The sequence below is a fragment of the Argentina silus genome (genome assembly GCF_951799395.1).
Source record: "Argentina silus genome assembly, chromosome: Y".
Classification (NCBI taxonomy): Eukaryota; Metazoa; Chordata; class Actinopteri; order Argentiniformes; family Argentinidae; genus Argentina; species Argentina silus.
In genome coordinates, this window is record NC_139654.1 from 7,890,508 (window position 1) to 7,962,596 (window position 72,089).

Genomic DNA, 72,089 nt, shown 5'->3' on the forward strand with positions numbered 1-72,089 from the left:
TAACCATCTCTCTGCTAGCCAGGCCGCGGACGTTGCAGATTTGCAGCTTAAGTTCGCCGACGTGTTCTCTCCCCTGCCCGGTCGGACTACGCTCATCGACCACCATATAGAAACGCAGCCGGGTTTAACGGTGCGCACGCGTCCCTATAGGTTGCCGGTGCACAAACGAGACGTTGTGTGCCGGGAGTTGGAAGCCATGCTGGAGCTGGGTGTGGTCGAGGAGTCCCGCAGTGATTGGTGTAGCCCCATCGTGCTTGTCAACAAGCCAGATGGGACTATACGGTTCTGTGTGGATTTTCGACGGGTTAATGCGGTCTCCAAATTCGATGCATATCCGATGCCCCGGGTCGACGAGCTCTTGGACCGGCTTGGTACGGCCAGGTACTTCACGACATTGGATTGCACGAAGGGATACTGGCAGATTCCACTCTCGCCGGTGTCCCGGGAGAAAACGGCATTCTCCACTCCGCTCGGGTTATTCCAGTTCACCGTGCTCCCTTTCGGGTTGTTCGGAGCCCCAGCCACTTTTCAGCGCCTCATGGACCGTATTCTGCGGCCGCACGCCGCCTATGCTGCGGCCTACCTAGATGACATTGTCATTCACAGTGACACCTGGCCGCAGCATGTGCGGAGTGTGGCTGCTGTTCTGCGGTCCCTGAGGCAGGCGGGGCTGACGGCCAACCCGAAAACGTGCGTGATCGGGCGGAGGGAGATCCGGTATCTGGGGTACCACTTGGGACGGGGGGAGGTGCGACCGCCTCTCCCCGGCCCAAGACAAAGAAGGAGGTGAGGGCCTTCCTGGGGCTGGCGGGATATTACCGCCAGTTCGTACCAGGGTTTTCCGAGCTGGCCAGTCCCTTGACGGACCTCACCCGGAAGGGTGCCCCGGATCCGGTCCAATGGTTGGGCCAGTGCCAGGGGTCGTTCGAGGCCCTTAAGGGGGCTCTTTGTGGAGAAACGGTCCTGTATGCGCCTGATTTTAACCTCCCTTTCTCCCTACAGACGGACGCGTCGGATAGAGGGCTGGGAGCAGTACTGACCCAGCGCGTGGAGGGGGCCGACCGACCGGTGCTGTACCTGAGCCGCAAGCTGTCGGAGAGGGAGGGCCGGTACAGCACCGTGGAGAAGGAGTGCCTGGCCATCAAGTGGGCGGTCGGCACCCTCCGCTACTACCTGCTGGGTCGCGCCTTCACCCTCTACTCCGACCATGCCCCCCTCCAGTGGCTCCACCGCATGAAGGATGTAAACGCGAGGATCACCCGGTGGTACCTCGCGTTGCAGCCCTTCAACTTTTCCGTCGTGCACAGACCGGGGGCACAGATGGTCGTGGCAGACTTCCTCTCCCGTGCAGGGGGGGGGGAGTAGGTCGTCGGCCGTCGGGTCCCCGGCCTGTGTCGGGCGGTGGGGGTATGTGGGGGGGGACATGCAGCGTTCGGCCTGTAGAGGGAGCTACAGGACCGTGGCCGGGGTTGTGTCGGCGAGACTTTTGTTGCACACCTGCTGCGAATTAAGTCTCGTCGGCGAATGTTTAAGATGTGTGTGCTTCTGTCATTTCAGTAGGCGAGGTGAGCTGGGAACGGCAACAGGAGACAGAGACTTTCGCCAGAGGCTGGAAAGCCCAAAACAGTATTGACAAGTTGCTTAATGAATAAACGGGAAGCTGTTCCCTTCAACCAAACGCTGCGTCTGCCTCTGTGTACTACGGACTTTGTTACAGTCCCCTAATCCATTCTAATGGTTCTATATCCTATGGGGGTGACCACATCCTCAAAAAACTGTCAAGTTCCTAAATCTAATTTCACAAACAGCAGAACACCTTGGCCTCTCACCCACGTCTCATTGTGCAAACATCAACACCCACCCCATAAAACTGTCAAGTTCCTAAATCTAATTTCACAATCAGCAGAACACCTTGACCTCTCACCAACGTCTCATTGTGCAAGCATCAACACCCACCACATCCGCCCCAAAGGGGCGGGACTTATAATTTTCAAGTATTATTTTTGATGATTAAATTCATATGACATCATCACCTTTTGACAGAAGGTGAATACTATATTCTCTCACCTGCCGTCCTTTGACGTATGGCAAATTCACTGTGATGAATACATGACTGCACTAACTAACCTGACTCGAGTTCTGTCTAAACAGGTGCGGGAAGTGGAGGCTGAGCCTGAGCCCAAGCCCGAGACAACCACCCCAGAGACTCCTGTGGTAAAGGTAGGGGATTGGGTACGAGTGAAGGTCCACAAAAGAAAGTGGCCGGATCTCAGGTGGACTGGACCCTATGAGGTTGTTGAGTATACAACTCATGCAGTCCAAGTAAAAGGTAAAACAGGAGCAATTTGGCATCACCTGACACATTGTGTGCCCGCCTCACCACCTTCCCGCACATTAAGAGAAGTTAGAACTGATTTGGCTGAACAGGAGACAGCAGCAGAAAAATGCCTGCCTCTGAGCTCAGTAGGCGTGGTTCAGGGACAACATTGAGCTGTCTAGCTGTGCTGTACATACTAATTGCCATTCCCCTGCTGTGTCAGGAAACTGAACAGCTGAAAGAAACATCTAACACTACTAATCTTAGACCCAAAAGATCAATGAGAAGCAGTATCACTCCACTTAACCTACAGTTTGTAGAAGGTCAAGATGGAGTGGCACGTTTTGACCTGTGCTCAGTAATCATGTGTGGATCGGATGAACAAAGTCATAAATGGTCTGAGAAATATGTGTGTGAATACTATGGAAACACCGGATACGCTAATGATAGGTGGTGTTCCTCTTGGTCCTATGTAATAGCCAATTCAGGCACTAAGAATTGGGGGTATAAACCAATCAAATCATCCAAAGGGCTAGACCCCCTCATAAATAGACTGACCATCTTTAAAGAATCCTCCCCAGATGATTGTAAGAAAGGTGCATGCAACCAATTGATAATCACTCTAAAAAGACCCCTAACCACAGATACTGATATTTATGTGTTGGGGGCATATGAATCTGGTACTGACCCCTTGGGTCAGTTCATGATCACAGTAACAAAAAAGTTTCAGTCCCCAATGACTAGTAACTCGCAGAATGCGCAGAATATCCCCAGCCCAGAACCCCCTGGCAAGATAGACCCTAGGATCAAATATCTCACAAATTTGACAGTAAAAGAAACCCTAGCCATAGAAACTGGTTATAGCGACTCAAACACTTGGTTGACTTGGGTCCGGTTTACTGCCAGAAGCATGAATATGACCGATTGCATTGTTTGTTCAACGGCAAGACCAACTCTATATACCACCCCCGCTCCACTATTGTATGATACAGATAAAGATGGCTTTAATTGCATGATGCGCTTGCATATGGAACCTGATCCTGCTAATTGCTCTACCCTGAGTCTTCTTTTCCCAGTCACAACCAACCACACCACACCACCAACCTTTCAGCCAAGAAAAGGAAACTACACCTGCCTAACCAGAGAAAGTAGTACAAAGGTGGGTGAAATGAATCCTGCATGGTGCACTCACACTATTGATGTCACAACATGGGCCAATGCCTCCAGACTACTCATAGCCAGAGCAGACCTTCATTGGTACTGTGGAGGCAGAAGGCTGTTAAATTCCTTACCCAAACATTGGACAGGCACATGTACAATTGTTAGGCTAGCTTTACCCCTAACCATGATTGGCCACAAAGCAAACTTGACACTCCCAGTGGGCGACTACCGTAGGAGAAGGTCCACGCCAGACAGTTTTGATTTGACTAAAGACTCTCCCACTTATATTGACGCAATTGCGATTCCCCGCGGAGTTCCAGATGAATTCAAACTGGCCAGCCCTGTTGCCAACGGGTTTGAATCAATACTCCCATGGATAACTACTAATAAAAACGTTGATAGAATCAACTACATACATTTCAATGTTCAGAGGTTGGCAAACCTCACTAGAGACTCTGTGGGAGGTCTATCTAGTCAATTGGCAGACACATCCCTTATGTCTGTTCAAAATAGGATGGCCCTAGATATGATTGTAACGAGTCCCTTGTGTACAGAGAGGCGGACGTAGTGTGGTGATGAGGGAATGGTCCCGTTTATTAAGATAATAATTCTATTTCCTTTCGTTGACTTTTCAGTCCTGGCTATCCAGCACTCCCCCTTGAAAGCAGAGGCACACACATCTTAAACCCTTTCATTAACGAGGCTTCATTCGCAACAGGTGCGCAACAAAGCCTCGCTTCCGTAACCCTGGCCACGGTCCTGTAGCTCCCTCTACAGGCCGAACGCTGCATGTCCCCCCACAATGATGTTGGCTAAAAGGGGAGGGGTGTGTGCTATGTTTGGTTCTTCGTGCTGTACCTTTATTCCCAATAACACAGCTTCTGATGGGTCAGTCACAAAGGCATTGGAAGGGCTAAGGACCCTGTCAAATCAGATGGCAGAGGATTCTGGTATTGATGATCCGTTGGGAGACTGGTTTCACTCTACGTTTGGGAAGTATAAAGCTCTTTTCATGTCTATGTTTGTTTCTATAGCCACTTTTGCTGCTATACTAACATGCTGTGGTTGTTGTTGTATCCCATGTGTGCGCACGCTAGTGAATCGCTTAATAACCACTGCTCTGTCCAAAGAACAGGCTCCCCCTGCGTATCAGCTCCCTCTCCTGAGTGCTGAAGGATGTAAGACCAAGGATGAGGGTCTAGACTGGGAGGAGGAGTCTGAAAGGGAGGAAAGGGCTGCACTTGAGGCCTTGCTGTAAAGGCGATTCGCAGGTTTGGTTCACACCTTAAAAGGTGTGAAAGGAGGGATTTGTTAGAAATTATTTTTATGAAAACAGTTGCATTATAATGCTCAATAGCAGACGAGTAAATAAAGCCATTCAGTTCTTTATTTAGGGTGATTAAAATAATTGTATTTGATATTTCATGTGCAAATCAATTGAATTAACTTGTTTTTTAATCATCTGATTCAGGAAACATTTATCTTTGGTAATCATTAACTTTTGATTGAGAAGTTGTTGATAATTGTATTTGATATTCCATATGCAAATCAATTGAATTAATATGTTTTTTAATCATCTGATACAGGGAACATTTGTTTGGTAATCATTAACTCTTGATTGAGAAGTGTTGGAAATCATTATTATAAGAAACAGTTTATTATTGCTATAAAAAATACATTACTGTAGTGTGTTAAATTTACTAATGTGATGGCCTGTTGATAAATGAGAGATGAATCAAGCATTAGTTCCATAGTACGTTGGATTAATACATGGAGAGGTTAGGGTCAGGTCATCAAGATGGATGTTGCAACACACACATAACACAAGAATGATGTAATGGAAAAATATTAGGCTAGGAAAGGACAAATCAGAGTAGGTATATGTTTTCTTCAGCAGGTCAACTCGTTCCCCAGAGGGAACGGACCGGCGATATCTCTACCTGGAACGGATCGAGTGTTAGGGGCTGGGACCAGCCTAAGCACCAACAAGAGAAGAGCCAAGTCTAAACCGCGGCTCCTCCCCAACCAAATAGCCAATCACAATCACTTTGTTTTACCGTAAATGCTTTGTGTGACATTTTGAATGTATCCATTTTTGTAGGGTTGGTTACAGATTAACAGCTTGCTGACTGTGATTTTCTTCTTCAAAAGTGGTCCTTGTACAAGTTTCGAATTCTGACATATAAATAAATAGCTAAAAGTAAGAAGTAGTTTGTCTTCTCCTTCAAATAAAGAACACGTTTTCACAAATCATAGAAAACAATAATCATAATAAAAGGATGCATAACCTATCCCACATAACATTTTCATAATTTGTTGTTTACTTTTGTTGTCAGTATTAAACTGGACTCAATTTTTAGGGAGAGGAGCAATGCTAGGGTTTTACCTCCTTCCCGCCAAACAGGGAGAGGATGTTTCCCAGGCAGTGCTCGTATCTGTTGTTAAACCTCCATCCAAGTGATAGTCATCTTTTTGATGATCACTGATATCAGGGGTTAGCATCTTGCTGCCCAGGTGGGATGGACTTTGGCAACAGATAAGGGATAGCTGATTGTTGAGTCTATTACTCTCGTATATTCATTATTAATTACTCATGTCATATCTGCAAATATCCGTCTGATTGCTGAAGCGACTTCTACTTGCTCAACACTCTTGCTTTTAATGATGTTTTCCGTGGCTGATGGGACTTTCCAGTCCCAGAGGGGGGAATATGTGGTGGAAAATCCCAGAATGATGTGACAGAAAGTTCAGTCATAGCCTTTCTAAGAAATCGCTGATGTTAATTCCTGCTTGATAAATAATGGCTGATAGGATCCAGATGTTGTTATTGGGACAGGAGTGAGAAAAACACGTCACAATGATGTCGAAACAATGATGTTTTTGCCAAAGTGTTGTACACATGTTTCTGCCAAAAGAAATGATGCAGCATGTTCTCGGGTATATAAGGGACAGACGTGATAATAACTTTCTGGAATTCCTCTGCAGAGACCCCAGTTTGTTTGTGCAAATATTATTATCTGCATTAATGACTGTATAATCCTTTGAATAACTCTCCTCATTTGTCCGCTTCCACTCTACCAGTCTCACCCTGCAGCCTCATGAGAGATTATAAATTATAAAAGACCTTACTTCAGTTTTGGTGATAACAACTTGAAAAAAAATAAACTTTGGACGGAGAGGGACCTAGGCCATTTTTTTCCAATACCTTTTCCCCAAGTAGAGACGCCATTTGTAGACGCTGAATAGTTACCATGACAACAGGGAGAAGACCGAAGTGTTAGTGTTATATGAAGGAATAGATTATTCGTATTGAACAGATGTTGGTTGTTTGATTGTAACATTTAAAGAAATATGACACTAGGGAAATTGTCTTGTGAAACATATTTTCGATAAAACTGTTGTTAGATTAAGAGGTCACGACCCAGCGGATTGATATTTCGCAGATACCCAACCTACTGTGGGGTTCCTCTGACTGACTGCGAGAAAGCTTGCGAGTTAAAAATAGCTGAACACAGGTTATTTAAATAGTACAATATAAGCACACATTCAATGAGGTTGAAGCGATTTAGATAGTTTTGGACTGATTCCTTTCCGTGTCGACTTTCAAAAGTAGTTCCTAGCGGAATAATGGGTACTTTAGAGCGGAGGTATATTGCAGTTGCAGGTTCCTCAGCTGATGTGAAGGTAAACGCTAAGAGAGTCGAGCCGGTGCACTGTCTGTTACAACGTCAACAAATAGGTAATAACATAATATTACGTTCAGTGACATCATATCCAGTGATCTTTGTGAATTTAAGACCGAATTGTTTGTAAGGATTTATGACTCGCGAAAAAAAAAATATGGTTTCCAATTGCTTGTCATCTATTGAATCACGTTCCTGCTTTTTTTGTGTCTACTCTGACAGTGTGATGCAAGCAGAGAAGGTTCAGAGGCCATTTCGTTTTGCAATTGGCATGTACATAGATAGCTTTTTACGTAAACTAGCTCAACAACAAACAGTAATTTTGTCAAACAGTAATTATCGTGAACTTTGTCATACTATTAGCCACTCGGCGATGGGGGCCCAATTACTGTTGGCTAACCTTCACTAGCTAAATTGACTAATAGTAATGAAAAGCTAGCTAGCCAATGTCGGCTATTGCTCATATAGCTTTGTCAATGAATAGTTAGCCGAGGCACGCTAGCTAGCAAGTCGACAGCCAAAACAGAAGGTAGCTAGCTTAAACGTTAGCATCCCATTTCGCTTGCTAGCAAAGCAAGTACATGTTTGTTTACTTAGTTTGCTTGTTGTGTATTACACGTCGACAGCGACCATTGTTGACTATGTTGAGACGAGTTTGCTACCTTAATCATATTACGATGTAAACATATAGATTTGATGGTAACTAATGGTGGTTTCCAAATATGGCAATGACATTAATAATGGCATTAGATGAAATTTCCCTGACATTCCCTTTGAACGACACAAAATTAGATTATCGGAGAAGCTAGTAGTAGCGAGTCACAGCAAGCCTGCTGGCTCCAAGTACAGCTGAATCCTCGTACGAACTCGAATACATTATTAGCTAGCCCGACCGATGCTGCCATTTTCGATGGAAAGCTCAGGTAATTGTTAACTATTTAGGCTATGTCATGGTATTTGTCAGTCGTGAAGTTCGACTGTCTAGGTCAACTGGTTTTCTTCTATGCGCAAGTATGAGGACATTTGTGACGCTGAATTTTGTGATATTGTCTAGACATTAAGACAACAGTTCGCCAACTACGCATTTTCGTGTCGCCCATCAATTCCTACTGGGCTCAGCATGCAGTGTGCCCATTATATCCATCTATCTATCTATCCATAAATAAATTAGACGAGTTAAGATTGATCTGATTTAATCTCCAAGGACTCCTTTGGTGGTGATGTCTAATTGAGTCCAATGCTGTTGCTAACCAGCTAGCTGGTGGTGCTAACTACGTCAGAATGAAGGCCTCTTTGTAAAACGACATTGTAAAGAAACAGTAAAAGCTATGTTGATAATTCTATATAATTCAGTTTTATTGGCGGTAGTTGTGAATTGTCGATCGCTGAATTACGTTATAGTCGAACATGATTTGTCAGAGTTGAACGAATAAACAAACAAAGACGAGGATGTACAGTCAGAGGAGGCCTAAAATGGCCTTGCGAATTGTCGTTTTTTTGTCGTCAATATCACTTGATGAGTTTACTCCGCTTCATTAAATGTCTGCATAAACATCAAACTTAACAGATGGCTAAATATTTATGTAGTATAAAAATAAACTCGATAAATAGGTCTAACTCAGGGGCCTGAAATATTCATACATTTTGTTGTAGTGTCATTGAACATTTATTGTATACCTAAAATAGTATGCTATAGGCAATGATAAAGTAACCTAATAATAATAACTTTATTATTATTATTATAGCCAGTTGTCAGTGGTACAGAAAATGTCCTTTGGAAAAACAACCACTGTACCTTTTGGATCTGTTGCCTCTCAGTATTGTAAGTGCTCAGCAAAATTATAGCTAGGTACAGTGCCCTCCATAAGTATTGGAAGTATTTTCTCTTCTTTTAGCTCTATACGCCATAAGATTCTCAGCTTTAATTTAATGTGGGTTTTTTTCAGATTCGGTTCACCATTTAGAAAGTACACCATTTTTCAAAGTACTCCCCCTATTTCAGGGCTCCAAATGTATTGGAAAAAATCATATAACATCCAAATGAAGTTCTCATGATTAAGTATTTGGTCGACCATCTATTGACCCCCACCAGACGCTGGGTATATTATCTGGTGATCCTCTGCCAGGCCTGTACTGTAGTAGGTCCTTATGCCTAAAAACTTGTACTGGGGAAGGGTACAAAAAAAATTCTGCAGTATTGAAGGTCCCCAATAACATCATTCTTAAATGGAAGACGTTTGGAACCACCAAGACTCTTCTTAGAGCTGGTCTGTCTGTGCATGTGACAACAATCTCACAAGCTTTACACAAAGCTGGCCTGTATGGCAGGGTAGCAAGAAAGAAGCCTTTTCTGAAAAAGTGCCACACTCAGTCTCGTTTGTGCTATGCAAAAACACACCTGGAAGATTCTGTTGCCATGTGGAAAAAGGTTTTATGGTCAGACGAGACTAAGATTGAACTTTTTGGACTGAACTCCAATCGCTATGTTTGGCGAAAACCAAACACAACACACCACCCAAAACACACCATACCTACTGTGAAGCATGGTGGTGGCAACATTATGTTGTGGAGATGTTTCTCTTCAGCGGGGACTGGGCAATTGGTCAGGATTGAAGGGAAAATGGATGCTGCCAAGTACACCCAAATTCTTGAGGACAACCTGCGTCCCTCTGCTAGACAGCTGAAGATGGGCAGGTCATTCACCTTCCAACAAGACAACGATCCTAAACATACCGCCAAAAGAACAACGCAGTGGCTTAAGGATAGAAAGGTGAATGGCCAAGTCAGAGTCCTGACTTAAATCCGATAGAAAATCTGCGGATGGACTTGAAGAGAGCAGTCCATCGCTGCTCACCATGGAATTTGACTGAACTCGAACAATTCTGCAAGGAAGAATGGGCAAATATTCTCCAATCTAGGTGTGCAAAGCTAGTAGAGACATATCCAAACAGATTGATGGCTGTAATTGCAGCAAAAGGTGGCTCTACAAAGTATTAAATCAGGGGACTGATGACTTTTCCAACCCTGTTTATTGTTTTTAATTTTTTATAAATTTTCAGAACTGTCGCAGAACTTTTTCAGAATTAGTTTGATGTTGTATGGCTAAATTTGTACATAAAGTACACATTTGTACACATTTTTTTAATGGGTTTTGATTTCAGGCTGTACGACAAATATAGTAACTATTTCAAAGGGGTATGATGACTTTCTATAGGCACTGTACCTGTCAAGCCAATTTTCCAATACTTTTGGTTCCTTGAAATAGGTGCACTATGTATAAAAAGGGTTGTAATTTCTAAATGGTGAAACCACTCTGAAAAAAGAAAACATTGAATTAAAGCTGATAATCTCTACTTTAACCTCCATAGTCATTGTTTGATTTCAAATTGAGCACTGTACTTCACTGTTTAAAATCCAAGGTTGAACCGTCTTTCTAACTCCGATTTTATTGTCATTTGTGAAAAAGTACTCGGTGAATGTGTTTCAGAGGAGTAGATTTATTTCACGTTTGGTGATCTCACACACCTTGTGATCCTGATTTAAAAGTTCAGGATTCAGTGCCAGGCCAGCCATCCATAACTAAGATATTGGCTGTATTGCATAATATCTAAATTTACTGGAATTACTCTGACCCTCTCCCCACATTTACAGTGCCCTGTTTTTTTTTTCTTTCCTCCATCATTTGCTGTTATTTGTATACATATTGGTTTCACCATTCAGAAATGACAAGTTTTTATGCATTGTACCCTAAAGTGATCAGACAACTGGCTTGACAGGTGTTTCTGTTCCGTCATGTCATAAGAGCTCTCAATGTCTGGTATTGATTCTAGGCTTTGTGTTTTATCATGTATCACAGTGATGGCAAGAGTAAAGTGTGGAGTAAAAAATTAACTGCCCAATATCCACAGCATACCACCTCATCTGTGAAATATGGTGGAGGGAGCTTATGGCTCGGGCATGTATGGCATCCACTGGAGCTGGCTCACTTGTCTTCATTGACAATGTAACTGCTGATGGCAGCAGCAGGATGAGCAGAAGTGTACAGAGACATCTCGTCAGCCCAAGTACAAGCAAATGCCTCCACACTCATTGGCGCTTCATCATACAGCAGGACATTGACCCAAAACATACTGCCATAGCAACTAGGGAGTTTTTCAGGACCAAAAAGTGGGAAGTTGTTGGCCAAGTCGCTTGAGGCAAAGACTTGAGGCAAAACGTCCTCAAAACATACAACTGAAGATGGCTGCAGTACAGGCCTGGCAGAGCATCACCAGAGAAGATACCTAGCGCCTGGTCGGGTAAATGGGTCGTAGACTTCAGACAATTTTGCATACAGTGGATTGTCGACCAAATACTAAACATAAGTGCTGAATTTGGACATTATATGAATCTGTCCCATTTTACTTTTGGTGGCCTAAAATAGAGGGACTAAAAGTGTTGTGTACATATTGGTTTTACCATTCAGAAATTACAAGTACCATCAAATGGAAGCAGAGAAGTTCTGCTTTAACCTCATAGTAATTGATTGATTTGAAATCCAAACTTCTGAAGTGTAGAGTGAAAAGAGAAAAAACAGCTTCACTGTCCCATTACTTGCGCAGGGTATGTTCCTCTAGATTGCCAGATGGGAAATTCAATCGCAGCTGGTTATTTCCTACAGCAGTTATCTCCAGGTTTGTTTTTTTGTGAGTTGTGGTGGTACTTTGGGACCCCAGTAGAATATCTGTTATTTTTCACCCCATTGTCTGGTAAAAGGCGAACAGGAGCAACTATCGAAAGAAGGGTGTGAAAACATTTCATAGGCCCGTGTGCTGGGAAGTGAAAACAAGATTAATGTTAAACTGCAGAATATTTTATTCTATAGTGTGTCTTGATAGCATTTGCTCTAAGCAACATGAAAGACCAGTACACCATTAGTAACTGTGGACCAATGTTGGACAAGGCAACTGAACTGTGAAGGGATTCCCTCCCGTAGTGTGAATTCATAGATGGGTCAATATCCCCATCCTTTACTCCAATACGTCTTTGGTCTAACAGAGGGAGGAAGCGTGCTAAATTACTGGAATGGTATGGACACGCAAAGATACTCAATTATATATTTTGCCAATCCCCCAACAGCCCCTTTTTGAGTTGTCACTCATAAGATGACATGTAGGCTTCCTGTGTTTGATGGGATATGACATGCATATACCATGCAGTTTCATAGTTATAGGTGACCCCAGTGAACTAGAGAAGACATAAGGACACTGAGGCTGTTCAGCTTGGCATGTATTTTCTAACCTGAAGCCCAATTCTATGAGCCCAAGATTGCTGTGCCTTGATGTTTTTGCCTCTGTCATCTTGCTTTTTTTGTAGGCATCTTCCTCTGTGTTTTTAAGTTTCTCGTGAACAATAATTTGGGGCCTGTCTTATTGTCTTTCTGATTGGAGCAGCCCACCTTCTGTTTATAGGCAGATCAGAGCTCTCTGTGGCCCCCTGTCAAGTATTGGGCTCATTGATTTCTCAGACTGCCCCGTACTGCCTCCAAATGAATGGTAATGTGAGTAATACGATTGATCTGTTTTGTGAGGCAGGGGCTTGCATCATGAGACATACAGTCTTATATATGGTTGACCAGGCGGTCCTGTCAGTGATCATTTAGTAAAGGGGTTAGGCGTCCAGTTTATGAATCAAATGGTGGCAACAACACTGCAACTGGTGGTATTATAGGCAGTCCATTGGCTGTTTGGGAACATGTTACTCACAAGGTCAAACCCTGACATACTACTTGTGATCTGATGCATTTTCTTTCACTCTCCCATGGTCCAGTGAATGGTAGTGTCTAGAAAGGGTATGTCCCTTCAGGAGAGAGGTGCCAATGTCCAACCGGCCTAATTCCAATCCAGGGGGGTCACTGCGCCGTTCACAGAGGAACACTGCTGCGGCCCAGCCACAAGACTATACAGTCACGGGAAGGTGAGTCTGCCAGCACACTTGATCCCATGCATTCACTTGTGCGTTGGTGATTGTCCACATGAGGGCATGCTTCAAGTTGTCTACTGTGTATTTCTTGTTTCAGAGCTAAAAGGCTAAAAAAAAAAAATATTTCAAGGCCTCAACCTGTTTAGTGCTGGAGCTGATGTTCATTGTAATTAATGATGTTGCATTAGTCTACCAGTACAAATCAGTTTTGCCTGATTTGTTTCGCATGACACTCTCCAGAGGCATTCCTTGGAGTAGTACGGGATGGGTGTTTATAGTAGGGGGTTGATGACTTCTCTTTCTCCTCCTTCATTCAAAGTGATTATGCAAAAACCCATGCTGTCACTTCCTCTTTAATCTCTGCCCTTACAGGTTGCAGTCAGAGCAGGTAAAACATAAAGCAAATTCCCCTGCTGAAACTAGAAGACTTAAGTCTAAGGCTTCCAAAGCTGCGCCCAGCTCGGCCTCTGGCCAGTCCAGAGGGCACAGCTCAAGAAGGTACCCCTCCTCTCTCCTTACCACTGTGTTTGTAGGGTGTGTTTTGTCACTAGAGTATCACGCTAGTGGCATACAGTTTATTAACTATTGTTTGTTCAATTTATTGTGCCCTTTCCCTATTCGTATAGGCTAAATGACTGAATGAGGCATTGTCACTTTCTTTTCAGTTTGGGAAATGTTCTGATCTGTTCTCTCTCCTTCCCTCCTTGGCAGAAGCAGTTTTTCACTGTCAGTGGCTTCATTTGTACTGCAAGACGATCCAGAGGCTGCAGGGACATCAGAGCGAGAGCTACCAGGCCAACAATCCAAGAACGAAAGCACCCGAGGGCTGAAGCGAAGCTCGGCTCCTGACCTCAACAATACATATAACCCCAGCCCTGCCAAGAAGTCAAAATCACACCCACCCAGAGACAATACCTCTGAGGCCAAGAAGATTCCGTTGAAGTCCAAGAAGAGACCGCTGGCAAGAGAGCAGCCCGTGCCCACAGGCCGAGGCCAGAGCAAGAAGAGTGCGGTGTCTGGGGCATCCTCGACCCAGAAACGGAAGAAGGCTGACTCCCTCCCCCCTCTGAGTAGCACAGCTGGGTCCCTCCCCAATCGTTCTGAGGGCAGATCTGCAAAACCCACCAAGCTGGCGTCTAAAACGGCCGCCTCAGCCAAAGCTGGGTGTAGCACCGTGACGGACTCCTCCTCTTCTGCCTCCACCTCTTCCTCTTCCTCCTCCACAGGCGCTAACAGCGCTGCCCTGCAAGGCGCTCGGGTCAAGCAGGGCAAAGACCAGAACAAGGCGCGGCGGTCCCGCTCCGCCTCTAGCCCCTCTCCTCGCCGAAGCACCCGTGACAAGGAGCAGGCCAAAGTCACTGCCTCCTCCAAATTTGAGTGGGCAGCCCGCTTTAGCCCCAAAGTCAACCTGCCAAAGCCCAAACTGTCCCTACCCGGTTCCTCCAAGACAGAGACCCCCAAACCTGGGCCCTCAGGACTTCAGGCCAAACTAGCAAGTGAGTGCCTCTCTGGGGAGAACTCCCCTCTCATACATGTGCCATTTCACGGGGAAGTCATGGGGAAGATTGTTAAAGGTTTGAAGGCTGTGACTAGACTTTGCAGGGTCAATGTGGTGTGGGGTGCAAGTAGATGTTACTCACTGGGATAAAATGTCACAGGACCTGTGGTCCCAGCATTGTCATGGCGTCAATTACAGAAGCTCACTCTGCACTTGGACTGCTGCTGCTGGGGTAACTGTTTCGCACGCCAAATACATGCCACCAATATGCACATTCAACACAGATGAACCCTACACAGACACTTGGTGCTGATAAACATGTATGAATATACATGGGCTACACACAAGCTTGCAGATAAACTCAAGACATGCATGTTACTGCCTATGGCCCCTGGTCTGAGCATTGATTACTTCATCTTATGATAGATGATTCACTTACAACAAATACATTTGTTTAAGTAAGTCGCTTTGGATAAAGGCGTCTGCTAAATGCCGTAAATGTAACTGGTGAAGTCACACATCTCACACGGTCATCTCTTCATTCCCTGCACATAGTCAGCTGTGTGTTCATTAGTTGCGGGTCCAAGCTCACTGGAGGGGGTTGTGGGCTTCACCAGGAGCTGGTGGACTGGCTCAAATTTCAGCCCATGTCAGTACCAGCCTCAAACTGGAGGATATACAGTGGGGGAAATAATGATTTGATCCCCTGCTGATTTTGTTGCTGATTACAAAGAAATGAGCGGTCTATAATTTTTATGGTACTTTTATTTTAACAAATAGACACAGAATATCAACAAAAAAAGTCCAGAAAAACATATTATATAAAGTTATAAATTAATTTGCATTTGATCGAACAAAATAAGTATTTGGTCCCCAAGCAAAACATGACTTAGTACTTGGTGGAGAAACCCTTGTTGGCAAGCACAGAAGTCAGACGTTTCTTGTAGTTGGTCACCAGGTTTGCACACATCTCAGGAGGGATTTTGGTCCACTCCTCTTTACAGATCCTCTCCAAATCCTGAAGGTTTCAAGGCTTTCGCTTGGCATCTCGAGGCTTCAGCTCCCTCCACAAATTTTCTATAGGATTAATGTCTGGAGACTAGCTAGGCCACTCCATGACCTTAGTGTGCTTCACTCCTTTGTTGCCTTGGCCGTATGTTTTGGGTCGTTGTCATGCTGGAAGACCCATCCTCAGTGCTCTGGTTGAGGGAAGGAGGTTCTCGTCCAAGATCTTACGGTACATGGCCCCGTCCATTGTCCCCTCAATGCGGGGAAGTCATCCTGTACCCTTAGCAGAGAAACAGCCCCAAAGCATAATGTTTCCACCTCCGTGTTTGACGGTGGGGATGGTGTTCTTGGGATTGTATTCAGCATTTCTCTCCCTCCAAACACGACGAGTCGAATTTATGCCAAAGAGTTCAATTTTGGTCTCATCTGACCACATCACCTTCTCCCAAGCCTTCTCTGAATCATTTTGGTGTTCATTGGCAAACTTCAGATGGGCCTGTACATGTGCCTTTTTGAGCAGGGGGACCTTGCGGGCACTGCAGGATTTCAATCCGTTACGGTGTAGTGTGTTACCAATGGTTTTCTTGGTGACTGTGGTCCCAGCTGCCTTGATCATTACCAACTCCTCCCGTGTAGTTCTGGGCTGATCCCTCACCCTTCTCATGATCATCCTTACCCCACGAGGCAAGATCTTGCATGGAGCTCCAGGCCGAGGGCGATTGATGGTTATTTTGTATTTCTTCCATTTTCTAATAATTGCACCAACAGTTGTCTCCTTCTCACCAAGCTTCTTGCTGATGGTCTTGTAGCCCATTCCAGCCTTGTGCAGGTCTACAACTCTTCCCCTGATGTCCTTTGAATGTTCTTTGGTCTTGCCCATGGTGGTGGAGATGTTGGAATGGAAAAGATTGATTCTATTGACCGGTGTCTTTTATACCCATAACTAGCAGAGATTAGGAGTACTTTCTTAAAGTGACAGGCCTAATCTGTGTGCCTCATGGGCATATAACCGGTCTGTATGAGCCAGAATTCTTGCTGGTTTGTAGGGGATCAAATACTTATTTCGTTCGATCAAATGCAAATGAATTTATAACTTTATATAATGTGTTTTTTCTGGACTTCTTTGTTGATATTCTGTCTCTATTTGTTCAAATAAAAGTACCATAAAAATTATAGACCGCTCATTTCTTTGTAATCGGGCAAACTAACAAAATCAGCAGGGGATCAAATAATTATTTCCCCCACTGTAAATAGTGTCAGCTGTAGCCTGTGGAACAAATGGATGGTTGTAAAGGTGGCTAGGACATACAGACAGGCTTTACAATTTCAAGGTGATTGTACAATAGTTTAGAAGTGCTTGCTTACATGGTTACATTGTGAAGGGATTGTGAGTGAAGGGCTCGAAGTGATCAGTAATGAAGGATCAGACGGTAGGTCTTCAGAGTACAAGATGATGTTTTTATTGACAAGATGGGTGTAGACAAAAGCAGCAGACAAGACGGGTGCCTGGGAGAAAGTTCTGTATCAGCCATTTCTCAAAGTCTAATTCTCCTGCATTTACAGTTATACCTGGTTCTGTCAGATTTAGCTTTGCACTGATTGGTATTCTCTAATGGGAAGCATCAGAATCAGCCCATCATATTAGAACACCGTAACAGGTTTTGTGTTTCAAAGCAACAGTGAGTTGTATGAAGTCACGTGCAGAGGTGAGACCTTGACCAAATAATGAGCTACTTCTTCACCCTGTCTTATCTTGCCCTGTGCCAGGCTCTGCGGACCACAAACTCTCCGGGTCCCACGAGATTTAGGAGTAAAACTTTTCTCTAATTAATGCTGGACACCTGCACGTGACTTAACCCTCACAAAAATACTCTGTTCTATTATCAAAAGTTAACTACATTGTCGAAGCAAAATAACAGAGCAATAGTGTCATTATTCTGGGCCTTGATTTATTTTCAATGGCTGCCGGGGCACCAAACTCTTAAGTTGACCTATGACCACTTTTCCTTGTCCCTTCATGAGGCTTTGCTGTCATGAGGTATTGAGTTGCTGTGAGACCAGTCACAACACGAGCAGCCCTGAGGTAAAGGAGGTCAGACTACACAGCAGTGTATTGTGGGAATTGTATTCCGTGTGAGGACTGGCTGACGAGCAGGCATCAGGTTTGCACTGCAGGGTGAGGAATGATTCACCATCTTTTATTAACCCTTTCTACACCATGCCCCCTAGGGGCCATTTACATTACGGTAATGAAAGAGCATGTTTCGCTAATGAACCCCAACTTATTAAAGGAAAGGTTTACCCAAAGTCAATGTTGTGTCGTGTTTTGCCCTTTCTGGGTGATGTTCAACAAGGTAAGAGAATTTTTTGTATTTAAAATTGTTGTCTGGAGCTTGGCCACTCCAAAAGCAGTACATTTAGACAGTATTATGTCATACTTCTCCTTTATAAGGGGTGAGGTTATGACCAAATTGACGTAGTGCCTAAATGCTCTGCTTTTGGAGTGGCCAGGCTGGACAGCATGTATGTGTAAAAAAAAAAAAATCAGAACTTGAACATTGCCTAGAAAGGGAAAACAGGCTAAAATATTGATTTTAGGTGAACAACTACAAGTGTAGTACTTTTAAATTGTTAAATGGATGTTACAGGCATGGGCACTTGGATGACTGCTTTGATGTCCGACTCATAGTACCAGACCTTGTCCCCTGGAAGTTGCATGGCTGGCACAAAGAACCTGTTTTCTCCCACTCTGCTCATTGTATCAACCTTGTATTGTTCACCAACGATCTGATAATGAATGAGAAGTCGGCCTATTAGCAAACAGTTTGAAGTCTGATGCAGCTAGTGATGGGCAAATGAAGCTTTTGTGAAGCACTGAACCACTTGAGCCAGTTGTTTCGAAAATGGGTTCATTACTCGAAGCTTCAGTTACAGTGACCTCTCCTGGCAAAGTGCAAGGCTGCAGTCAAATTAGGCAGGCTAGTTGGTGGACAGGAGGCTTTTAATTACACGCACGCACGAACACACACACACACACACACACACACACACACACCTCAATGAGCAGTGTTGGAGAAACTACTTTACTTTTGTAGAAAAGATCTTTTGTTCTGAAGCATCTTTGCTTTGATCACCCTTGGATTTAAAGTATTGTAACGACCCTGTGAAAGGCCCGTTAGCAATTCCGCCAAGGGAGTTATCGCTCTTGGTGTTGTGGCTAGCGCGGCCGGTTTGTGAGCGAAAGATTGCGAGTTCGATACCTGCTTAAGGCAAGCTGCTCTACCCCGCCGTTCGCTACAGTATCTTAGCTTTGATGAAATTCTTTGATGCACACACACACTAAGACTGAATATCATGTTCTATTTACAAATAAAGATTGATGAATGTGTGTATTGTGTTATTGAGGAGAGAGTGCTGGGGAAAATATGGCATAGGTTGGGTGTGTTTGTGTAACTATGGCAGGGGGTGATTATGTGGGATGGGGAACACTCAAAGATTACAAGAAGAACACTCGGAGAATACAAACGCAATACCAACAACTCAACAGCAACAACGCACCTACTACGACAATCCACAAATTGTGCATTGTTTAGAGCGGTTATAAAGCGTTGAGGCACTCAAATTCAAAACTGTCGCAACCTATCACCTGTCAGAATCGAGACGAGGCAGTGCCAGTGAATCACCTGATTGGACCGCGAACCAGTCAGGTGATTCATTCAGGCAACGAAGCAGTTGCTGCTTCGGACGTCATGTCACGTGATTTTTTTAGCACCAAAGCAAGCTTTGAAGCAGTGCTTCGATGGAATTGTTGTTCAGTGTTTGAAGCACGTATCGAAGCTTCAGTGTCAAATGGACTGTGCCATCTTCTTTAACATACCTGTGTGATTGAGCCAGGGTAGAGATGTCCATCGTAATCAACAAGAACCTATGTCCAACCTCTATTGTGGGATCTTGCTCCTTGTGGGATTCCTCCACCTCCTTTGGACAGAAAATGAACTCTCTCGGAGAGAAACAGTCACAGGAGGGACTGCAAAAGCAGGAGTCTCTGGTTCTGATCTTGCCGGATTCTGTGGCAACAAGCTACAGAAAAAGGAATTCATAAGTTCAATATTTGAAACACTAAGGATCATTAAGTTACTTCAAATAACATTTTACACATCTTAAATGTCCATGATACATCTGCAGCTATCGTAAGATACAAGTAGTTACCTCAAGTATTGTATTTTGGCCAATTAAATCACTGCCCTCATTTACCGCAAAAATGTAAACAGACTTAGTTAGTAGTTTTGATGTCATGAACATAATACAATGAGGCACAAGCAATGTACCATAGGTGAATTTCAGAATATGAAAAACATAACGTAAGCATATTTTCAAACACAAGGCTAATGACTACATTTGAAAAATAGTGCAACATCGTTTCGTGATCCTTTAACTTGGGTGAAAGGGGTAATCTGTGATGTTTCAGAACAATACTTATACTAAACAATACTTAACAATACTTGTAATTTTAAACACAATATTTAGATAAACATGCTTTGAGTGTCATTTTTTCCTCGATTGGAAGCTCTCCTATTCACTGCCTGCCAAAGCCATAATTCGAATTGGTGAGTGCATTTAAATTCAGTAGCAGCAAATGAGCTCAGCAAATGACCAAAACAACATAAAGTGGAAGGACAGCCACTCTCTCAAATAAATCACGGATTATCCCTTTAAGACAAAGAAAGTGTGCAATACAAAAACACATGAGCAGAGCTTACCTGATGCGCTTTCATTGTCCCTGGCACTGTCTTGAGGGATGGTGGAACCAATTCCCCACTTGTTGTGATCTTCTCCTTGGTTACCTCAAAAAAACTTCAGAGGTTTGTTTGGACAGGTTTTCCATTAAAGCATGGGCATCAGGAATGTCTGTCCCGTAGGCCACCATCCGATCCGCAAAGTTTTTGAGAACACCTCCAACTCCCATCAGGGGCTCCTTTTCCGTGTGATGCCTCAAAAGTTCCAAATCACTGCCTTGAAACCTTTCAAGAAGGGGACTGTTGAGGCCAGGCAGTAGACGCAGTACTGCGAAGTTGGCCCATCTGATAGGAAGTGAATCCTCTCTGCAGCAGGGTGACTGGCTCTGACGTAATCCAAGATTGGATCAGGGTGTGCCCATGTGGCAATGGCATCATGCTGGAGGCTCTCTGAGTGTCGCAAATGACTCCACCTTTCCTCCACTGAAGTGCAACACTCCAGTGTGAAGAGTCACCTGCTGGTGTGACCCGCCAAAGTGAGTATCTTTGATCTCCTTGCTCAATTTGCACTTGTAGTTTTCGCTATAATCGACATGGACTACAACTTGGTCCTCTGTCAAGCTCTTCAGCGTCTTCAGACTGGTGAACTGGTGCCCAATATTGTAAAAATGCGTACAGAAATGGGGTAGGTCCTCCTTGGTAAGGTCTACAAGCCGCTCTATGCTTGCGAACTTCTTCTCCAGGATAGTTGTTTTTGCCTCAAACTGTGATGTAGATCTTGTTTCTTGGTGACTCTCGTGGACCTACTGACCCACTCTTCCCAATACACAATGTTGTCCTTTGTGTTAGAAACATTCCCTGTCGAAATGAATCCTTTCTTGCACTTGTCACACCTATTGTACATGCAGTCGATGTCTACTGCATCACATCCCGATGAAGTCACCACTTCCGTTGATGACATGATTCGTGTGATGCCAAGCTGGTGTGACTTTTTCACCTTGCTGTTGAAATTCTCATGAATTTTGCATCCACAAGTCTCCCTGTCTGCAACTCTTGGGTTAACAATCCAAAAAGGCCTATGCTTGCAGAACTGAGACCGAGAGATCTTCAGAGTGGGATTCTCTCCTAGAAACTTCTTGTGGCGGTCCTGAAGACCTGCCCGCCTTTCCTCATTTCGCCAGCTTTTCCGTTGATCATGGTTGTGATGTCATCCCTGTGTAGGAAGGTTTTAACAAGAGTTCCCATCCTTTTCTTTTTATTGACTGACACCAACCTCTCCTTTTGGGCCTGGTTTGCTCTTTCTGTTTTTCTCCAGTCTTCTTATCCTCTTCCTCGTACACTCAAGTTTCCTTTATTTTTGCTTTAGTTTCTTCTTCATGTCTCTCAGTTTGCTCCTCAGTTTTTCTCAGTTCAGTCAAGTTTCCTTTTTGATGTTGATATTTGTGGGGTGGCTGATCTTGGGGGTGGCTGATTTAGTTTGATGGGTTGCAGGACTCGCCGAGGTAGAGGTGGAGGCATAACATTTTCTTGCTCGTCTGGATCGTCAATATCTGATGGTGGGCTGAGATTCATGATCTGCAGATTTCTTTTTTTTGTTGCATTAAACCTATTGGAATTCTCCCTCCACTTTTTTTTTCATTCTTGTGTTTGACTTTAACAGACCACTCTCCTTTCTTTTTAGATACCTGCAAAAATATGAACAACATTAGTTACTCTTATAAGACAAAAGTGCTAATAATACAACCCAAAATGACTCGACAGAACCAAAATGTTTACAAAACTAGGCCAATATCTAGTTATACGCTACAGGCTCTTACTATGCCTGTCAATAATTGTACTACATCAGGTTGTGTTTAGCACATGAAATTGTCCAAGTATGCAAATTGTGGTCACATTGTATATTAAGTGTTGCGTCATTATGCATTAATAGAGCATTAATAAAGCCTTAATAAATTACAATGCCTTAATAACACTGTACATTGAAGTATGCTAAATATAATCCCATGTCACATGACATTTTAAAAAATGTCATGACATTGGGGCCCTTCACTGATTGTAATAATTCAATTCATTACACATTCATGAATGGTTCATTACTTATTAAGAATGTATTAATTACCTTCATTATAACATACTTTTATAGAAAAATCCAAATGACATTGGAGATGGAAAAGGCCATCATTCATAATGCATTAATGAATGATTTAACTCATGATGTAGGTCATTAATACATTCGTAACATGTAATGAATCAATGAATGTGTAATCAATTGAATTATTAGTCAGTGAAGGGCCCCAATGTCGTGAAATTGGATTAGTCATAATGTATGTTATACGTTGTTAATCATTTCTTAATATTTAATAAATAATTCATTGGTGTTATGAATAATGGAATTTCCACCTAATGTCGTGACATTTTTTGAATTGTCTCAAGACATTGCATGTGACAACACAGGTAATAACGCATGTTATTAAGCATATTTCATCGTACACAGTGCATTATTAATGCAAGATGTTTATTAATGTGTGATGATGCTACACTTAATATACAATGTGACCCAAATGTTCTACTCAAAATGTAGGGGTCTACTGTATATCCAGTGTAATCATTGACCTATAGGTGGAGCTATAGTTTCCTACTATATGGTACTGTATGAGGTTATCTTCAGCACTGTAAGTATGCTGCCTTTCTTTTCACTTCAAATGTGGGCCTACCTCTCTCTTTCCTTCCTCCTGTACTCCAAGTAGCTCGGGATTCCTGTAATGCTTTTTCATATGTTTCTGCAACCTAGCTCTTGTAGCGGCCTTCTTTCCTTCCACCATTGTAGATCTTCATATCAAAAAAGTCAGATTACTGGTCTATTATAGTAACGAACAAACAATAATAAGAAACTATTCTTATATTGATTACCGTAACATCATAATTCATTACCGTAACAGGCAACTATATGACATGGTAATGAAAATGACGTGGTAATGCTCTTTAGCTTAGCTAGCATAAAATGGCCGAAGCCATGATGTCCTTGAAGGAAAAAAAAAAAAAAAAGCACCATCACTATATGCCTACACATACCCTTTCTATTGTAATGTTTTAAATCAGTATTTTTTTCTCAACATGAAAGATTACATTGTTATGGTAATGTACCCCGGTGGTGTGGGTAAGAGGGATGTAAGAAGACAAAGTTCAAGTTTTAAGTTCTCTTCTGTGTGGTGCATTGTGGGTCAATAAAACTTCATTGACAAATACACTCACCGGCCACTATTAGGTACACCTGTTCAACTGCTTGTTAACGCAAATATCTAATCAGCCAATCACATGGCAGCAACTCAATGCATTTAGGCATGTAGACATGGTCAAGACGACCTGTTCAAACCGAGCATCAGAATGGGGAAGAAAAGTGATTTAAGTGACTTTGAACGTGGCATGGTTGTTGGTGCCAGACGGGCTTGTCTGAGTATTTCAGAAACTGCTGATCTACTGGGATTTTCTCACACAACCATCTCTAGGGTTTACAGAGAATGGTCCGAAAAAGAGAAAATATCCAGTGAGCGTCAGTTCTCTGGGCGAAAATGCCTTGTTGATGCCAGAGGTCAGAGGAGAATGGCCAGACTGGTTCGAGATGATAGAAAGGCAACAGTAACTCAAAGGTTGGTGGTGGTGTAATGGTGTGGGGGATATTTTCTTGGCACACTTTGGGCCCCTTAGTACCAATTGAGCATCCTTTAAACGCCACAGCCTACCTGAGCATTGTTGCCATGTCCATCCCTTTATGACCACAGTGTACCCATCTTCTGATGGCTACTTCCAGCAGGATAACGCGCCATGTCACAAAGCTCACATCATCTCAAACTGGTTTCTTGAACATGACAATGAATTCACTGTACTCCAATGGCCTCCACAGTCACCAGATCTCAATCCAATAGAGGACCTTTGGGATGTGCTGGAACGGGAGACAAATCTGCAGCAACTGCGTGATGCTATCATGTCAATGTGGACCAAAATGTCTGAGGAATGTTTCCAGCACCTTGTTGAATCTATGCCACAAAGAATTAAGGCAGTTCTGAAGGCAAAAGGGGGTCCAACCCGATACTAGCCAGGTGTACCTAATAAAGTGGCCGGTGAGTGTGTATATACAGTAGTTTTGACAGGCACGTGAACAAATGTTACGGTAAAGCTGTGTGCTCGGACACTCCTGTTTTGGCCAAAAACATATATAATATATTTTCTGACCCCCTAGAAATTATTATTGGCTGTTAATATATACTACTCTAAACAATATGTAAATGTTTTTAATATTTTTTATTTTACATTTATTTTATTGGAAGAAAGGAAAACCTTGAAATATTTGTCTGGACGTGTTATGGTAATGAATTTTTCGATAAAAAAAATCTACTGAAAAAACACAAAATATAAAAACAATTAAATGAACCATATAGTGTGCTTTTATATTAAAATGAATTATTTTACTTTCTCAGTGAATGTGTATCAATTCGTTACAGACGTGGATTCATGAGAATCACCCAAGTGAGCATACAAATAAACAATTGTACTGTTAAATACACTGCTCAAAAAAATTAAGGGAACACTTAAGGGACACATTACCTGCTGTTGTGTTGATGCCCTTCTACGACCCTGTCCAGCTCTCCTCGTGTAACGGCCGGTCTCCTGGTATCTCCTCCATGCTCTGACTGTGCTGGGAGACGCAGCAAACCTTCTTGCGACCGCACGTATGGATGTGCCGTCCTGGAGGAGCTGGACTACCTGTGCAACCTGAGTGGGCTGCAGGTACCGCCTCATGCTACCAGTAGTGACAAGGACACTAGCAGAACACAAAACTAGAGAAGAAAGGATAAGGAGAGAGCAATTGTCTGTGGCCACCACATGCAAAACCATTACCTTTTTGGGGATTGTCTTGCTTTTGCCTCTCCAGTGCACCTGTTGTCACTTTAATTTGCACCAAAGCAGGTGAAATTGATTCATAATCACTTGTGCTTCCTAAATGGGCAGATTGATATCCCTGAAGTTTAACTGACTTGGTGTTATAAGTGTTCCCTTAATTTTTTTGAGCAGTGTATATGCAACAATTGGAATTTATATTCTTATTCCTATATGACACCATGATTTAAGATGAGCTGAGCTGAACGTCAAACTTTTTGCCTCTTTGTCGGGAAACTAGAGGACTTCTGAAAGTCAACAAGGGGAGGGCTAATTGACAGCCTGTTGATTTATGGCCCTAACTGCCAGAAAGTGTAGCGGTTAATGATCGCATTGGCTGTGTTAGCAAGCTAAAATGCTAAACCTGGCACTGATTTTGTCTAGTATAAACAAGAATTTGGGATGCCCGCGTCTCAACCACTAGGGGGCCGTGTTGAAAGGGTTAATGGGGGAGGGACACCTTGTTCCCTGTCCCTTCTCGCATTTGCTGTTTCTCACACACACACACACACACCTAGTCCCTGTCTCTGTCAACATGCCTATAATGTTAAGTCAGCAGCATTGCATATGGGTTACTGAGTGTCACCGTGATATTGAGAGATTGTGGAACACCATTTTGCCAATTGTGTTGCGTAAGTGTAGTGTTTTTTGGGCTTGAGTGAGGGGTGTACGGTTGCGTTAATGATTAATGCAGACAGGTTCTGTATTGTATGTGGTGAGTAAAAGGTCAGTCAGCAACATATTTTTACACTCTTACTCCTCCATATCTGTCAACCTGGGCTGCTAAATATTCCCGGTTTGCATTTTCGACTTTGGGACCCACAGGTTTAACATAAAGGTTGTTCTGCTCTATGGCCGGATTGAGAGGTGGCTATTTATACTGTCTTCGTTGGTGGCACTCTGCTTTGAACACAACACGAGATTAGCCAATGTCTACTCTCTCACTGTTATGACTGGTGACCCCCTCTGCACCAGTTCTTGCTCTGACTGCTTTGCAAATATTGTTGCATACCCCTTGGACTTAACCTTTCTGAGATGGCTCACTTTGATAAACACTGCTCTGTACGTTTTGTTTTTTTAATGCTAAATCTGCCATAGCCTAATCGAATGATGGCAGTAACAAACAGTGTTATTAAACTGTCTGTTGGAGATGTGAGATATGTGCTCGACTGTGTGCCGGCACTGCATGCACAGCAGATGCTGACCAATCAGAAGCATCCCTTTAACGAGGTAGTGTAGAGCGGTGAAGGGGGAAAAAACGTAATCTGCCCCCCTTGAGATCTCTCCCCCCCCCCCCCCCCGATGGGCCAAAGGGCCATAGAAAACTCATTGAGACAATGGAATTGTCTCACTTTGATGTTGAATGACTCTGGGAACGTTTGAATACTAATTGAGTGTCATTTGACTGGAACTGATAAGATAAGGTCTGATTGGTTCACTCTTACAAACAACTCCTTGATTTGAATACTGATGGTTAAAAGGCAGGTATAAAATGGTCCCAGCTGTTATCTGAGAGTCTACAGGCCATATTTGCCTTGTAGTACAGTGCCCTCCATAAGTATTGGAAAGAGGAAGCATTTTGTCTTGTTTTAGCTGTTTACTCCAACAGTTTGGATTTGAAATCAAACAATTACTATGAGGTTGAAGTAGAGATTGCCAGCTTTAATTCAATGTTTTCTTTTTCACATTCATTTAGAAATTGCAACCCTTATTTTCCTTAGTCCTTTATTTCATGGCACCAAAAGTATTGGAAAATTGGCTTGACAGGGGTTTCTGCTTAGTCAGGTGTGTTCTGTCACATCATTTGTGCAGGCATAAGCATCAAGTATTGATTCTAGGCTTTGCATTTGCCTTTGGAGTCTGCTATTGGTGCCTGTCAACATGAGGACCAAAGAGGTGTCGATGAAAGTGAAGGAATCCATTATGAGGCTGAAATATCAGAAAAATCTATCAGAAACATAGATTTAGACACAAACCTTAGATTTACCGAAATCAACAGTTTGTAACATCATTAAAAACGTAAAAGCACTGGTGAATTCAGCAATCACAAACGGGCTGGTAGGCCAAGGAAGACTTCTCCAGTGGATGACCGAAGAATTCTCACCATAATTAAGAAACACCCCAAAACAACTGTCCCACAGATCAGAAACACTCCAGGAGGTAGGCGTGAATGTGTTGAGACTACCATCTGCAAAATACGTCACCAGCCAAAGTGGACCACTACTTATCCTCAAAAAGGATGGTCAAGTTACAGTTTGCTGTTTGTTAGGAGTACCTAAAAAGCTGCAGAGGTCTGGAAAACGGTCTTGTGGACAGATTATCATGTACCAAAGTGATTGCAGAGTGAAGAGGGAAAGATTGGAGTAAAAAGGAGCTGCCCAAGATTTACAGCGTACCACCTCATCTTTGAAACATGGTGGGGGGCGGGTGCTATGGTTTTGGCATGTATAAGCTCCCACAAGATCTGGCTAATTTGTCTTAATTGTTGATGTTACTGCTGACAGCAGCAACAGAATGTGTTCTGAAGTGTACAGAAACATTTTGTCTGCTCGAGTACAATCAAATGCCTCCAAATTCATTGGGTTGTGCTTACAGTAAGACAATAACCCAAAACGTACTATAGCAACTAGGGAGTGTTTAAGGTCCAAAAAGATGACACTTCTTGACTAGCCAAGTCAATCTTCAGACTTAAATCTAATTGAATATGCATTTGATTTCCAGATTTTTTTTTTTTTTTAATTTTAGGCAAAAAGACCTCAAAACAAACAACTGAAGGTTGCTGCAGTACAGGCCTGACAGAGCATCACCAGAGAATATACTCAGCGTCTAGTGGGGTCAATGGGTCATAGACTTCAGGCCAACAAGTACTTTATTTGGACATCATATGATTTTTTCCCCGTAATACTTTCGGATGTCTGAAACATTAAAAATGTTGTACTTTCTAAATGGTGAACCCAATAAATAAGAAAAACCCATTGAGTTAAAGCTGAGACTCTCTACTTTGAACGCATTGGATTTTAAATCAAACAATTACTATCAGTTCAGTTCAACAGTCTAATGCCCTGAGGGTAAAAGCTATACCAAAACCTGGACTGGGACTGCTTCCATCGGGCAGACGGTACCGAAGCATCCAGGGAGAACATGGTGTGACTAGGATGGTTGTTGTCCTTGTTCCTCTTACATCTCTGTGTAGGTGACATGGACGGCAGGGAGCTCATGCCCCGTGATGGACTGGCCCGTTTTCACCACTCTATGCAGGGCTTTACGGTCATGAACAGTGCAGCTGCCATACCAGGCGGTGATGCAGCCGGACAGGACGCTCTCAATGGTGCACCTGTAAAAGTTTGTGAGAATCTGTGGGGACATACCAAATTTCCTCACTCGCCTGAGGAAAAACAGACGCTGGTGTGCCGGCTTGATGATTGTGTGGGTGTGGTGTGACCATGTTAGATCCTTAGTGATGTGGACACCAAGAAACCTGAAGCTGTTGACTCTCCACCTCAGCTCCTCCAATGTGGATGGGGGTGTGCCCCTCCCCCTGTTTCTTCCTGAAGTCCACGATCAGCTCCTTGGTTTTGCTGACATTAAGAGGGAGATTATTATCTCAGCACCAGTCAGCCAGGATATTTATCTCATCCCTGTAGGCTGATTTGTCGTTGTTGGAGATCAGGCCAACCACGGTGGTGTCACCAGTGAACCTGATGGTATTGGAGCTGTGCATGGGTGAACAGGGAGTACAGCAGGGGACTGAGCACGCAGCCCTGGGGCTGTTTCTCAAGACAGTCAGAATTGGTCACGTTGAAAAAGATGCTGGTTTTCACCCCCTGTGATTGGCGACGGCTGAGGATTCTCATGAGCGACAGTAGAGTGACAGTCCTCTGGCTACTGCTTGAGAAATCCCTCAATACTATGGCTTCTCACATGAGCGATACTCTGCAATTTTTGGTACGTTTGATCCAAGGGGTCCTAAAACTGTCCATTTAGTCAAAGGGACAAATATGACAACCATGTGAATTATCAAAAACCTTAACTGCATAGTAAAATGTGGAATTACACTGGGGTCAACATTCAAAGTTAATAGACTTAATCTGACAGTGCACCTGTTACACTAACCACCACTAGATGTATGAACAGGTAGAAGTGGCCCCACAACAAACCAACAATTTACGAAGATGCTTTTCTGCGTGGTTCAATTATTCACAAACAATTCCTCTAATGATATTGATATGAATAAACTGATTTATCTTTAGCACGAAAGCCATGAAGACCTAGTCCTATCTTATCAAACAATAGATTTGTGTGCTGATGTAGGCTAGCTTTATATACTTGTCTGTAGTCTGGTCCTGTGGGTGACATTTCACTACGCACTACTCTTCTCACACAGTGTGCAAAAACATTGTAGTTGTGGCATGTGATGAAAATGGGGGGGGGCTTTGTATCTTAAATGTTTATGCACTCACTTGGACAATGTTCCCTCCCGCAGGTTTGAGGAAGTCCACTAAAAAGCGCAGCGAGTCTCCTCCAGCAGAGCTCCCCAGCTTTCGGCGGAGCACACGCCAGAAGACAACGGGCTCCTGCGCCAGCACCAGGTAAAGTCTCAACCCCTGTCAACACCTCTCTTAGTCTTAAGTCTTAACAATGCTGACACGTACACATTATTTTACTCACAATACTTGTAGTGGTATAAGCCCTCTTTATGATGTGGTCATTATTAATTTGTTTTTGATAAGTGTTTTGGTCAGATATTGTTTTGTATTCTGGGCACTGGGAGAGCTGTTTAGTGGACAGAAAACATCACACCAAGATGTGGCAATGTTAAGCCTGCAAGACTGATTGTGAACATGCTTGTTGTCAGGACCTGTGCATGTTGTCTCACAGGTGTGTGTGACTGAACAGTACTTGCATTATCACACGGTGAGGGTGAGGACGACAAGTTGCTTTTTTACTGGGAATGCAAGGGGAATGTTTGTGTGCTGCCTGGTGTTTGACTGTTGGCTGTGTGTACTCTAGTTGTGTGCAGTGCTGTAACTCACCATTCTCACCTAACATTTCTCTCCTCTCTGACCAGTCGGCGTGGCTCAGGCCTGGGCAAGCGCGGGGCAGCCGAAGCTCGCCGACAGGAGAAAATGTCAGACTCTGACAACAACCAGGACGGGGCCAGCTCCTCAGCCGCTCGTGTAGACGAGGCGCCGCAGGGGGCTTCAGGTGCCTACCTTTGGTGATGGTGTACAGTTGGGCTTTATGTGGAGTAAAACATTTGGACTATTCCAATAAGACGTGTGCCATCCTGATGTAGCTCTCCACAGGTCTTTCCATACATTCAAAATAATCATTATTACTAACTTACCTCTCATGACCTGGTCTCATGATCTGAGCTGTCCTTGCTTACTTTACCGTGTTAACTTTGCCTTCATAAATTGGTCAATTTATCGAAATTGAAATATCAATTTTAACGTTGAAAGTTATTATGAACAAACTCATCTGACTGACTTTATTTTTGAATCTCAGCCTCTAGCTCAGTGGCCGGAGCTGTAGGAATGACCACCTCTGGGGAGAGTGAGTCAGATGACTCTGAGATGGGCAGGCTGCAAGGTATGGCGATCACATGACCTTTCATTCGATTATTGGTACACATCAGATCACACATACACTTGACTTTTGGTAAGGTTGATATTTCTATATTTTCCTGTTCACTTCAGTTTAACTGTTCACAATTTTCCCCACAGCCCTGCTCGAGGCCAGGGGTCTTCCCCCACACCTCTTTGGGCCCCTGGGGCCCCGCATGTCGCAGCTGTTCCACAGAACCATAGGGAGTGGAGCCAGTGAGTGTGGGGGTGTGTGGGGTCTAGGCGTGTTACCCTAGTGACATTTTGATTGTATGATAACCTTCATACCAGTGCCCGGTAACCACAGTTTTATTCTCCTCAGGGTTGCATTCCTGAGCAGTTTTGTTCCTCTTCAATTTCTCAGTTTGTAATGGCAACCTGATCCACACAGTGTGTAATTGATTCCTATGCAAATCAGAGACCCTACAAATACAAAGATTGATATTAATATATTAATTCATAAATCACATGAACTATTATCCTTGCACTCAGATGGACTATTGAGTGACTTGTAAGCATTTCTGTATTTCAGAAATGCTTACAAGTCATGCTTTCTGTATTTTTTAGGAGTGTCGTAGCAAAGGGGGTGAATGCTTACTGACTCAAGACATTTGAGCTTTTTATTTTTAATTGATTTGTAAACATTTCTAAAATATATTTTTTACTTTGACATTTATAGGGTATTTTGTGTGGATCACATCTTTGGGCGACGAGGAAGTACGCATTTTGTTGGCGGATTAGTGATACAAACTACTATTATTGAAATGAATCGGGGGGACGTCAGACTTCAATGTGTATATTCATTTACAGTCATTGGGGAAAACATTATGTCAGGACATTATGTTTTTATTGTTGTGTACTATACTTTCACATTCTAATCAAACCGTTCACGAGGCAGCTGGAACACTTGAGCAATGAGTATAGTGGTGCATATTCCATGTGATATTGCTCCCGTTGTGATTGGCAGGTATCAATAGATCATAACGTTAAAGTAGTTTATTTGTTACTTTTTGGAACTTCAAAATGAGTTGATAGTCTGCTCCTTGGCTCCTTGCTTGTGGAACACGTAGAATTTCACATTGTGGTTTACCGTAAAACCGGTACACCATGACATCTCTAATCACGTCACCTTTATCTGTGAGCAGAACATTTCGAGGTAGATCATATATTGAGTTCACTTCTGTGTTCTCTTCATACTCGAGCTTGGCTCTCTATACACGTTATCTAAGTGTGTGCTGACTACATTCCTGCTGTTGGGTATCTGTATTATGATCTTAGTTAACCCTTGCCTCCCACTCAGGCTCCAAGGCTCAGCAGCTGCTGCAGGGCCTACAGGCCATAGGCGATGAGTCCCAGCAGCTCCAGGCAGCCATAGAGATGTGCCAGCTGCTGGTGATGGGCAACGAGGAGACACTGGGAGGATTCCCTGTGAAGAGTGTGGTTCCTGCTCTGGTGAGTCTCCCTCTCAGCAGACCCTACTCCTATCCTGTCCTCTTGGCTAGTACTTGCTGTGCACCTGGTCTTAGACAGTGTCATTAATCCTCTGAACTCCTCCTTACAGATCACATTGTTACAAATGGAACACAATTTTGACATTGTGAGTATCACTGGCTTATTGTGTTTGCTTTGTGGTTATGCTTGTGAAATGTCTGCTCTGTATCTCAACCTATATATTTCTCCCCATACACAGATGAACCATGCCTCCCGTGCTCTCACATATATGATGGAGGCGCTGCCTCGATCCTCTGCTGTAGTCGTGGAAGCCATCCCGGTTTTCCTGGAAAAGGTAGGGCATCCTCCAGTAAACACATTGTGTTCTTTCTCCAGGATTCATTGGCATGTTCAATCTTTATTCGCATGTGGTCATAACCCTCTGTATATGCTAAGGCTTGCACCACTCTGTCTGCAGCTTCAGGTGATCCAATTCATTGATGTAGCAGAGCAGGCACTGACTGCCTTGGAGATGTTGTCAAGGCGACACAGCAAAGCCATCCTGCAGGCTGTAAGTGTTGCCCTCTCACCTATGGCTCTGTCTGTATAGGACTGGCATCAGCTCTGCTCCTTACCTGTGTCAGGGGCTCTCCTGCCCCTACACTCCAGTGCTGACGGCCAGTGGAGGATATAGGGTAGCTGTACAGTGATGCACAAATCTTCTATTGAAGGCTTACTCCAGCCAAGTCTGATTTCAGTTGCAAACTATACCTAGGTAACAACAAACTGCTACGTGATATTCTTTCTTGTCAAAAATCGTCACAATACATAAATGCCTACATTTCTCAGAAAAACAGGTAAGGTCGACTGGCTGAGCGTGGTAATATCATTCATGTCTTCACTGAATATTCAGCGTGAACATAACATTACAAAAAACATAATGGGCTACAGCAGCAACAACTAGACTTATAACCATCCAAAACAAAAGGCTACCACAATACATCTAGGTCCATGTGATGAACAACATAACCTGCTAGCTATACCTAAAGTTAGCTCGATAACCAACACTTTGCAAAAACGTCATGCTTTTCTCCTCAAATCGACCATTGATGGTGATTGCTAGCTATTATGACGCTGAAGCACCAATCTAAATTGTTTTGCACGTTTCTGGTTGCTAATACAGGCCTAACTAATCCCTGGAGTGGGATCATTCCATGTCACCATGCTATTGACACGTTAAAGCCATTCCAGTAGCTAATTAAACTCACCCGCGACTCGAGTGCGCAAATGATGATAATGCTACACAATTCACTTGTTATAGGCACAATTGCTATAGGCTTCTTTTTCAAAGCTGCTTGTTTTAAGCTGAGTGGACATTTGAATGTATATTTCATGTAGCTAGTGAACATGAACATTTGTGTTGACCACATCTGGAGCCATTAGGAAACTGAGAACATGTACTTGGCAGAGGTAATGAGCAAGTGATGTGTAGAAAGGGCAAATCCAAACGAAGCAATTCAGACTCAGGACAGATCCTTGTATTTTAAAATAAAGCTCTATGGAGAGAGCAATAGTATCGATTTTCCAAACTTTGTTGATGCCAATTTGATCAGCTTTAGTCCAAATGTGAATACAATTAAATATATATTGCCGATTTCACTGGACTGACCCTTTAAAAAAAAAAATATATATATATATAGTAACTATTTTCTCACATTTCAGGGTCAGATCTCTCTTTGTCTCACATATTTAAAGCTGAACCTGTTTCTATGTACAGTATGTCATTAGTATCCTTGTGAGTCACTCTCTGGTCTTGTCTCCTGTGCAGGGCGGACTTGCTGACTGTCTGCTGTACCTGGAGTTCTTCAGCATTAATGCTCAGAGGAATGCCCTTGCCATTGCGGCCAACTGCTGTCAGAGCATCACCCCTGACGAGTTCCACTTTGTCTCTGACTCTCTACCACTGCTGACCCAGAGACTCTCACACCAGGTACCTGCTTGCATGTTACACACCCTGCTGTTTTGTTGTCGAGATGAGGATTGGTGGTCAGTGGCATGTTACTACTGGCATGTTACCTAATATGTTTTGTTTTTTTCCTTGTGTAGGATAAGAAATCTGTTGAAAGCACTTGTCTCTGTTTTGCCAGACTGGTGGACAACTTTCAACATGAGGAGGTAGGGAAAGTTCTCTGCGGGGGGGGGGGGGGGGAGAGAGAGGGAGAGAGAATACTGAATGTCTACTGGAGTCTGCAACAGAATGGCTGCTGTAGAACACCAGCTTTGGGAAATACACTTCTTAAAAGAGTGGGACTTTTTATGGGATTTAAACAAACTGTTTTTAAAAGGGCAATTACAGAGGCCTACAGTTGTAGCTAATAATAGAGGAAAATAAAGAATGAAGTAACATTTTACAGCACACTACCCTCGAGCCTTGCATGACCCCCAATTAATTTAACATACCAAGCAAATGATGCATGGTTGACCATGCATCATTTGCAGTAAAAGCGATCACATGGTGTTCTGTTTCCAACTTTTGCATTCATCTCATCAACTTCCCAAACTTGGTTTTGGGATTCACATTGTCTGAAATGACAGTGACATTGCAAGGACCTCGTGGCGGAGACACTGCAGCAAATGATGCATGGTTGACCATGCATCATTTGCTGCATCAGGTGTAGTGCTGTGATGGAACAAAAGCCTCCAGGGACTGGGGTTGGCCAGGTGACCGTTAGATCAATGAAAAGGCAAGGCAGTGTAAAGTTGCATTTCTTGTCACTATGCACTTGTATAACATCTATTGGTCCTTTTAATGAGAATCAATGTACATTTTTACATATGGCGTATGGTACATGTTTTATGTTTTTAAGAAAATGCCCTGGATTTTTACAAAATGCCTCAAGAAGTTAGTCAACAGGGGCAAAGTTTGCCCCCTAGAAAAAAGTGTGTGTGGTCCTGTCCCCTCCTGATTGATGTTTAATATGTGAACCAACAGAATCTGCTCCAGCAGGTGGCCTCACGGGACCTGCTGACTAACATTCAGCAGCTGCTAGTGGTGATCCCTCCCGTGCTCAGCTCTGGGATGTTCATCATGGTGGTGCGCATGTTCTCCCTCATGTGCACCAACTGCCCCTGCCTGGCTGTGCAGCTCATGAACCAGAGTGAGTGTCTCACACAAACACAATTGAGTGCACATGTGCTTTTTCTGTGGGTGCATAGATACAGGTAAAGAGTTTATTTGAAAGTTGCCTACAATACCTACAGCTTAAAGAATCTTGGAATAGTATAACATGTAATGACCTCCTAAATGCCTACTACGTGATACAGTTTGCAAGATTTAGTTACTCAACATGGATGCCAAGAAAGAACTCAACACCTTTTTTTTTTTTTTTTTTTTTTTTTTTTTAAGACATTGCGGAGACACTGCGCTTCCTCCTGTGCGGCGCATCAAACGGTAGCTGCCAGGAGCATATAGACCTGGTGCCCAGGAGCCCCCAAGAGCTCTATGAACTCACCTCCCTCATCTGGTAAAGCGTTCTCCATTTCATCCTCTCCTACCCCCTCAAACAAACTTTGCTGCTCAATAGACTTCTTTCCAATATGACCATACAGTACTGCTAAGTCTGTAGATGTTACTGTAACCATTGCCAACCATGACTTATTGGTGTTCCTACAGTGAGCTGATGCCCTGCCTGCCCAGAGAGGGCATTTTTGCAGTGGATGTAATGCTAAAGAAGGGCAGCGCTCAGACTACAGAAGGTGCCATCTGGCAGTGGAGGGATGACAGGGGGCTGTGGCACCCCTACAACCGTATCGACAGCCGCATCATTGAGGTACAGATGTCCTTTCTCTGATGATGTGGGGGACTATACCATAGCTATTCTAAAGCTAATCACAGTACTATGATGAACACTAGGTTCCAGACTATATCTGAGAGTGCTGTGAGATGTTTGCTCTTCGCTTATCTCACTGTTACACTAATGTCGGGGGGGGGTGGGGGTGTGTGTGTGATTGTTTCCCTCTCCAGACGGCCCATCAGAATGGAGAGGATGAGATCAGCTTGTCCACCCTAGGCCGTGTCTATACCATCGACTTTAACTCTATGCAGCAGATCAACGAAGACACAGGAACGGCACGTGGGATCCAGAGGAAACCCAACCCTTTAGTCAATCCCAATACAGGTGAGACAGACCCCCCCCCAGTGCCTATGAGCGTCCTAAGCAACCAATCGGGTTCTCACAAGCAGCTCTGTCGGGATTCGTTTTTTTTGGTCATTTCACATCATAACTCAAACTGGATGGGCTTTTTTTGAGGGGAGTTTTCTGTGTTCGTGCCACAGGGGGCCATCAGGAGGTGAGGAGGGAGGATGCCCGGGCACAACTGATGAAGGAGGACCCCGAGCTGGCCAAGTGCTTCATAAAGACCCTGTTTGGGGTTCTGTACGAGGTGTACAGCTCCTCGGCTGGTCCCGCCGTCAGACACAAGTGCCTTCGAGCCATCCTCAGGATCGTCTACTTTGCCGATGCAGAGCTGCTGAAGGACGTGTTGAGGAACCATGCTGTGTCCAGGTGAGTTTTGCTACGACAACCTCAGAATCCAGCAGGTTTATCCGTCAACAAATGGCCCCTCTCAGGTTTACACAGGCACTTGTAGCAATTGCCAAGTGATTTAGAACGGGACAGAAAAATCCCTCTGGTTTTCCTTTTTTAATACATTAATGGTGTTTGTTTCCTCATGCAGTCACATCGCCTCCATGCTGTCCAGTCAAGACCTAAAGATTGTAGTGGGCTCTCTGCAGATGGCTGAGATTCTGATGCAAAAGCTGCCAGATGTCTTCAGTGTCTATTTCAGAAGAGAAGGTAATCGATCCATCTTGCCAGGCCTGCATTTCTTCCCCAGAGTGGCTGACCTATAATGATTTTAAAACAACTACACTCAGCTGAAACATGGCACATTTGTAGCACCCAGGATTGAGAACTACTGTTGGAGAAGAGGGCCTGCTGTGGTTATGATGTATTCTCCACAGCAGTGTAATGTTGCATGTATTAAAGCCAAACCCTAGCGGTGAGGAGATGGAACATCATAGTGCACTTGAATTAAACCGCTTTCTGACCACAGAGCTGTACGTCTTGTTTATTCTCCTCCACAGGCGTGATGCACCAGGTGAAGAACCTGGCAGAGTCAGAGACCTTCCTCACCAGTCCCCCTAAGGCCTGCACTAGCGGCACTGCCAGCCAGTGCACCACTACTATCAGCACTGCATCCACTACAGTGGCTACCCACGCCACACCCGACCTGGGCTCGCCCAGCTTCCAGCACAGCATGGACGACTCACTGGATCTGAGCCCACAGGGGTGAGGGACCACACACTAAACACAGTAGCGTGCGCGCACACAGACACGCTTCCCCATAGGACAACATATGAATCTCTCCCCCTTCCCTAGGCGATTAAGTGATGTGCTGAAGAGGAAACGGCTGCCCAAGAGAGGGCCCAGAAGGCCCAAGTACTCTCCTCCCAGGGATGATGACAAAGTAGACAATCAGGGTAATTGTTCTCATTACGCTCTCAGTATCTCTGGATGCAAATGCTACTTAAAGCTCTCATCTTACTCTCAGTAGTCTTTTGAGTGAGATTTTTATTTCTTGAATTTAATTTATTTAATATTCTCTCATTCCACAGCCAAGAGTCCTACCACCACTCAGTCCCCCAAATCATCCTTCTTGGCCAGTCTGAATCCCAAGACCTGGGGTAAAGTGGGAGCCCAGACTAACAGTGCCAACTCTGAACCCTCTCGCACGGCGGGGGTGAGTGGCCTGGCACGCGCCCTACCCAAGGACTCCGTCTCCAACAACAGGTATGATGACGATGTAATCAAGGATGTGAACTCGGGCCATTTTACACCTCCACATCGTGGATTATTTCCCTATAAGCGCACACCTCTGAGTTGATTATCCTGCTTATGCCACAGCTACTACAGCAAAAATAGTTCAACTATTTTTTTTTTTTAGAGAAAAGGCAATTGTCATCTGGCTTGAAATATTTTGACAACTATGTTAACTTGTGCGTTTAGTTGCTAGGCACGCTACTTTGTAACTTGGGCTAACGTAGCTGCTACTCCGGGATGCAGCATGTGTAATCCGTGAAGTACCTATCAGCGCAGTAATATAATCTGCTACACCAGAAACGTGAGCAGTTGCGTGCATGGATGCAGAATAAATATCCCTCCAGTCTGTTTCTGCATGGAACTTCAAGGGCCGGTTTCACAGACAAGGCTTAACCGTAGTCCTAAAAAGCATCCTCAGTGGTAATTGAGGATTAAGCCTTGTCTGTGAAACCGGCCCACTATGTATCAATTCCTGACTTTGAACATGTTTTGAGTTGAGAGCCCTGTCAAATCTGAATATCTTCTGTGTTGGGGCTTGGCCTTTACCTTTAAATATAAACAGGGACTGTTGTTTTTCAAACAGCGCTATTGTATGCATGTACTGCTAATGTCAATGTTTCAATGACATTATCATACCATGAAGCTGAGTGAATGTTTTTAAGCGTCCAAAAAGCATTGACACCTATAATTTCAGGCACTTTGCACGGAAAAGGACTCCAATCCTAATTTTAGGTTGCTGCTAGCACAGCCTCTCAATGTCTGCGCTTCACACGCGTTGGTGTAGCAGGTAACGTTCACTACAATAGGAGTTTATAAACTTACGCCTGTGGTGTAGCAGACCTGTATGGGTAAAATGGAATGTGCAGTTTCCTGAAACGGTATCAAAAACAATGCCAACCAAAGGGGACGTTTTCTTTCAAGTGTTTAACCCAACCCTTAGCAACGGCATGCAAAGAAGCAGACTTGTGCGTTCGTAATGTTCCCCCTGGCTTTGACTGACTGGTCACCATCCACCAAAACAAAAGTAGAGATTAACTTGCATGTCTAACTTGTTCATTGTAAAGCAAGCTAGCAAACCAGCTAGCTGTACAAATTATGTAAGTCTTGTCGGGGTGCCTATCAACATTTTTGATTCAGCTTGTAACCAGCTACTAGCCAACCCGACGTAATGAATGCAACATATCTACAATATGAGTGCCAGCTATCTTTGATCACATTCCCCTTCTCCCGTTGTTGGACCTTGGTATACGATGTATCTATATTAAGTTTGTGTGGCTGCCTTGTAACGTTCTTGTCAGTCAGTAGAAGCCCTGCTTCACTGTAGAGCGCATTTAATTATACTGGGACTACGTCACATGAAACAGACGTCAAGTTGTTGCAAACAGTAGCCCCGCAATTTGACTTCCTCCAACCGAGCACGCGTTGCCAACACGTGTGACCATCTGAAATACCCGATGTAAACCAGCTACGCTATCGAAAAGCTAGCAATTCGACAGTGCAGGTGGGTATTTAAACTCGAGGAGTGAGTTTACCATCTCAACTCTGTTACACAGGTGTCCATTTATACTGTATGTTATCGAAAAATAATGTACACTCTAGAATTGCGTATTCAACCAAGCTGTGGTATAAGCTGGTATCATGGTATGATAATGATGATGGTGGTTCATAATTAAAGTAATGGTGGTCTATTTTTTCAGGGATAAGATAAAAGCTTGGATCAAAGAGCAGGCCAGCAAGTTTGTGGAGCGCTACTTCAACTCGGAGAATTTGGACGTCACAAACCCTGCACTGAATGTACTCCAGAGACTCTGCACAGCGACAGAGCAGCTATGCCTGCAGGTGCACTAGTCATCCTTCCTGTCATTAAACTCACTGTATGTTTCATAGGAGGTGTTTGAGTGTTGATTGTTGATGGTATTTGCTTCATTGATGTTAGGAAAGGAAAACTACAGGATGACCTGTCTGCCTCGAACTGCACAGTGTCAAAGCGAAACGCATCTGTCCAATCTAACTAAAATGATGAGGCCTAAATTATGATACCGAATACATATTTTAAAAACTCTGATACTACAGAATAAATCGACATTTACAAGCACCCGCCAGAATGGCTGGTCATCACTGCAAGATTTACCCGCTACAAGAAAATGTAGGCCTACTCAGCGCTTGGCAGGTGTTTATTTCGGACCTTGCAAGTTGTGTGGCAATACAAGGATATTGTATAGCGGAGGCTTTCACCGAAGCAGCACAAAATGTCCAGTAAGAAAATATATTTAGCTTTTCTCTCATGAGATCTCATGATCTGCAGTGCCTTATAATTTGTATAGACTCCTTTACTCTGTGTGGATAGTTTAAAAGCCTAATTTAACACTTTTTTAATATCCACATGACTTGTCTTGGCCTACACTGCCAGTGTTTTGCATGCTGCCTGGAAGTGCCTTCTCTGTCATGGTTAAACAATGTTTTTTTCATTGTCAAAGAATGGGAGATGTAGAATGTAATGCGTTTGTAAGTAGTAAGTCCATTGTAATGAGAAGAGGAATGTTTAGCACACACAGCACAAGTTTTCTCTGAATGCAATGGCAAGTTAATTTCTAAGATGATTAGCCTACTAATTTTTACTATTGCGTCGCACAATTTTGGTGCGACCAAATCATGTGCTGGTGTCACCAAATTAAAAAGTGGGTAAAGCTTAGTCTGGAGCCCTGCTATGCCACTACTCGCATGTTATTGCCCTGCCCCCCCAGATGGATGGAGGTGTGGAGTGCCTTGTGGATATCTGCAGTATCGTCTCTGAGTCAGACGTTTCATCGTTTGAGATCCAGCACAGCGGGCTGGTCAAGCAGCTGCTGCTCTACCTGACCTCCAGCAGTGACGGGGACCTGGTCAGCCGTGATGTCAGGCTCAAGAGGTTCCTGCACGTCTTCTTTGGCTGCCCGGTGAGATAAGAATGCCTTGTGGCACCCCCTCTGGGGGTGTTTTAACCACTGTTTAAGGAGCCGTGTTTGATGTCTTTCCTGTATCTTGTGGTGCCAAGGTTCCTGGGATGGAGCCTGCAGGTCGCCTGGAGCCATCTCAGAACGGGCCTCTCCTCGCTCTGGTGCACAAGATGAACAACTGCCTGAGCCAGATGGAGCAGTTCCCTGTCAAAGTGCATGACTTTCCCAGTGGCAACGGCAATGGGAGCAGGTCAGCACTGCCCTACATGTCCATTTACCTATGCCCGTCTTTGCTCTATATCCCTCTTAGCTCATTGTTGGACCCAGCCCTGTGCCCACCTGAGGGGGGAGAGAAAAGAGAGACAGTGATATGAACTGCTGTCCAGACCACCTTTTGATTCTGTGCTGCCCAATGGTTTAAATCTGCTGTTTTAGTCTATGGATATGGATATCTGAACATGGGTTATACTATACCTCATTCTCATACTGGATCTCCAGCATGGCTCTTGATCTCCCCAGGTCCTGGGCCTGTATTGTTTAAACATATGTGGAGCAAGGGTGCTTGTTGGGGCTTGCCTCTGTAGTTTGCTTTACTGTACTGTGGCTGTCTCCATCAGAGGGTCTCAGGCACTGAAATTCTTCAACACACACCAACTCAAGTGTCAGCTGCAAAGGCACCCAGACTGCACCAATGTTAAGCAGTGGAAGGGCGGCCCTGTGAAGATTGACCCCCTGGCGTTGGTACAGGCCATTGAGCGATACCTTGTTGTCCGAGGTGAGGATTGATTAAGTAATGGGTATGTTATCAGCATGGTTACATGGTCAAGTTGCTCAAGGGATTTTGTATGTGCAGGTTATGGACGAATCAGAGAGGAGGACGAGGATAGCGATGATGATGGTTCAGACGATGAAATTGACGAATCGCTGGTGTGTGACTTTGCCATTAAATCATCCTTGCAAATACCTTACATTCCAGATAGTTTTGCTCTGATGATTTGTGTGACCCCTAACTTCAATTTGCCCTCCCTCCCTGACCAGGCGGCCCAGTTCCTGAACTCTGGGAATGTGCATCACAGACTGCAGTTCTATATCGGTGACCACCTGCTGCCCTATAACATGACTGTGTACCAGGCAGTGCGGCAGTTCAGCCTGCAGACAGAAGAGGAGAGGGAGTCCACTGATGACGAGGCCAACCCGCTCGGACGAGCTGGCATCTGGACCAAAACACACACCATATGGTACCCGTCACTCTGTCTGTCTACAGTGACAGTGGTATGCAGTAGCCAGAGGGTGAACAAACAACTAATTGGCATGTATGCCACACTCTCGTTAAGCACAGACAAACAAACGAACAAGTATCCCACACACACACTCAAGTGAGTGACAAACCGTCTCTGGCCTGTATTTGTGACACCTCTCTATTTCCTGTCAGGTATAAGCCAGTGAGAGAGGACGAGGATGGCAGCAAAGATGCAGTGGGAGGGAAGAGGGGCCGAGCACAGACTGCCCCCACCAAAACCTCTCCACGCAATGCCAAGAAACAGGACGAGCTGTGGCATGGTAGGAGTCTCCTTAGCACTCAGACATGTGGGGTGTCATACGGCCCTCCAGAGACACTGGTTCTACTGTGATCTACTTTTGTAGAATAATTATTTTCACACGCACGCACAATGAATTGGGGATCTGACCTGGTTCTCCAGATTTAAACCAGTTGGCTAATTGTAATTACTACCTTCGAAACAAATGCTTCCTGTCTAAACCAAGTCTGTCTTGTACTGCATGTCTGAGCTGTGAACCCTGCTCCCCTTGCAGATGGTGTGTGTCCCAGCATCGCCAACCCCTTAGAGATGTACCTCATTTCGGAGCCTCCAGAGACCATGACCTTTGACGACCCCTCTCTGGATGTCAACCTGCTGCTGAGGGTCCTGCACTCCATCAGTAGATTCTGGTTCTACTTGTACGACGTGAGTATCCTGCTAAGCTGCGTAGCATATGCTCCTGTCCCACATCAGATATGCTACCACTGGGTGTCATGGCGAGTTAAGTTGGAGATCTTGTTAAGTGAGTCTTTTTCGGCTTCTGTGAGAAACCATGGTTTAAGGTCTCTCTATGATTCAATGCCTCTCCCTCCTGAGTTATTACGTTGTCTTTCAGAATGCTGTTTGTAAGGAGATCATCCCCAACAGTGAGTTCATTAACAGTAAGCTGACTGCTAAGGCCAACCGGCAGCTGCAGGACCCTCTGGTCATCATGACTGGGAACATCCCCACCTGGCTGACTGAGCTTGGCAAGACCTGGTACTGATAGCACCATTTTCAACTTTAAGTGAAGATGCAAAACACACAGGCTCTCGTACTGTAAATGTCTAGCATTTTATCTAAAATAACATTTGGTACAAGGAATTCATCACAAACAAATGCCTTGGGAAAATGCACACAAACAAATGACAATGCCTCAAACCTCCTAACCAATACCATTTAACTGCTTTTCATTCTCTCTCTACTCTCCAGCCCCTTCTTCTTCCCCTTTGATACACGGCAGATGCTCTTCTACGTGACTGCCTTTGACCGTGATAGGGCCATGCAGCGCCTGCTCGACACCAACCCTGAGATCAACCAATCGGACTCTCAGGACAGCCGAGTGGCACCTCGTCTTGACAGGAAAAAGGTGATTGTGATGATGAATGTACAAATCTGGCATGAGAATAAGAGTGATGTCCACATTTAACCAGCCGCTTTCTGGCCTTTGTTCCCTTCATTAACTCCCTATTCTCTATCTTTCCAGCGAACGATAAACCGTGAGGAGTTGCTGAAGCAGGCGGAGTCTGTGATGCAGGACCTGGGGAGCTCAAGAGCCATGCTGGAGATCCAGTATGAGAATGAGGTATAGTATAACCCATGTTCAGATATCCATATAATAGCCTAGAATACAGCAGACTTAAACCCTGGCCCAGCAAAGAATCAGGTGTGGTCTGGACAGCTGCACATATGTGTGTCTCTCCTTTTCTCTCCTGCCTCAGGTGGGCACAGGGCTGGGTCCCACTCTGGAGTTCTACGCCCTGGTCTCCCAGGAGCTCCAGCGGGCTGACCTTGGGCTGTGGAGGGGTGAGGAGGTAACCCTATCCAACCCCAAAGGTATGACCCCAACCCTCTGGGGAATGGACATTTGACAAGTTACATTTAAAGGGCATTTTATGTTTAAGAACCTGTGTTGGAGGCTCAGCTTGTAATCAATCTATCTTTTCCTGAATCCCAACTGTTTATTTTCCCCTCCCCCTCCATAGGAAGCCAAGAAGGGACCAAGTACATGTTCAGCTCCAGAGGGCTCTTTGCTGTTCCCTTTGGCAGGACAACCAAACCGGCACACATCGCCAAAATCAAGATGAAGTTCCGCTTCCTGGGCAAACTTATGGCCAAAGCCATCATGGACTTCAGATTGGTAATGACTTGGGTTCCATTGACAGACTTATCTGAATCTGCTGTAAATGTCTCCAATCCTCTCAGCTTTGGAGCTGTGTTTTTACACAAACCTGAAGACCCCCTCCCTGCTGCTCTAATGCCCTCTCATCCATTGTTTCTAGCTGGACCTGCCCCTAGGGCTGCCCTTCTACAAGTGGATGCTGAGGCATGAATCCTCTATCAGCTCCCATGATCTGGTCAACATCGACCCTGGCGTGGCCAACTCCATCCAGCACCTGGAGGACATAATCTGCCAGAAGCGGAGGCTGGAGCAGGACTGCTCACAGGTGTGAGACCAAGAGTACAGGGTCCCCACAACCTTCATCATCCCCATCTCATACTCCAACACTATTGCAGTTCTGTATTTGATGATATGAGTACAGTACCTAATAGAAAGTCTCCAACCCCTTTCAAAATGTTCACCTTTTGTTGCCCCAGAGCCTGGAATCGAAATACATCAAAGTAGGATTTTTTTCCTCACTGATCTACACAGCTTACTGGACACTTCCAAAGTGAAAGAAACATTCTAAACATTTTCCATAATTTACAAAAATTAAAAACAGAAGACCTGTTTGTAAAAGTCTACACCCCCATTTGCCGTGGCTCTCCTAAAATTAGATCAAATGAAAACATATCTTCAAGTTACTCTAAGATTAATTGAGTGCAATGATAATAGTTAAAATTGGGGACCTTGCAAAGGGGGGTTACACATTCCCAAAAAAGTTTTAATAGGAGTTAATTACACACTGTTGATCAGGTTGTCACTACAAACTGAATAAATGGAGAGGAACAAAACTGCTCAACAAATCTACAAAGTTGAATTGGCTGAGGGGGGGAAAAGCACAGTTGTTGGGACATCATCCCAGTCAATGTCAATATAATAACCCCTTTAATGGAATCAAATCCATAATTGTGTTTGCAACAATGAATTCAAGTGATACAGCAAAAAAAGTGGCTGGAAATGTGCTTCTTTTGGTTTTACTACAAAGCATGAAGTTTAGTGCAAATCCAGCCCAAGCATTGCCGTTTTCCGCATCATGTCCCGTGTGAAGAATAGTGGTCATCGGCACGCATCATGTTATGGGTATTTAACTTATGTCTATCAGAATTCTCAAACCTTCCCACCAAAATACCTGCTACGCCAGTCTTGAATGTCTTGAAAAAACGTTTACTTTTAATTTTTGTGCCACCCGGCGCAGCAGCACCTGAAACGAGCGCACCCAGACTCTGAGCCCAGCCTCCGGTATTTTACTGCATGTTCACAAGCTCAGACCAGTGGCCTATTCAATGAAAGGTCCAGTATGTAACATTCAAGCTTTCTAAAAGCTTCCTAATGGTTGTATGACTGTTTTAGTCAGTAGCGATTGGGAAATTAGATCATTTGGGGGAAAAAAATAAAAATTACAAACCCTGTTTTTGGAAAGCGCCTTAAATGTCTAAGATGCCCTACCCAGTATTCTGTTTGTATACAAACATGTTGTTACTGACCATGGGTGTTCGGGAGTCAATTACACACTGTGTAGATAAGAAAAAATAGTCGATGCGGGAATAATACATATGGACTGGAGAAAAGAATGAATAGCCTCGGGACAGTAGGATGAGTTAGCCTTCAAATGTCCACAAAATTAAGATTATCCTTGATCATGTTCAGGCAGTAGCTAGCATTTGACTGTTGACGTGACCTCGAGAATTGCTTATCCAGAAGGATAGTGTACAATTGAGATCACCACCAACAACAACATTCGCAATATTTGGTATGGCATTAAAAACTCTCTGGAGTTTTTGCTGGCCAGCCTGAGGTAATGCACAATGAAGGGCCTCAGAGGTTTCCCAACTGCCGGCCTGGGTTTAAGAGACCTGTGCGCCCGGTCTACCAAGACCCCAAGTCAGCAGGAATCAATTCCGTGATTAAGTTGGTGGGCCTGCCCTTCTCTACCCCCCCCCCCCCCCCCCCCCGGGACCCCGACGACCCTGATATTCTGCCGTCTGGACCTGGCCTCCAGATCGTCTACGTTCAACTGCAGGTCTTTGTTTGATTCTTGTAGCGACCCGCAGACCGCCTTGAGCACCTCAATACGTATGTCATGCTCGTTGGTTGCGGCTTCGATGGTCTTTAGCTTTACTTTAGTCTCAATCACGTCTGCTTGCAGAGACCCGATCTGCTTAGAAATGCCTGTAAACCTGGTGTTGAGTACTTTTGAACGTAGAAGTTGAGAGATATTGAATTATGATATCGTTCAGCAGAGCACAGTGTAAATGCGTCTACTCCATAACGCGTGCTCTGCACACTCTTATCGTGGAAATTATTGGGCCCTACCCATGTCTGGTTTCAATCAAAACTGCTGCCGTACTGGGGCATTTTTTTAAACCAAAACCTATGCCATTATCCAATTAAACAGGTCACTTCACACTCCTTTATTGGCTACCTTTTTTAGAATGTTTTTTTTCTCTGTCTTCCCATAGCAGGCTAAACATTTTCCACATTGTCACTGATCATGCCTTTGCATATGCCATTTTCATTCATTTAATAAACCTTGGCTCCTGCGCTTGGCAGGTGTAATAGCTAATAGCGGTATGGACGATGTGGTGGGAATTACACAGGTGTAAGCTGGTACACCGTTAGCTCCGACGCGACAGTCTATATCAGTGTTGTGGTATTGCCTTGCCGGAGCTTGCGAATTAATTCAACATGAGTGCACTTAGCTGGTTCAGCATCATTAGCCCAGTTTTGAAAATATCCACAATCATTTTACATTTACATTTTATGGCATTTAGCAGACGCCTTTATCCAAAGCGACTTACAACAAATACATTTGTTTAAGTAAGTGAATCATCTATCCAACAGTCATCATAAGACAAAGTAATCAATGCTCAGACCAGGGGCCATTGGCAGTCGTAATGCCAGAAGCCCTTTTTTTTTTTTTTTTTTTCTTCTAAATTATTTATTAACAGGAGAACTTGTACAGGGGGGAAGTAGATGTGAAGAGGTCTCAAGGGTTCGGGTTAGGGTTTAGTACAGGGAGGGTAGTGGGGGTGAAGAGGTCTTAGGAAGGACTGTTAAGATGTAGCCTGAAGAGATGGGTTTTCAATCAACGGCGGAAGATCGGTAGTGACTCTGCAGTCCTGACAGTGGGGGGAAGCTCATTCCACCAGCGGGGCGCCAGGACAGTGAAAAGCCGTGACCGAGTGGCGCGGCCGCTGCATCCACGTAGAGGTGGCAGTGCCAGGCGGGCAGCCGAGGTGGAAGAGCGGAGTGATCATGCAGGGGTTTGGGGGCTAACCATTGCTTGCAAGTAGGGAGGGGCTGTTCCCTTTGCCGCCCGGTAGGCGAGCACCAGGGTCTTGAATCTGATGCGAGCTGCTACCGGGAGCCAGTGGAGGGTGCGGAGGAGGGGCGTGACATGGGAGAATTTGGGGAGGTTGAACACCAGACGAGTGGCAGCGTTCTGGATGAGCTGCAGAGGTCTGATGGCGGAGGCGGGGAGTCCGGCCAAGAGTGCGTTGCAGTAGTCAAGGCGGGAGATTACAAGTGTTTGGACCAAAAGTTGTGCTGCTTCTCTGGTGAGGAATGGACGTATCCTTCTGATGTTGTAAAGGAAGAATCTACAGGAGCGTGCTGTCGCTGTGATGTTCGCCACACAGGATAAGTGGTTGTCAAGGATCACCACAAGGTTCTTGGCTGTATGGGAGGAGGTCACAGTAGAGTTCTCTACTGTGATGGAAAAGTCTTGGAGAGGGCAGGCTTTCCCTGGGAGGAAGAGCAGCTCAGTCTTGTCAAGGTTGAGCTTGAGGTGGTGGGCTGACATCCAAGCAGAAATGTCAGCAAGACATGCTGAGACGCGTGTTGCCACCTGTGAGTCAGAAGCGTAGGTGTGGTAGGAGAAACCATGTGAAGAAATTACAGAACCGAGAGATTTGGTATAGAGAGAGAACAGTAAAGGCCCAAGAACAGAGCCCTGGGGGACCCCAGTGGTTAGGGCTCATGGAGAGGACAGCGATCCTCTCCACGTCACCTGGTAGGAGTGACCGGCCAGGTAGGATGCAAACCAGGAGAGTGCAGAGCCAGAGATGCCCAATTCTGAGAGGGTGGAGAGAAGGATCGGGTGGTTTACTGTGTCGAAAGCAGCGGACAGGTCCAGAAGAATGAGAACAGAGGAGAGGGAGGAAGCTTGAGCGGAGTGGAGGGCCTCTGTGACAGCGAGGAGAACAATTTCAGTAGAGTGCCCAGCTTTGAAGCCGGATTGGTGAGGGTCGAGGAAGTTGTTCTGAAGGAGGTAGTGAGACAGTTGGTTAGAGACCGCACGTTCAAGGGTTTTAGAAGGGATACCGGTCTGTAGTTATGGACAGCAGACGGGTCAAGAGTTGGTTTCTTGAGAAGAGGCTTGACTCTGGCTGTCTTGAAGGCAGCTGGGACAGATCCTGTGGATAAAGAGGAATTGATTCAGGCGATAAGGAAAGGAAGGAGGTCTTTGGAGATGGATTGGAGAAGGGGGGAGGGGATAGGATCGAGGGGGCAGGTGGTTGCCCCCTTGGATGTGACCAGTTTTAGAACATCGTCAGGGGAGAGGGGGGAGAAATCTGATTAGATTAGATTAGATTCAACTTTATTGTCATTGTGCAGAGTACAAGTACAGAGACAACGAAATGCAGTTAGCGTCTAACCAGAAGTGCAAAATAGCAGAAAGTGCAATGAACAGTATTTACAGGTAGTGCAATATATGATCAGTAAGTAGTGCAGTGATAAACCAGAGACTGGGTGTTGCACAGTGGGTTTGGGAGGAAAGGTAGCATTGTTGGTGAGAGGAAGAGGGAAGGAGCTACTAATGTCATCAACCTTCTTTTCAAAGTAGGTGACAGTCATCGGCAGACGATAGATAACAACAATGTGAAGTTTGACAGGGGAGGTGATAGAAACAGCATGGAATTCAAAGGTGGAAATGGACAGGTGTGACAGGGGAAGGACATTATGTGACCACTTTGGCGAGATGGGGAGTCCTGTTCCTCCTCCTCGACCAGAGAGTCTAGGGGAACGAGTAAAGGAGTAGGCATCAGAGAGGGCTGCCGGAGTAGCTGTGTTATCCGGTGTAATCCATGTCTCTGTGAGAGCAAGGAAGTGGAGAGACATGAAGCAGGCATAGGCTGAGAATAGCCTCTGCTTTCCGGACCGCAGACTGGCAGTTCCAAAGTCCTCCCGTGACAGTGAGGTCGTGGTCAGTTGATCATGGTGGGTAGATTAGATTGGAAGGGTTGCGGGTGGAGGTGTAGCGTCGATGTGTGAAATAACAGGAATGGGGAGAAAGCACATTGTGATTTTTTGCCGGTATAGAGGGAGAGGGTTAGTGGGAAAAGTAGGATATAGGTAGGCTCAATACACTTTGGGTAATGAAGAAATTATCAAAATAGAATAAAAATACTTAGTAGTATGGCCTTCCTCGATGGATTCCACAGAGACTCCTTCGTCTGTCGCAGAAGCTGTCGCTCTGTGATCGTCACAATCTAAATCTTTTGATGGAGTTTCTCCCACGAAATATCCAAAAGGCTGCTTAATATCCATACAGATTAAATTTATACCCGTCATTACCCAAAGCCAAGGTGGAAACTCCAAACATGGCATTCCGCATGGCAATTGCATTTCCGCTTCTTCGCTTATAATTATGGCGTTTAGCCAATCGCCCTCTGGTTTAGATGCACACTATGTGGAATGCCATGTTTGGAGTTTTCCACCGTGGCTTTGGGTATTGACGGGTATAAAGTTAATTTGTATGGATACTACAGATTGTTGGGGAACCCTGCCAGGGTTAAATTGAAGCAGTGTTTGCAAACCTTTGTTGGCTACCAGCCAAAGTGGCTGGTAAGATTTACCCGCCAAAGCCAAAATGTACCCGTATTTCATGTGTGTTAATCTTTTGCCCTGGTATGCTACTGGTAAATCTTCTACCCGCCCAACCCTAATGGGTATGTTTGTGAGGGACTGGGGAGTTTGGTTGGTAGTGATCTAGTGATTCTGAAAGTGTCCTGTAGGCTGTGTAGATTATCCTAATTTACTGTATTTCAATTCCAGGTTCTGGGGCAACAAAAGGTGAACATTTTTAAAGGGGGTGTAGACTTTCTTTAGGCACTGTATACAAGGAATTATTTCAGAGATCATATTGCTCTTCAGCAATACTAAGGGTTTGGGTCAATTCTGAATTTTCACATTCATACATTTAATTAAACATTCCTCTGTCCTCTCTCCCCTCCATCTGTCTTTCGCTGTCCTCTCTGTTAGACAAGGGAGACCCTGCAGCAGGCTCTGGAGAGCCTTAACATGAACGGCTGCTCTGTGGAGGACCTCGGCCTGGACTTCACCCTGCCAGGGTTCCCCAACATTGAGCTCAAAAAAGGAGGAAAGGATGTACCTGTTACTATCTACAACCTTGAGGAGTACCTCAGGGTACGTGTCCCACAAATAAAGGCAGACTGACGCACACAAACCTACACACTCTTCTTGTTATGAAATTTACCATTTGACCCCCCCCCCCCTCTCTCTCTCCAGCTGGTGGTCTATTGGACGCTCAACGAGGGTGTGTCCAGACAGTTTGCGTCCTTCCAGGAAGGATTTGAGTCAGTCTTCCCACTGCACCACTTGCAGTGTTTCTACCCAGAGGAGGTGAGTACTGCTCCCTTTAGATATTTTAAGTTGTCTCTGTTGCCTGTAATCCCTCCATACTCTCCTCTGTTCCTATAGTTGGATCAGCTGCTGTGTGGCAGCAAATCAGAGACCTGGGACGTCAAGACACTCATGGAGTGCTGTCGTCCTGACCATGGGTACACTCATGACAGGTAAGGAACATGGAGTTTTGACAAGACCTCCGACAATACATTAGCCTTGACTGGAGATGTATTCATGCCCAGCCTGTTCCTGCAGTTCATTTGCCTTAGAAATCTGTTGCCATAGACCTGATTATGGAGTAGATGACAGACAGGGTGTCGTGGAGGACTGGTAAATTGCAGATGTGTAATGTGTGTGTCTGTGTTTCTCTCCCCAGTCGTGCGGTGAGGTTCCTGTTTGAGGTGCTCAGCAGTTTCGATGCAGAGCAGCAGAGACTCTTTCTGCAGTTTGTCACAGGAAGTCCCAGACTGCCTGTTGGAGGTGAGTGGTCTCAGCGTATATGTACTCACACATTCCTTCATACTCCTCACATACTCATGTCAGTATGCAGATAATGGATTCAAACTTCCAGCAGTCTTTAAGTTGATTTTGACGCCTCCACTTTCTCCCAGGTTTCCGGAGTCTAAATCCACCTTTGACCATTGTGAGGAAGACATTTGAGTCGACAGAGAACCCAGACGATTTCCTTCCCTCGGTCATGACATGTGTGAACTACCTGAAGCTGCCCGACTACTCTAGCATCGAGATCATGCGCGAGAAACTGTTGATTGCGGCCCGTGAGGGCCAGCAATCATTCCACCTCTCCTGATCTCTCGCATTCAAATGCCTTCTACAGCAACTGATGAAATCATGACTTCCTTTAGTTTTTTTTGTAATCACCTACATCAAGGCAATGTGTACAGCCTTCTTGTTAGAGAAAGCAGCTTGCAGAAATGTAAAGACTTGAGATGTATATTTACTGCCCTGTCTCTCCTACAAATGGATAGGCATTACATGATTCACAGAACACAGAAAAAAAATTGAGAAACTTATCAGTACTTGAGTAAAGAAAACAAACTGGGTGACATTTTAAATTGCATTGCTGTGTGATATATATATATATATATATATATATAAAAGGGATGTTTCCTCTCCAGAGTGGTGAATGTCACTTTGTGGTGGTGTGGGGGTCTATTGAGCAAGCTAGGTTCACTTTAGCTCCAAAGATCATTTGTACAGACAAATTTGCAGACTTTGCTCATTCTACACGTCTCTTTCCCTTCAGTTTGTCTGTTTTGCATTCTGTTCTTTATTATATGGCCCCAGTTTGTGTGTTGCATTTTGGTCCTGCTTTCCCCGCCTTTGTGTTTGCTTAAATTTGTTAACGAGAGTTGCAGTTGGTTGAATGCGGATAGTGATGAGTGTTGTATCTGTTTGTTTTGTTTTTGACCCAATAAAAAATGTTCTGGCCTACAATTACAAAGAGCTTCAGCTCAAATATTGAGTTATATCCTGTGTGTTGGATAAGTAAACTTTATTTTGCTCTTACTTTGATAGTAGTTGCGTCTCTGCTGGACCCTGCGGGAGGTGGAGTGTGCTCTGGGTGTGCTGATTGGCTAGGCCAAGCTCGGAAAACCCCAACACATTGTAGCTGAGAACATTTCGCTGGTCTTATTTTATCGTTTCATGGCCAGATAGCATTTCAAGCTCATTTATGGAGTAAAGTTTAACATGCAGTTTCACACCTGGTTTGAGGTGGGGATGTCTGCTTTACCTTTTTTTTTTTTTTTTTCTATGTTTTGTCCCTTTTTTCTCGCTGTAGTTAATTTTTTGCACTGCTGGCTTGGAACAAACCGCGGTGTGTGCCTGCAGTCTGTGGCCAGTGGTGGGCGCCACGCTCTTCTGGCCCAATCGTTCATGTGCTGGTTTCTAAGATCTGCAATAATTTACTGCATCAGGTTCATGTTTTTACCTGAACATAAATAAAGTAACTGTTTGACTCATCTGGGTTATCTCTTTATTAATCCTCATTAATCCTTCCTGTCGTTCTGTGAATGGAATCATCTGAGGCTTAAGGTGGCAATCGGTGACGATCATGCGTCCATTTATTGTTGATTTATTTGAAATATTCTTTTAGGTGAAACCTCTAAATAAATTAATTTGAGCATATTGTGTGCCAACTTGGTGATATGACGAATGTCCATGCATGAGAAACAAGAGAAATAAGACAATCAAATAAAATGTGCTTTTAAAACCTGCTTTTAATACAGTCATGAGAAAAAATTAGGACACCCTATGAAAACCTTTGTCTTCTTCAACATATTCAAACATATGGACATTTGATATTCATTTGAACAATATTGAAAAATTGAGGTAATATAACTAAACAAATACAACTGAAACAAATTATTTAACAAATTATTGGTAAAATGTAATTAATAGAAATGCAATCTTCTTGTGAGGAAAAAGTTAGGACACCCCTACATTTAGTTCCACTTAAAATGCCTAAAATTATAATAAAGAGCACCACATCAGGTGCAAATGATTAGAACATCGTTACAGAGGATTTTGGAGGAGCCTGTCCTATTTAAACCTCAGATATTTAGTTTGGTTTGCTCTTGATTGTTGAAGTGAGTTGCATCACCATGGCGAGATCAAAAGAGCTCTCTGAGGCCTTCAGAAGAAAAATTGTAGATGCATATGAGTCTGGGAAGGGATATAAAAAGATCTCCAAACTATTTGAAATTGGCCATTCCACTGTCCGGAAAATAATTTACAAGTGGAGAACATTTAAAACCACCACCAACATGGCCAGGTCAGGCCGCCCAAGCAAGTTCAGCCTAAGAGCTGACCGAAAGATGCTTAAAGAAGTCTCCAACAATCCCAGAATGTCATCACGAGACCTACAGGTATCTCTTGCCACAATTGATGTCAAAGTACATGCATCCACCATAAGAAAGAGACTGAACAAGTTTGCATTACATGGGAGGTGTGCAAGGAGGAAACCCCTGCTGTCAAAAAAAAACATCAGGGCAAGACTAAAGTTTGCCAGAGAACACCTAGAGAAAGACCAGAACTTCTGGAACAATGTGCTTTGGACAGATGAATCCAAAGTTGAACTATTTGGGCACAGTAAGAGTAGACATGTTTGGCGCAAAACCAAGACAGCATTTGAGAACAAGAACCTCATACCAACTGTGAAGCATGGGGGTGGAAATGTCATGGTTTGGGGCTGCTTTTCTGCAGCAGGGCCTGGTCAGCTCACCATCATAGAATCCACTATGAATTTTGTATTGTATCAGAGGGTGCTTGAGGAAAATGTGAGACCATCTGTTCGAAAGTTGAAGCTGAAGCAGATGTGGACCATGCAACATGACAATGACCCAAAACATTCCAGTAAATCTACCAAGGAATGACTCAAGAAAAATAAATTGAGAGTTCTGGAATGGTCAAGTCAAAGCCCGGATCTTAATCTTATTGAGATGCTGTGGATTGATTTGAAACTGGCTGTGCATGCAAGACACCCCTCGAACATCACACAGCTGAAAGAATTCTGCAAGGAGGAGTGGGAAAAACTTTCTCCCAATTGATGTCAGAGACCTGTAGACAGTTATAAGAAACGTCTAATTGAGGTTATTTCAGCCAAGGGGGGCAATACTAGCTATTAGGGCATAGGGTGTCCTAACTTTTTCCTCAGTAGGAATTGGCATTATTGTTAATTTTTCGTTAAATAAATGATTACAAAGTTACATTTTCATAGTTTTTTGTTCAATTACATCCCCTTTATCTATAGACATTGTTAGAAAGAAGATAACATATTGATATGTCCATATTTTTAAGAGAATAACTTAATATTTTGGGGGGTGTCCTAACTTTTTCTCATGACTGTATCTACCTGGCCTGACACTGCACTAAGGACCACCAGCTCCTGAGAGCATACAAACTCCAGGTAGTCAAAATCCACCGGGACACGATCCAGCCAACCTGTCAGTCTTTGGACCACATGGTTTAGCAGTAATTCCTGAAAAATAAAATTTGAGTTACTAAAAACAGGACAACGGTAGTTCTTGATATTCTTTCTACATACAACAATGCAAATGATTCCCATTCCATTTCAGCTATGGGATGTTAGCAGCATAATTAGCACAATCACCCCACTTACAGTGCCTATAGAAAGTCATCATACCCCTTTGAAATAGTTACTATATTTGTCGTACAGCCTGAAATCAAAACCCATTAAAAAAAAAACGTTTTCCAGCTTTATGGACAAATTTAGCCATACAACATCAAACTAATGAAAAAAAAAAAAAAAAAAGGCAACAGTTCTGAAGATTTATAAAAAATGAAAAACAAGAATAACAGGGTTGGAAAAGTCATCAGTCCCCTGATTTAATACTTTGTAGAGCCACCTTTTGCTGCAATTACAGCCATCAATCTGTTTGGATATGTCTCTACTAGCTTTGCACACCTAGATTGGAGAATATTTGCCCATTCTTCCTTGCAGAATTGTTCGAGTTCAGTCAAATTCCATGGTGAGCGGCGGTGGACTGCTCTCTTCAAGTCCATCCACAGATTTTCTATCGGATTTAAGTCAGGGCTCTGACTTGGCCACTCAAGGACATTCACCTTTCTATCCTTAAGCCACTGCGTTATTCTTTTGGCGGTATTTTTAGGATCGTTGTCATGTTGGAAGGTGAATGACCTGCCCATCTTCAGCTGTCTAGCAGAGGGACGCAGGTTGTCCTCAAGAATTTGGGCGTACTTGACAGCATCCATTTTCCCTTCAATCCTGACCAACTGCCCAGTCCCCGCTGAAGAGAAACATCGCCACAACATAATGTTGCCACCACCATGCTTCACAGTAGGTATGGTGTGTTTTGGGTAGTGTGCTGTGTTTGGTTTTCGCCAAACATAGCGCTTGGAGTTCAGTCCAAAAAGTTCAATCCTAGTCTCATCTGACCATAAAACCTTTTTCCACATGGCAACAGAATCTTCCAGAACTTCTAGTCGAACCAATGGCTCCAGAAACAGACGATGATGATGATGGACTGTTCAATACATTCAATGCATTTCTCACACACGCATGAGATGTTCTGTGCGTGCGTGTGTGCGCTAACACACCTGATCCAACAATAGATGCATGGTGACCAAAAGCTGTGATGGTACAAAAGCTTCCAGGGACTAGTGTTGGCCACCCCTAAATCAATTACTACTTTTGTTCAGTTGTAGTCTTAAAATAAGCCAAGTTGAAAATGTCTTATTACTTTGCACTTGTATTGTGCATCTATTGGCCATTGTAATGCCTAAATCAATATGATTTTTTGATAAATGTTATTTTATATATAACCCTAAAAAAACGTTTTTACAAAATGCCCCCAGAATTAGACAACATATTTTTTCCCTACACTGAGGTATGGCGACACAAAACTAGCCTCTGGAATTCCCTCTGGTTTAGAATTCGGCCGTCACAATAAACCTACTGAATATTTTCAGGGGATAAAATATGACAACTAAAGATTTTCCGTGGGACTGTATGTTTAATATTTCAATCAAATAAATACATTATATGGGGAAATGCTGAATATCACAATGAAAATATATTTACTGGTCATTAATCTGATATGGAGACGAGTGGATTCTGCAAAATGAATACGTTTATTATTGCTATACTTTATAATCACCTGATATTTCTGAGACACTTGGGTGTGGGTAACTTGATGTTGATATCACGATGATAATAATAACGATACTAATTTGTAAACATTCTATTATGAGAAACAAAGCCATTGCAAAGACAGAACTGTCTTTAATTGAATTCCCATTATATAGGACATTACATTTAAGATCCCTGATTTTTTACTCTATCTTCAGGTGTTAAATTGTAGGTAGCCTACAGTAAAAGGTAATTAATCCTCTCCTCATTTTTTACTCAGTGCTCTCATTGCCTTGTGTGATAAGGTCAAGCTATTACAGTCATGAGAAAAAGTTAGGACACCCCCCAAAATATTAAGTTATTCTCTTAAAAATATGGACATATCAATATGTTATCTTCTTTCTAACAATGTCTATAGATAAAGGGGATGTAATTGAACAAAAAACTATGAAAATGTAACTTTGTAATCATTTATTTAACGAAAAATTAACAATAATGCCAATTCCTACTGAGGAAAAAGTTAGGACACCCTATGCCCTAATAGCTAGTATTGCCCCCCTTGGCTGAAATAACCTCAATTAGACGTTTCTTATAACTGTCTACAGGTCTCTGACATCAATTGGGAGAAAGTTTTTCCCACTCCTCCTTGCAGAATTCTTTCAGCTGTGTGATGTTCGAGGGGTGTCTTGCATGCACAGCCAGTTTCAAATCAATCCACAGCATCTCAATAAGATTAAGATCCGGGCTTTGACTTGACCATTCCAGAACTCTCAATTTATTTTTCTTGAGCCATTCCTTGGTAGATTTACTGGAATGTTTTGGGTCATTGTCATGTTGCATGGTCCACATCTGCTTCAGCTTCAACTTTCGAACAGATGATCTCACATTTTCCTCAAGCACCCTCTGATACAATACAAAATTCATAGTGGATTCTATGATGGTGAGCTGACCAGGCCCTGCTGCAGAAAAGCAGCCCCAAACCATGACATTTCCACCCCCATGCTTCACAGTTGGTATGAGGTTCTTGTTCTCAAATGCTGTCTTGGTTTTGCGTCAAACATGTCTACTCTTACTGTGCCCAAATAGTTCAACTTTGGATTCATCTGTCCAAAGCACATTGTTCCAGAAGTTCTGGTCTTTCTCTAGGTGTTCTCTGGCAAACTTTAGTCTTGCCCTGATGTTTTTTTTTGACAGCAGGGGTTTCCTCCTTGCACACCTCCCATGTAATGCAAACTTGTTCAGTCTCTTTCTTATGGTGGATGCATGTACTTTGACATCAATTGTGGCAAGAGATACCTGTAGGTCTCGTGATGACATTCTGGGATTGTTGGAGACTTCTTTAAGCATCTTTCGGTCAGCTCTTAGGCTGAACTTGCTTGGGCGGCCTGACCTGGCCATGTTGGTGGTGGTTTTAAATGTTCTCCACTTGTAAATTATTTTCCGGACAGTGGAATGGCCAATTTCGAATAGTTTGGAGATCTTTTTATATCCCTTCCCAGACTCATATGCATCTACAATTTTTCTTCTGAAGGCCTCAGAGAGCTCTTTTGATCTCGCCATGGTGATGCAACTCACTTCAACAATCAAGAGCAAACCAAACTAAATATCTGAGGCTTAAATAGGACAGGCTCCTCCAAAATCCTCTGTAACGCTGTTCTAATCATTTGCACCTGATGTGGTGCTCTTTATTATAATTTTAGGCATTTTAAGTGGAACTAAATGTGGGGGTGTCCTAACTTTTTCCTCACAAGAAGATTGCATTTCTATTAATTACATTTTACCAATCATTTTTTAAATAATTTGTTTCAGTTGTATTTGTTTAGTTATATTACCTCAATTTTTCAATATTGTTCAAATGAATATCAAATGTCCATATGTTTGAATATGTTGAAGAAGACAAAGGTTTTCATAGGGTGTCCTAATTTTTTCTCATGACTGTATACATTAAGTATATGATGCACTTTTTCAAGTACATCAGATGGCCTGCACCCGAAATCAAGAGACTCACATCATTGTTGACCATGAGAAGGGAAGGGTTGGACGTCCCAGGGTGGTGATTGATGAGGAGTACACATCACAAGTTCTTGGCATGGGATTATCAGTGACAGCCATTGCCAAGATGTTTGGGGTGTCGAGAAAGACCCTTCAGAGGCGTATGACAGAATGTGGGTTGTCTGCGAGGGCACAGTACAGCACATTAAATGATGAGGAACTGGACTCCCTTGTGTCAGAGATCCATACAAAAGTGGATTATTTGGGCCCTTGTTCCTCTGCATCCTCTCTGATGTCTATTCTACATTTCAGTGTAGGCTCATTTTCTTTCTGCTCAAGCAAATACTTTCTGTACAGTGCTGCTGCCCTCTCTGGAACCACAGCCCTCTTCCAGTCTGGGGGAAAAATGTTATGTTGTTAAATATAAATGAGGTATATTTCTGCATGGCTCAATACACTGGGGAAAATATTCACATTCTCTTGTTGGAGAGAACTGAGAAAGTAGGGGGGGGGAGGGGGGTATTGAAGGTGCTGCTTCTGATGGAACACATGCCGATGTTCCAGGTGTTAACTGGCCAGTAACAACTCGGCTGGCAGTGTTGCTTTCTGTGACACTGCTTCCAGCAACCTCTAGTAATGAGGTGCTATGTAGTGATGGGCAAATTAAGCTTTTGTGAAGCACTGAACCACTTGAGCCAATTGTTTTGAAAATGGGTTCATTACTCGAAGCTTCAGTTACAGTGACCTCTCCTGGCGAAGTGCAAGGCTGCAGTCAAATTAGGCAGGCTAGTTGGTGGACAGGAGGCTTTTAATTACACGCACGCACGAACACACACACACACACACCTCAATGAGCAGTGTTGGAGAAACTACTTTACTTTTGTAGAAAAGATCTTTTGTTCTGAAGCATCTTTGCTTTGATCACCCTTGGATTTAAAGTATCTTTGCTTTGGAACACTTAAAGGACACATCAGATCTTGATGAACGAATTATTCAAGTTGAAAATCTTTACTGATGTACATTGTATAATTTGTTGAGAACAAAATGACGTAACAACGGTCAATGGAAACCAAAATCATCAACCCATTGAGGGCTGGATTCAAAATCACACCAAAAATCAAAGTAAAAAATTCGAATCACAGGCTGATCCAACTTGTGTGAATTTTATCACGGCAACTCATGATGTGTTTCAGTAGTGTGTATGGCCCCCGCGTGCCTGTATGCACTCCTGACAACGTCTGGGCATGCTCCTGATGAGTCGGCGGATGGTGTCCTGGGGGATCTCCTCCCAGACCTGGATCAGGGCATCAGTGAGCTCCTGGACAGTCTGTGGCGGTATTTGGTGGCGTCGGATGCACCGATACATAACGTCCCATGGGTGCTCAATTGGATTTAGGTCAGGGGAACGAGAGGGCCATTCAATGGTATCAATGCCTTCTTCATCCAGGAACTGCCTACACACTCTGGCCACATGAGGCCGGGCATTGTCCTGCACTAGGAGGAACCCAGGGCCCACTGCACCAGCGTAAGGTCTGACAATGGGTCTGAGGATCTCATCCCTCTACCTAACAGCAGTCAGGGTACCGTTGGCTATGACATGGAGGTCTGTGCGACCCTCCAAGGATATGCCATCCAATTCTGGTGTTCTCTCACGAATGCCAATCGAGCTGCACGGAGCTGGGCAGTGAGCACAGGTCCCACTAGAGGACGTCGGGCCCTCATGCCACCCTCATGGAGTCTGTTTCTGACAGTTTGGTCAGACACATGCACACCAGTAGCTTGCTGGAGGTCATTTTGTAGGGCTCTGGCAGTGCTCCTCCTGTTCCTTCTCGCACAAAGGAGCAGATACCGGTCCCGCTGTTGTGTTGATGCCCTTCTACGACCCTGTCCAGCTCTCCTCGTGTAACGGCCAGTCTCCTGGTATCTCCTCCATGCTCTTGAGACTGTGCTGGGAGACACAGCAAACCTTCTTGCGACCGCACGTATGGATGTGCCGTCCTGGAGGAGCTGGACTACCTGTGCAACCTGAGTGGGCTGCAGGTACCGCCTCATGCTACCAGTAGTGACAAGGACACTAGCAGAACACAAAACTAGAGAAGAATCAGTCAGGAAGGATAAGGAGAGAGCAATTGTCTGTGGCCACCACATGCAAAACCATTACCTTTTTGGGGGATGTCTTGCTTTTGCCTCTCCAGTGCACCTGTTGTCACTTTCATTTGCACCAAAGCAGGTGAAATTGATTCATAATCACTTGTGCTTCCTAAATGGGCAGATTGATATCCCTGAAGTTTAACTGACTTGGTGTTACACTGTGACGATTAAGTGTTCCCTTAATTTTTTTGAGCAGTGATTGATGAATGTGTGTATTGTGTTATTGAGGAGAGAGTGCTGGGGAAAATATGGCATAGGTTGGGTGTGCTTGTGTAACTATGGCAGGGGGTGATTATGTGGGATGGGGAACACTCAAAGATTACAAGAAGAACACTCGGAGAATACAAACGCAATACCAACAACTCAACAGCAACAACGCACCTACTACGACAACCCACAAATTGTGCATTGTTTAGAGCAGTTATAAAGTGTTGAGGCGCTCAAATTCAAAACTGTCGCAACCTGTCAACCTGTCAGAATCGAGACAAGGCAGTGCCAGTGAATCACCTGATTGGACCGCGAAACCAGTCAGGTGATTCATTCAGGCAATGAAGCAGTTGCTGCTTCGGACATTATATGTCACATGATTTTTTTCGCACCAAAGCAAGCTTTGAAGCAGTGGTTCTATGGAATTGTAGTTCAGGGTTTGAAGCACGTATCGAAGCTTCAGTGTCGCACTGCCATCACTAGTGCTATCTTCAGAGACATCCCATTCCGGACAACTACATAATAAAACACATACACTCACCGGCCACTTTATTAGGTACACCTGTTCAACTGCTCGTTAACGCAAATATCTAATGGTGTGGGGGATATTTTCTTGGCACACTTTGGGCCCCTTAGTACCAATTGAGCATCGTTTAAAAGCCACAGCCTACCTGAGTATTGTTGCTGACCATGTCCATCCCTTTATGACCACAGTGTACCCATCTTCTGATGGCTACTTCCAGCAGGATAACGCGCCATGTCACAAAGCTCACATCATCTCAAACTGGTTTCTTGAACATGACAATGAGTTCACTGTACTCCAATGACCTCCACAGTCACCAGATCTCAATCCAGTAGAGCACCTTTGGGATGTGGTGGAATGGGAGATTCGCATCATGGATGTGCAGCTGACAAATCTGCAGCAATGATGCTATCCTGTCAATATGGACCAAAATCTCTGAGGAATGTTTCCAGCACCTTGTTGAATCTATGCCACAAAGAATTAAGGCAGTTCTGAAAGCAAAAGGGAGTCCAACCCGGTACTAGCAAGGTGTACCTAATAAAGTGGCTGGTGAGTGTACATCACATAATCCAAAACATACAAATGACCATTGTGACTTCTCTTGAAGAAAGGAAGTTGAAGACACAACTTGAAATATTTTTTTTTGCCAGTCTTAACTCTGATATGTTCCTGATTACTCTGTTCTAAAGCCACTTTCAACCAGAAATACGGTCCCTCTCAATTTTCAGGGACTTTATAATGGTTTGATTGAGTGTTCAATTCACCTATCATGGACTGATTTCACTTGTCTGTTGTAAAGAAAAAAACTGTCTTACTAATGTCAACACACCACTGAAATCTTTACAATACCCTTCACCACAAGAACTTGTTGCCTATGACCATATGACTAGCGTTAACCCCAACAGTCTCCAGTTTATACACTGAAACTGTATGTTCTTTGCATAGGAGAACGAGACACTACTACAGACTAAGAAATCGGGGCACAGTTGATATTATGTAAACGACTATCTAATTAAACTTCAACTTGGGCGATTTCATTATTTCCAACCTGAATAACTTCTTACCATACAAACCACATCTGGGTCTTGGCTCTGTTGTTCCTCCTCTTCTGTTACATATGTGCTATTCTATAACAGAGAAAGGTCATTTTGACAATCATGAAACTAATTTAAAGAGTGGACCTACTCTTTTGTAATTGGCACTAAATCAGTTCACTTACATTATTATCACACTGACAATGTCATATGTGACACGGAACCAGCTGTCGTGGAACTAATCTTCCACAGGTCATGCAGATGTTCTTAGGCATGTTTTCAAACTCTGGCGCATCGTATGGTAAGGGGGGCTGTGCCAATTGTTTCTTGGAGGGGGACAATGTATATCAAGTTTTTGCCGTGGTTCGAGGAGGCCTTCAGTAATTTAGCAGTGTAGCCTTGGGAAGCCTGGGGCAGCGGAGTCATCTTCCTTTGCCCACTGCCCCCTTTTAAAGGACACATTAAATCAAACAATGAATGGTCAATCTTCTTTCCAGAGGTATAAACTATGACATATGTAAAATAGTAAAAAGTGTGGCTGAACAACCCTTTTGTCCTGTGTAGAGTGGAGAATGTCTTTAGTGTCAAACTTACCTGTGGCTTTTTGAAGTAGCCAACCACCATGCACATTGTTTAACTTGGGGTAGTCCTGGAGTAGTACTGTGGTCATCTGAAGATTCAAAGAAATAGCTTCAGGCAAAACATGTAATGAGACCATAGGAATGGCTAAAATTGCCCTTCATGGCTGAAAACAAACAAATAATCTAAGGGCACTACAAAACAAATGTTGGGGTATCTTTTCTCGGTGTATAACAAACTTAAGCATCAGGTTTTGCCTACTGGTTCACCTCTGTGTGATCAGCGTCTTCTGCAAGATTTACGGTTCTCCTTCCTAGGCCCACTTGCAAAAGCAGTGTTTCGTCTTCAGGAGTCTTATTGGCATTTTCTGACAGCAAGCAGAACTGGAGTTCTAATAAGCTCAAAGGCGTTGCTCTTGCAGGTTCAGGTGCCTTTCTTTTCAGCTTGGTCTTCCATGGTAAATTCCTGGAAAACTTCTATAATGAAACATGAAGAAAAAATTACTTTGAGAAGGAAAATTAACAAAGCTGACTAGATTTAATGTTGGTAGCAATATATTTCAACAATGTTTAAAGCACTTCTTTAAGTATAGTAAAATTAGTCCATGTTGCAAATGTAAACAAATGAGTAGGCGCACCACAAAAATAAAAAAATGACACATTTTCATTCTATATTTGACTGAGTACTTGATAAAAAAGAATATGTATTTTGCTGTATTTTCTGTTTGTAAAAGAATTGTGTACATAGATTATTTTAATAGGAGTAAAATAGAACAATGAGCCTTTGAGAGGATGTGAATATAAACATGTACATAGTCCAAAATGAATGAGAGTTTGAGTACACTATTACCTTCCGTTGCATTTCTTGTTGCACTGTGTTAGGTCTCCTAACAGGCTGGCCAATTCCAAGGGCACCACTTGCCCCAGCTGGAATGCCCATGGGCTGACCTACTGTGGGAGAACGGTGTAAACCCCTACTGGTTTGTGTGGGTTGTGGGTTGCTACGTCTCACGCAGCTGAGGAGATTTCTCACTGCAATTTCGATGTCTAAATTTTCTACCTGGAAAAATAAAATGCAGCCACTTGCATTGTCATAGATTGCAAGTTTTCAGAAATGGACATATCATTAGCTCACATAAGGATAAAAGTAAAAAAGCTGGTAGGGTTATAAACTTTTTTTGAACAGTTAGTAGCTCTCAAACAACATTTTTGGAATATAGCTAGCCAACTAGCTACACTTACCCTCGGAATGTGGGACTGATCGTCCATGTTGCCATCATAGCTGAGGCAGGCTCTGATCTCCGCATGAAAATCCTCTCGTGATTGGTAAAGCACTGCAGTCAGTCAGTCACTCACTCCACGGACCAGCGTGTGTTAACTTGGGTCTGTCTCTTCTAACAGTGTAAGCATCGGGAACACAGCGCTGTTTCACAAGTCACAGTATGTCGTGAAGTTATGGATATAACTTTTTTCTCCTTTACATGTTCTCCTTCATTCTGTTTTAGGGCCGCAATATCTTTGCGGGAGAAGGCATGTTTACTGTGCACTCGCTATCATTGCGCTTTATGTTGGATGCAGAGTGTCGTCCGACATGCGCTAGTCCTTCTTACAGACGTGTGCGTCGAGTTGCGATGCAGGTGTTCTATTTGTTTTGGGGGTCATAACTAACTTGGTTCAGAGCATGGTGCGAATTAGTATCCTGCTCAACGTGCCTGGAATGCTTTTCCCACATTCAGCTATGGTTAGATTATAGACTACGTCCCGTTGTGTTCCAAGGCTGCTCTCTACATGTGAATGGGGCAGCAAGAGTACAGAACAAATTTTTTTTTTTTTACATTTATGGCATTAAGCAGACGCCTTTATCCAAAGCGACTTACAACAAATACATTTGTTTAGGTAAGTGAATCGTCTATCCATCAGTCATCATAAGATAAAGTAATCAATGCTCAGATCAGGGGCCGTAGGCAGTCACAATGCTAGGAGAACGATTTATTTTTATTTTTATTAACAGGAGAGAAACTTGTAGAGGGGGTGAAGAGGTCATTAGGAGGGACCGTTAAGATGTAGCCTGAAGAGATGGGTCTTCAATCTACGGCGGAAGATTGGTAGTGACTGCAGTCATGACAGCAGTGGGAAGGTCATTCCACCAGCGGGGCGCCAGGACAGTGAAAAGCCGTGACCGAGTAGTGCGGCTGCTGCATCCACGTAGAAGCGGCGGTGCCAGGCGGCCAGCCGAGGTGGAGTGATCGGGCAGGGGTTTGGGGGCTGACCATTGCTTGCAAGTAGAGAGGGGCTGTTCCCTTTGCCGCCTGGTAGGCGAGCACCAGCATCTTGAATCTGATGCGTGCTGCTACTGGGAGCCAGTGAAGGGTGCGGAGGAGGGGAGTGACATGGGAGAATTTGGGGAGATTGAACACCAGACGGGCGGCAGTGTTCTGGATGAGCTGCAGAGGCCTGATGGTGGAGACGGGGAGACCGGCCAAGAGTGCGTTGCAGTAGTCAAGGCGAGAGATCACAAGTGTTTGGACCAAAAGTTGTGCTGCTTCTCTGGTGAGAAATGGACGTATCCTTCTGATGTTGTAGAGGAAGAATCTCCAGGAGCGTGCTGCCGTTGTGATGTTCGCTACCCAGGATAAGTGGTTGTCAAGGATCACCAGAGAATATAGTATACACTTTGTGACAAAAAGTGATGACGTCACATAAATTTAATCATCGAAAATAATACTTGAAAATTATAAGTCCCGCCCCCTTTGGGGGCGGTTGTGGTGTGCTGTTGTTTATTGCCCCCTGAGACGTGGGTGAGAGGCTAAGGTGTTCTGGTGTTTGTCGGAACTTGACATTTTTATGAGGATGTGGTCACCCCCGTAGGCTATAGAACCGTGAGAATGGATTGTATGGATTAGGGGGGTCCCAGGGGCCCTGAACTGTCTGAAGAACCCCCGGGGTTCAGCTAAAGTTTGTCCCTGATAAGGGCTGTGTGATGTGTGGTGATGACTTTATGCTGTATACAGGCATCTATGTCAAAATTGCATATGAGGCTTAAAATAAAAGTTCAATACTGAGGGTTAAAATGTGCAATTAAAAAAAGGCAATTAAAAAATGGTTAGGCTGCTACTCTAGTGGTAGTAATGTGTTCAATGATGAAGGGTTAGGGTTAATAAAATGGGGGATTAAAAAAAGGTTCAATTTTTAAAAATGTTTAGTTTCAAACGTGGGTCTGACCCGTGTCGCGGACGTGTCACTGATAAGATCACGTGTTTCCCGGGCAAAAAGGTGTATATATATGACCCTGTGTGAGATCTGTAGTAGTTGTGGCTATATGACAGTGTCTAAAATGGCGTCTACAAGGATGGTGTGGGAATTGGACGACGGTCGTGTAGTGCGTGTAGAGTTTGCATCTGTAGGTGCATTCCCCTATGTGGACATATGCACTTTCGAAAAAGAATCTGAGAATCTTCTGAGAATCTATTCATCAGAATTCGAAAGATTGAAGGGTCACATCCTGGAATTCATCCGCTACATGCATTCTGTGCACGACAACCAAAATGTGACCCTGAAGGGTATGAAACCCTCTATCCAGATGAACGTGGATCCCCGAGTACCGAGCCGTGATTGACTGTAGCTAGTTCATACAGTAGAAGTGTGATTGACTGCAGCTAGTTAATATAGTGTATCATTGGGACTGTAGCTAGTTCATACAGTAGCAGTGTGATTGACTGTAGCTAGTACATACAGTAGCAGTGTGATTGACTGTAGCTAGTTCATACAGTAGCTGTGTGATTGACTGTAGCTAGTTCATACAGTAGCATTGGGACTGTAGCTAATACATACAGTAGCAGTGTGATTGACTGTAGCTAGTTTATACAGTAGCAGTGTGATTGACTGTAGCTAGTTCATACAGTAGCAGTGTGATTGACTGTCGCTAGTTTATAAAGTAACACTGTGATTGCCTGTAGCTAGTTCATACAGTAGAAGTGTGATTGACTATAGCTAGTTCATACAGTAGCAGTGTGGTTGAATGTAGCTAGTTCATATAGGAACATTGTGATTGACTGTAGCTAGTTCATACAGTAGCATTGGGACTGTAGCGAGTTAATATAGTGTATCATTGGGACTGTAGCTAGTTCATACAGTAGCAGTGTGATTGACTGCAGCTAGTTCATACAGTAGCAGTGTGATTGACTGCAGCTAGTTAATATAGTGTATCATTGGGACTGTAGCTAGTTCATACAGTAGCAGTGTGATTGACTGGAGCTAGTTCATACAGTAGCAGTGTGATTGACTGTAGCTAGTTTATACAGTAGCAGTGTGATTGACTGTAGCTAGTTCATACAGTAGCAGTGTGATTGACTGTAGCTAGTTCATATAGTAGTCATATGATTGTAGACAGTTCTAGCAACAGTCAGTCAAACTGCTACTGTATGAACTAGCTACTGTCGCTAGTTCATATAGTGTATCATTGGGACTGCAGCTAGTTCATACAGTAGCAGTGTGATTGACTGTAGCTAGTTCATACAGTAGCAGTGTGTTTGACTGTAGCTAATTCATACAGTAGCATTGGGACTGTAGCTAGTTCATACAGTAGCAGTGTGATTGACTGTAGCTAGTTCATACAGTAGCATTGGGACTGTAGCTAGTTCATACAGTCGCAGTGTGATTGACTGTAGCTAGTTTATACAGTAGCAGTGTGATTGACTGTAGCTAGTTTATACAGTGGCATTGGGACTGTAGCTAGTTCATACAGTAGCAGTGTGATCGACTGTAGCTAGTTCATACAGTAGCAGTATGATTGACTGTAGCTAGTTCATACAGTAGCAATGGGACTGTAGCTAGTTCATACAGTAGCAGTGTGATTGACTGTAGCTAGTTCATACAGTATCAGTGTGATTGACTGTAGCTAGTTCATACAGTAGCAGTGTGATTGACTGTAGCTAGTTCATACAGTATCAGTGTGATTGAATGTAGGTAGTTCATACAGTATCAGTGTGATTGACTGTAGCTAGTTTATACAGTAGCAGTGTGATTGACTGTAGCTAGTTCATACAGTAGCAGTGTGATTGACTGTAGCTAGTTCATATAGTAGTCATATGATTGTAGACAGTTCTAGCAACAGTCAGTCAAACTGCTACTGTATGAACTAGCTACTGTCGCTAATTCATATAGTGTATCATTGGGACTGTAGCTAGTTCATACAGTAGCAGTGTGATTGACTGTAGCTAGTTCATACAGTAGCAGTGTGATTGACTGTAGCTAGTTCATACAGTAGCATTGGGACTGTAGCTAGTTCATACAGTAGCAGTGTGATTGACTGTAGCTAGTTCATACAGTAGCATTGGGACTGTAGCTAGTTCATACAGTAGCAGTGTGATTGACTGTAGCTAGTTTATACAGTAGCAGTGTGATTGACTGTAGCTAGTTTATACAGTAACATTGGGACTGTAGCTAGTTCATACAGTAGCAGTGTGATCGACTGTAGCTAGTTCATACAGTAGCAGTATGATTGACTGTAGCTAGTTCATACAGTAGCAGTGTAATTGACTGTAGCTAGTTCATAAAGTAGTCTTGTGATTGTAGATAGCTCTAGCAACAGTCAGTCACACTGCTACTGTATGAACTAGCTACTGTTGATAGTTCATATAGTGTATCATTGGGACTGTAGCTTGTTTATACAGTAGCAGTGTGATTGACTGTAGCTAGTTCATACAGTAGCAGTGTGACTGACTGTAGCTAGTTGATACAGTAGCAGTGTGATTGACTGTAGCTAGTTCATATAGTAGTCATATGATTGTAGACAGTTCTAGCAACAGTCAGTCAAACTGCTACTGTATGAACTAGCTACTGTCGCTAGTTCATATAGTGTATCATTGGGACTGCAGCTAGTTCATACAGTAGCAGTGTGATTGACTGTAGCTAGTTCATACAGTAGCAGTGTGTTTGACTGTAGCTAATTCATACAGTAGCATTGGGACTGTAGCTAGTTCATACAGTAGCAGTGTGATTGACTGTAGCTAGTTCATACAGTAGCATTGGGACTGTAGCTAATTCATACAGTCGCAGTGTGATTGACTGTAGCTAGTTTATACAGTAGCAGTGTGATTGACTGTAGCTAGTTTATACAGTGGCATTGGGACTGTAGCTAGTTCATACAGTAGCAGTGTGATCGACTGTAGCTAGTTCATACAGTAGCAGTATGATTGACTGTAGCTAGTTCATACAGTAGCAATGGGACTGTAGCTAGTTCATACAGTAGCAGTGTGATTGACTGTAGCTAGTTCATACAGTATCAGTGTGATTGACTGTAGCTAGTTCATACAGTAGCAGTGTGATTGACTGTAGCTAGTTCATACAGTAGCAGTGTGATTGACTGTAGCTAGTTCATACAGTATCAGTGTGATTGAATGTAGGTAGTTCATACAGTATCAGTGTGATTGACTGTAGCTAGTTTATACAGTAGCAGTGTGATTGACTGTAGCTAGTTCATACAGTAGCAGTGTGATTGACTGTAGCTAGTTCATATAGTAGTCATATGATTGTAGACAGTTCTAGCAACAGTCAGTCAAACTGCTACTGTATGAACTAGCTACTGTCGCTAATTCATATAGTGTATCATTGGGACTGTAGCTAGTTCATACAGTAGCAGTGTGATTGACTGTAGCTAGTTCATACAGTAGCAGTGTGATTGACTGTAGCTAGTTCATACAGTAGCATTGGGACTGTAGCTAGTTCATACAGTAGCATTGGGACTGTAGCTAGTTCATACAGTAGCAGTGTGATTGACTGTAGCTAGTTTATACAGTAGCAGTGTGATTGACTGTAGCTAGTTTATACAGTAACATTGGGACTGTAGCTAGTTCATACAGTAGCAGTGTGATCGACTGTAGCTAGTTCATACAGTAGCAGTATGATTGACTGTAGCTAGTTCATACAGTAGCAGTGTAATTGACTGTAGCTAGTTCATGAAGTAGTCTTGTGATTGTAGATAGCTCTAGCAACAGTCAGTCACACTGCTACTGTATGAACTAGCTACTGTTGATAGTTCATATAGTGTATCATTGGGACTGTAGCTTGTTTATACAGTAGCAGTGTGATTGACTGTAGCTAGTTCATACAGTAGCAGTGTGATTGACTGTAGCTAGTTTATACAGTAACATTGGGACTGTAGCTAGTTCATACAGTAGCAGTGTGATCGACTGTAGCTAGTTCATACAGTAGCAGTATGATTGACTGTAGCTAGTTCATACAGTAGCAGTGTAATTGACTGTAGCTAGTTCATAAAGTAGTCTTGTGATTGTAGATAGCTCTAGCAACAGTCAGTCACACTGCTACTGTATGAACTAGCTACTGTTGATAGTTCATATAGTGTATCATTGGGACTGTAGCTTGTTTATACAGTAGCAGTGTGATTGACTGTAGCTAGTTCATACAGTAGCAGTGTGACTGACTGTAGCTAGTTGATACAGTAGCAGTGTGATTGACTGTAGCTAGTTCATATAGTAGTCATATGATTGTAGACAGTTCTAGCAACAGTCAGTCAAACTGCTACTGTATGAACTAGCTACTGTCGCTAGTTCATATAGTGTATCATTGGGACTGCAGCTAGTTCATACAGTAGCAGTGTGATTGACTGTAGCTAGTTCATACAGTAGCAGTGTGTTTGACTGTAGCTAATTCATACAGTAGCATTGGGACTGTAGCTAGTTCATACAGTAGCAGTGTGATTGACTGTAGCTAGTTCATACAGTAGCATTGGGACTGTAGCTAGTTCATACAGTCGCAGTGTGATTGACTGTAGCTAGTTTATACAGTAGCAGTGTGATTGACTGTAGCTAGTTTATACAGTGGCATTGGGACTGTAGCTAGTTCATACAGTAGCAGTGTGATCGACTGTAGCTAGTTCATACAGTAGCAGTATGATTGACTGTAGCTAGTTCATACAGTAGCAATGGGACTGTAGCTAGTTCATACAGTAGCAGTGTGATTGACTGTAGCTAGTTCATACAGTATCAGTGTGATTGACTGTAGCTAGTTCATACAGTAGCAGTGTGATTGACTGTAGCTAGTTCATACAGTAGCAGTGTGATTGAATGTAGGTAGTTCATACAGTATCAGTGTGATTGACTGTAGCTAGTTTATACAGTAGCAGTGTGATTGACTGTAGCTAGTTCATACAGTAGCAGTGTGATTGACTGTAGCTAGTTCATATAGTAGTCATATGATTGTAGACAGTTCTAGCAACAGTCAGTCAAACTGCTACTGTATGAACTAGCTACTGTCGCTAATTCATATAGTGTATCATTGGGACTGTAGCTAGTTCATACAGTAGCAGTGTGATTGACTGTAGCTAGTTCATACAGTAGCAGTGTGATTGACTGTAGCTAGTTCATACAGTAGCATTGGGACTGTAGCTAGTTCATACAGTAGCAGTGTGATTGACTGTAGCTAGTTCATACAGTAGCATTGGGACTGTAGCTAGTTCATACAGTAGCAGTGTGATTGACTGTAGCTAGTTCATACAGTAGCATTGGGACTGTAGCTAGTTCATACAGTAGCAGTGTGATTGACTGTAGCTAGTTTATACAGTAGCAGTGTGATTGACTGTAGCTAGTTTATACAGTAACATTGGGACTGTAGCTAGTTCATACAGTAGCAGTGTGATCGACTGTAGCTAGTTCATACAGTAGCAGTATGATTGACTGTAGCTAGTTCAT

The 72,089-nt window shown here is 43.6% G+C and overlaps 1 protein-coding gene across 3 annotated transcripts; it reads left to right on the forward strand.

Moving 5' to 3' along the window:
• The first annotated feature begins 7,141 nt into the window (after nucleotides 1-7,141).
• Nucleotides 7,142-53,258, forward strand: LOC310823855 (E3 ubiquitin-protein ligase TRIP12-like). Of its 3 annotated transcripts, none has more exons than XM_083696727.1 (42): nucleotides 7,142-7,217; nucleotides 12,970-13,116; nucleotides 13,495-13,620; nucleotides 13,834-14,618; nucleotides 29,783-29,888; nucleotides 30,368-30,504; nucleotides 30,808-30,891; nucleotides 31,026-31,121; nucleotides 32,206-32,357; nucleotides 32,467-32,502; nucleotides 32,596-32,691; nucleotides 32,815-32,907; nucleotides 34,165-34,326; nucleotides 34,443-34,511; nucleotides 35,329-35,494; nucleotides 35,743-35,860; nucleotides 36,010-36,166; nucleotides 36,361-36,514; nucleotides 36,673-36,901; nucleotides 37,074-37,192; nucleotides 37,483-37,687; nucleotides 37,778-37,878; nucleotides 38,014-38,188; nucleotides 39,916-40,057; nucleotides 40,963-41,154; nucleotides 41,253-41,404; nucleotides 41,772-41,929; nucleotides 42,008-42,081; nucleotides 42,193-42,392; nucleotides 42,587-42,714; nucleotides 42,967-43,118; nucleotides 43,309-43,451; nucleotides 43,665-43,821; nucleotides 43,939-44,037; nucleotides 44,174-44,288; nucleotides 44,438-44,592; nucleotides 44,735-44,899; nucleotides 50,881-51,045; nucleotides 51,148-51,261; nucleotides 51,340-51,434; nucleotides 51,641-51,744; nucleotides 51,876-53,258. In XM_083696727.1, the coding sequence occupies exons 2-42, from the start codon at nucleotides 13,019-13,021 to the stop codon at nucleotides 52,070-52,072; spliced, it is 6,171 nt and encodes a 2,056-aa protein (XP_083552853.1). In that variant the 5' UTR covers nucleotides 7,142-7,217; nucleotides 12,970-13,018; the 3' UTR covers nucleotides 52,073-53,258. The 3 variants fall into 3 exon arrangements, with proteins under 3 accessions (XP_083552853.1, XP_083552855.1, XP_083552854.1); XM_083696729.1 differs by having other exon boundaries at nucleotides 35,341-35,494; XM_083696728.1 differs by having other exon boundaries at nucleotides 13,837-14,618.
• The last annotated feature ends 18,831 nt before the right edge of the window (nucleotides 53,259-72,089 follow it).

What these genes read in the sequence shown, in the direction of transcription:
- LOC310823855 (XM_083696727.1), top strand. Translation starts at nt 13,019, where the DNA reads ATGTCCAACCGGCCTAATTCCAATCCAGGGGGGTCACTGCGCCGTTCA. An exon ending in TGGAACACAATTTTGACATT is followed by an intron (nt 32,503 to 32,595) that starts GTGAGTATCACT and finishes CCCCATACACAG; the next exon opens with ATGAACCATGCCTCCCGTGC. An exon ending in ATGAAATTGACGAATCGCTG is followed by an intron (nt 42,082 to 42,192) that starts GTGTGTGACTTT and finishes CTCCCTGACCAG; the next exon opens with GCGGCCCAGTTCCTGAACTC.